This window comes from Macrotis lagotis, chromosome X (assembly GCF_037893015.1).
Source record: "Macrotis lagotis isolate mMagLag1 chromosome X, bilby.v1.9.chrom.fasta, whole genome shotgun sequence".
Taxonomy (NCBI): Eukaryota; Metazoa; Chordata; class Mammalia; order Peramelemorphia; family Peramelidae; genus Macrotis; species Macrotis lagotis.
Window position 1 is genome coordinate 362733280 of NC_133666.1, and position 72089 is coordinate 362805368.

A 72089-nucleotide genomic window follows, 5' to 3' on the forward strand; every position below is an offset into this window, starting at 1 on the left:
TGGGCCTGAGGCAGAAGTAGTTTCCATTTGTTTGTTAGGGGAGAAGTCTGAGTTGTAATGGGACTCAGACCAGAGGAGCCTATGGATGGTGTCCACAGCTCCCCGGCTCCAGAATTCTTCCCCCAGCCCTGTCTGGGATCTCCAGGGCGACAACTCCCCTGGACAGTACCTCTGCTCCCCACAGACTCACGCCCCCACGGTCCAGCCCCACCTCTGATCCAGCAGGTCTGGCTCTCAGGCCCTCAGACTCCCGGCTCCAATTCAGCTGCTAGTCTCCTTGATCCTGGGCTGATCCTCCCTTTGCGCCCAGACTCACCCACCCGAATTCAGCCACAGCTCCTGCTGGAGACAAATCCTGAGGTAGATGTTCTTTCTCTTGGCTTTTCTTTCTGGGGTTTTTTGAGTCAGATTTCTTTTAAAAGGTTTGTTTCATGTGATAGATGGGGAATCGATCAGGAGACTTTAGAACTGTGCCTGTCTTCTCTCCGCCATCTCAGCCGGAAGTCTATCCTATATAATCTTATTACATTATACTGGTGACAACTTGCTGTAATCCTTTTACTAATATTCTATTTAAATTTTAGAATTAATATTAATTAGAGAAATTTATATATATAATTTTTGTCTCTATTTTGTTTCTTCCTGTTTTAGGTATCAGTACCATATTGGTATCATAGAAGGAAACTTGCAGAGTTACTTCTTTTATTTTCAAATAAAAAGTCTTTATTTAAATACTTCTAGTACAACCAATAAAAATGAACCAAAAAACAAAACAAAAAGAAAATGAAAACATAACCTCCAACAACTCCACTTCACATTAAAAAAAGTAACTGATGCACCTTTAAGTATTTCCAGTTTCCCTTCATAGCACTCTTATATTTAAAAATGTTCAACACTTTGGGTAGTATTTTTATAGCAGACAATTTTTTTCTAAATTGAGAATCTCCAATAAATATTTGTATAAATAGTTGGAGTTGTTTTCATCAAACACACTTTCAAAACAATAAAATCAGCTTAAAAATAAATTTATTGCACAATACAAAAAAATATGCATGCTGGAAACAAAAGTTACATTAAATATACAAAGTTATGAAAAAGAGCCTAAATAAGACAAATGTCTTAAATCTACATTCTCAAACAAAATGCAAAACATTTATGCTAAAAAAAACCCAGGTATTTAAAGAAAAAGTACATTTCACACTAAATATCAATGATGTTAGCAAAGAAAAACAAACATTAACTTCTAAAAATGCTTGAATTTCAAGAATCAGTAATGGTATGAAATAAATGAAACTCAACAGTAATGGGCACTGCTATAGGATTATCTTGGGAATAGTATTAGTAATACTGAATGATACAAGATAAAACCTTTAAGCCCTTGGCAAAGTTGTTTTTGATTTATTTTTAATATAAATATTTTGAGTCCTAAAATCAAAGTATCTCCCTTCTCATTAAATTTTTTTCTTCAATGAGTGAATAATTTCTTATTTTTTTTTTTGGTTCTTGTTCTATAAAGTGGAGTAATTTTGTGATTATCCTACTTCCAAATGGAAATTTAAGTTTTAAAAAGTCAGGTAAATTCTACAAATAAACAACTTATATTATAAATATATACCATGCGTGAATAGAACATTTCCTTTTCATGATATTTTTATGTTTCCAGTTTTACGAACAAAAATCAACTTTTTAAAATATGTTAGCTCTAAAAATAAACCTATAACAAAATGAATAATAGCAGGATTTGGAAAGGTAATTGTCTCCAAATTCATTTCCTGGGGGCATTCAATCTAGTCATACTCTAAAACTCAAGTTAATATGAGGATTACTATTATAAGTCTCATGTCCAAGGTTACAGTAGCAAAAGTGTGCTCCACTCCTACTTTAAAAATCAAAATAACATAAAAAATAATGGCTTTTAAAGCAGTAATCTATCCATATGATTTTTAAATAACTATATGACTCATGTTTTCTCTTTGAGCATTGTCTAGAGCACCAACATTAACTTGCCCAGGGTCACAAAATCTATATGTCTGAAGCACACCTTGAAGCCAAGTCTTTTTGGATTCAAAGGTTGACTTTGTGATGCCACATGGCCTTATACTTAAAGCTTCATTTTGGTCAGTCATTACAGTCAAAAGATCCCTCTAAGTGTTCTGAACAACCTTTTTTATGTCTTATTATCCTTTAGTAATCTTTATCTTGACATGTATAACATACAAAGTCTGCATTGCTCTACCTTCCTCAAAAGAAATGATTACAGCTTTAGACAATAAAAAAAAAACCCGGCCTACATTAAAACTTTGAGTAAAGTAAGCAGGTAAACAACAGGAAATGGTCCTGTATAATTTCAAGATATCATTTATCAAAAGAATTTTAAGTATTTATCATAATTACCAGGTTTTTTACATAATGCAAAGAAATACAATGAACATTTTATTCTTAATACACTATTTAAGTTACTAGAAATCTAACCTCAAGAACTTAGACTATAAATGTCTTGATGTAGTACTAAAGTTCCAAAAACTTTAGACCATTCCAATGAAACTTTTTTAAACAGTGCATATTAAACATCCTTTAAAGATAACAGATGTGTTCCTACTTAATTACATGAAGAAAACAAAACCTTCATGAAGTTGTTTAAAGAGGAAGAGATCCTTTTTGGTTATCATCTAGAATAAGTTGGAAAATGAAAATAAAACCACTAATAAGAGATACTTAGAAATACTTTTGTTACTTCTAGTTTACTGGCATTGATTTTATATTTAAAGTTATTTTGGCTAGAATGTTTAGGAAGACTAGATGGTTCTCCCTTTCCATTTTACCATCATCATTATCACAACATGGAGTTGCAAAGAACAAAGCATTACAAATATTCACTACCAGACCTCAGAGAAGTTGCTAATAATATTAGTAATAAAAAGTATCAATATGTGCTACAAATTATATTTTTGAACAAGGTTACTTTGTGTTCTAGAATTATCCTCATATAGTGTCATTGATAGAGTTACTTCTTTGCTTATTTCAATAGTATTTATATGATTGGATTTAATTAGTCTTCAAAGGTTTCATAGAATTATCTTCTGAATCCATCTAATCATGGAGATTTTTTCTTTGGAGTTTATTGATGACTTCATTATTTTTAAATGGGATTATTCAAATATTTGAATCTTCTGCTGTTAATCTGGGCAACCTATATATTTTTTGTGAATATTTATTCATTTGACTTAGATTGTCAGATTTTTTGGCATACACTTGAGAAAATGAGCTATACATAATTACTTTAATTTTCTACTCTGGTGGTGGATGCACCCTTTTCATGTCTAATACTGTTAAACTGATTTTCTTCTCTCATATTTTTAAATCAGATTAAACAATGGTTTTTCAATTTGATTGATTTTAAGAATTTCTAATTTGCTATTTGATTGGGGGGATAAATTTGTTATTTTTCCTAACTTTTTATTTGCATGCCCAATTCATTGATCTCCTCTTTATCTACTTTATTCCAGTAAGCATTTAGAGATTGCTTTCTCTTTTTTCCTCAAAGATTTTTGAGTCTTTATTGCTATTGTTTTTGATGAAATTATTGCATAGTTCCATGATTTTCTGTTTGATATAACCATTCTGTGAAATTAGTTTATTTTTTTGAAATTAATTTCAGCTTATATTTCCATTTCCATATGATGTAAAAAGAAAGAATTTAACATTTTCAATTGCTGCATATGATTGTAAGGTTTTTATGTCCTAAGTTAATTTTGTGTAGGTGCCAGGTACTACAAAAAAGAATGTATAATCCTTTCTATTTTCATTCATTGTTCTCCAGTGATCTATCATAGCTAACTCTTGTTCATTTGCATTCACTTCCTTAGTTTTTATCTTTTTTTTTAATTTTGTGGTTGGATTTTTCTAATTCTGAGAAAGGGAGGTTGAGGTGCCCCATTATAATAATTTTTCTTTCTATGTCTCCCTGCAACTTATCTTGCTTCTCCTCTAAGAATTTGTATAATATTCCACTTGGTGAATGTAGGATTAGTATTAAAATTACTTTTCTGTCTATGGTAACCTTTAGGAAAATATAATTACCAACATTATACCTTTAATTATTCTCTTGTTTCTGTGACTGACATCAAAATTGTTCTGCTCCAGCCCTTTACCTTTACTCTGCAGGTATCTGTCTGCTTTAAATGTGTTATTTTTAAACAACATATTGGAAAATTCAGGTTTTTGATCATTACTCTATATTTTCTGTTTTATGGAACTATTTGTCCCTTTCACTTTTATTCAATTTCCCCACCCCTGGTTGGCCTTTTATCTTTCCCTTCACTCTATCCCTTCTCAACAGTGTTTTGAGTCTGACCTTCCCTTTCTTTCTCCTTTCCCTTCCTACTTTTCCCTTCCCTTCTTCCCTTCCATAAGCCCATCCTTCCCTATTTTCCAATTTCCCCATTAATTCCTAGTAGTGTAAAATACATTTCCAAATACAATTTACTGTTTCAGTTACTCTCACTTTGAGTCAAATCAGATGAGAGTAAGATTCAGGCAATTCTAACTTCCTCCTTTTATTCCCCTCTACTGCAATGATTCCTATGTACCTCTTCATTACTTTGTATCTCCTCTTTCCACTTTTCCCAGCACAATAATTTTTATCATGCATTAATTAATTAAAGGTCATTACATCAAAATCAATTTATACCCCCACACTCTCATTATACTCCTTCTAATAGAAATATGGTAAGAGTTACAAGTTTCATCTTTCCATGTAGAATAATAATAGTCTTACTAATCATTTTTTTTCATTTCCAAGTTACCTTTTTTGTATATCCTGAGTCTTTCATTTGGAGACCAAATCTTCTGTTTTGTCCTTGCTTTCTAGAATATGATTTTCCAGGCATTATAATCCATTAATGCTGTCAATTTTTTAACAACAACATTATGACATGGGCAACTTTGATGGAAGTAACTCCTCTCAGCAATTCAGAGAGCTAGGACAAATGTATTAGATGGGTTATGGACAATGCTATCCCCATCCAGATTAGGAAAATCAAAATAAACAAACAAACAACAACAAACCTTCAGAATCTGATGAACATTTAATAAAAATTGTCTCTTATTTATCTCTTATTGCTAATTCCTCCTCCTGAAAATGACTAATCAGTAAAATATATTTATCAAAAATACGTATGTACGATGCTATCCTGACTGCTCACTTTTGAGGGGAGGATGTTAGGAAGGGAGGGTGGAAAGAAATTTTGTCACTTAAAATATACATATATATATATATATATATTTGGAAGGAAAACAAATAATAAATAATGATTTTAACAAATGCTTTCAAATTCTATGTAATCCTCACTGTGGTCCCTTGGTATTTGAAATGATTTAATCTGTCTGCCTGTAGTATTTTCTCTTTGACCTGATAATTCTGGAATTTGGCTAAAATATTTCTTATCATTTTCATTTGGGTATCTCTTTTAGAAGGTGATTGGTGCTGTCTTTCAATGAATATTTTACCCTCTGATTCTAAGATGTCAGGGCAGCTTTCTTTGATAATTTGTTGAAAGATGTTGTCCAGGATTGTATTGCAATTTTCAATCATGGTTTTCAGGTACTCCTATAATTCTTTAATTATTTCTCCTAGCTCTATTGACAAGCAGTTATTTTTTTCACTAAAGTGCTTTATATTTTCTTCTATTATCATCATTTTTTTTAAATTTTACTTGGATGATTCTTTTGTTTTTTGCAAGGCAAATGGGGTTAAGTCGCTTGCCCAATGCCACACGGCTAGGTAATTATTAAGTGTTTGAGACCAGATTTGAACCCAGTTACTCCTGACTACATGGCCAGTGCTATATCCACTGCACCACCTAGCCACCCCTTTGGTGGATTTTTAATGCCTCATAAAAACATTAACTTCTGTATATCCAGTTCTAATCAAGAAACTATTTTTTTTCAGTCAAGCTTTACAACTCCTTTTCAATTTGTTTAATTCTATTTCAAAACAAAAACAAAATATTACTTTACTTCATATTATAAATAACATGCTATGGGAAATTTCAACATTCTCCATTTGAGTTTTAATGAGTTCTCTAACACTCCTTTCTTCCTCTCTCACTATTGCAGAATACAATCTGGTAAAAGTTGTAAAATGAACAATTGTGTTTAGTATATTTCCATATTAGACAAGTTGTGAAAGAGGAATCAGAAAGGAGGAGAACATGAGAAAGAAAGAAAAATGTGAAAGAAATTTTGAACAAATGAATATAATATGCTTTCCTCTGCATTCGGTCTCTTTGTTTTGTTTTGTTTTATTTGTTTTTTTTTTTCTGGATGTGGAAGTCATTTTCCATACAGATCTCTCAGAATTATCTTTGATCACTTAACTTCTGAGAGGACTTGTATCCATCTTAGTTGATTTATCTCACAGTGTTGCCATTAGTGTGTACCATGTTGTGATTCTGTTCACTTAACTCATGTTCATTTCATGAAAGTCTTTTCATACTTTCTAAAGTTCAGTTGCTTATGATTTTTTACAGACCACTAGCAATCTATAATATTCATATCTCATAACTTTTTCAACCATTTTCCAATTTATAGTCACTCTCTAAATTTTTAATTCTTCACCCTCCCCAATTCTTTGCTATAAGTATTTATGTATATAAGGAACTTTTCTCATATTTTATGATTACTTTGTGATAGAGAACTGGTAGTTGTATTAATATCAGAGTATACACAGAGGCAGCTATATAACTCAGTGGATAGAGTACTGGCCCTGGAGGCAGGAGAAACTGAGTTCAAGTTCATCCTCAGACACTTAGTAATTACAAAGCTGCATGACCTTGGAAAAATCACTTAACACACTTCCTTGCAAAATAAAACATGCACAGTTTTATTGTCCTTTGAGTATAGTTCCAAATTGATCTCCAGAATAGTTGAAATCAGTTCAAAATACCAACAATAGTGAATTAGTGTACCAATTTCCCTCCTCTCCAATAATGATCATTTTCCTTTTTTGTCATCTTAGCCAGAAAGATAGATATGACATGGTATCTCAAAATTATTTAGTTTGCATTTCTCTGATCAGTAATGAATTACAGCATTTTTTCATTATGACTATGGATTGATTTAAATTTTCATATGCAAACTACCTCTTCATATCTATGATCATTTATCAATTGAAGAATGCCTTATAATCTTACAAATCAGACTCATTTCTTTATATGTTTTAGAAATGTGCTATTAAAAGAAACACTGGATGGCAGAGCCAAGATGGTGAAGGAAAGGCAGGGACTCAATTGAGCTCTCCACCAAACCACACTAAAACCTTTAAATAATGATTGTAACTAAATTCAAGAATGGTAGAGCCCACAAAGAAGACTGAGTAAAACAATTTTCCAGCCCAAGACAACTTGGAAGATTCATGGGAATGGTGTAGGATTCATGGGAAGGATTCATGGGAGTATAAGTCAGGAGAGCAGTCATAGCCTCTAATAAGACTTTGGAGGAACTGAGAATTACAGGTCCTAAGCACACTAAAAAGAGCTGCAAAAAAGCAGTCAAAAACTTGGAACACTGTGTCCTCCACTCTGGATGCAGAGTTCTATCCTAACAAAGAGTACAAATCAAGTAATAAATTGGCAAATGAGCAAATAGCAGAAGACAAAATCTGACTACAAACAATTACATTGATGATATGAAGGATTAAAATACAGGGTCAGAAAAAAAGCAGACAAGGAAAACAAATCTGTATCCAAAGTCTCCAAGAAAATTATGAATTGGTCTCAGGTCATGAAAGAGCTCAAAAAATTTGAAATTTAGTTTAAGGAGGTAGAGGAAATTTTGGAAGAGAAATGATGTGGGAACATCATATAACTGAGTCAAGAGTCTGGTGAGAGAGATACAAAAAATGCTGAAGAAAATAGCATCTTTAAAAACCAGACTGAGCCAAATGAAAAAAGTGATTATTCAAAAGGCCATTGAGGAGAACATTTCCTTAAAAACCAAAACTGGCTAAATGGAAAAGGATATACAAAGCCTTCTGAAGAAAAAATTCCTTAAAATGCAGAATGAATCTAAAGGAAGCTGATGACTCTCTGAGAAATCAAGAAACAATTAACAAAACCAAAAGAATGAAAAACTAGAAGAAAATGTGAAATATTTCATTACGAAAACAACTGACCTGAAAAATAGATCCCAGAGAGATAATTTTAAAATTATTGGAATTCCTGAAAGTTATGACTAAAAATAGAAACTAGATGCCTTTTTTTCAAAAATTTATCCAAATAAACTGCCCTGATATCCAAATCAGAAGGTAAATAGAAATTGAAAGAATCCAGTGAACACTTCCTGGAAGAGATAACAAAATGAAAACTGTTAGCAGTATTATAGCCAAATTTCAGAACACCCAAGTCAAGAAGAAAATATTGCAAGCAATAAGAAAGAAACAAATCAAATATCATGGAGATAGTCAGGAGAACACAAGATTTGACAGCTTCTATATTAAGGCATTGTAGGACTTGGAATATGACAATCTAGTAGACAAAAGAGATTGGATTACAACCAGGAATCAACTAGTCAACAAAAATGAATGAATCCTTTAAGAGAGAAAGATGAATTGAAATAGGGGGCTTTCAAACGTAACCTGATGAAATGATCAGAGATGAACAGAAAATCTGATATTCAATTACAAGACTCAAAAGAAGGATAAAAAAGATAAATAGAAAAGGCAATATTTTTAGATTTTTCAAGGCAGTGGGGTTAAGGGACTTGCCCAAGGCCACATGGCTAGGTAATTATTATGTGTCTGAGGTCAGATTTGAACCCAGGTACTCCTGACTCGAAGGTCGGTGCTCTATTCACTGCACCACCTAGCCGCCCCGAAAAGGGAAATTTTAATGGACTTAATGATGTTGAACTGCTTATATTCGAGCATGAAGAAATCCTGATAGCTTGATATGAACCTTCTCATTTATTAGGGGAGTTAGAAGTAGAATATTTAGACATGGCAAAGGTGGAATCTGAATTAGAAATTATAATAGATTTTTTAAATGGAGTTAATGGATAAGAAAGTTAAGGTACTGGGAGAAAGCTGAAGGGGAGGTCAAATACAGTAAGTTATTTTATATAAGAGAGGGCATGAAAAACCTTTTGCATTGGAGTAGAAGAAAGGGAAAAGGGGGGAGTGAGTGAAACTTAGTCTCATCAGAATAGACTCAAAGAGGGAATAACATACACACTAAATTGGTTATAGAAATTTTTCTCACCATAGAGGAAAATAGGAGGGGAAAGGGATGAGAGAAAGGGGACAGGGTGGGAAGGGAAGTGTAGGTAGAAGAGAGGGAATGCTGTGGGAGCAGGTAGTGAGATGTGAGGGATAGGGTTAAAGGAGAAAAAGAGAATAGAATAAAAAGGGTGGGGACTATAGGACGGAGGGAAATAAAGGTAGCAATAGCAACTATGGGGGGAAAGTATTTAAACAAGTTTCTGTGATTAAGACTTCATTTCACAAAGACTGGAATCTGAGACAAATTTACAAAGAAAATGAAAACCATTCCCCAATGGATAAAAGACCTAGCAATATGAAAAGTTTTCGGACAAGATTAGCTATGCAATCTATTTAAATTTTTTTTTGTTTTTTTAGATTTTTCAAGGCAGTGGGGTTAAGTGGCTTGTCCAAGGCCACACAGCTAGGTAATTATTAAGTGTCTGAGGCCAGATTTGAACTCAGGTACTCCTGACTCCAGGGCTGGTGCTCTATCCATTGCACCACCTAGCCTCCACTATTTAATTTTTTTAAATGTTCTACATCATTATTGCAAAAAGGGTAGGTTGGAATTCTGAGGTAAAACCTTATGTCTACAGGATTGCCTAATAGGGCAGGAGGAGAAATTGACAAAGATGGAAATTGAGACATTGATGTACTGTTAGAAGAGATGTGAAATGATTCAATAATACTGTAGCCCAATTTGGAGCTGTCCCCAAAGGGCTATAAATTCATGTCTATCTTTGTATTCAAGAAGAGAAGAAATATTGGAACAAAATAATACATATATATATATATATATATATATGAAAGAATACATATATATGTATATACATATATATATATATATATATATATGTGTGTGTGTGTGTGTGTGTGTGTGTGTGTGTGTGTGTGTGTGTGTAGCTATTTATAGCAGCTTTTTTTCCCTGGTGTCAGGGAGTTGGAGATTGAGGAAATGTTCTGCAACTTGGGAATGGCTAGACCAATTGTGATATGTTACTGAGAGGAAATGTTATTCTTTTAAGGGAAAGAATGATCAGAATGGGAAATCTATCTTATACAAAACAAGATCAATTTCGGAGGATAGTCAGCTGGATATGACCTCCCTTTTCTTGGCAGTTCTGTGACACAAAAGAAGTCTGAAGGACTTACGATAAAGAAGACTATGCATCCAAAAGACAGAGGTGATGGTGTCTGACAACAGACTGAAGCTGACATATTTTTCAATTTTAGTTTCTTGAAGTAATTTTTCCTTTGTGGTGAGGTGGAGGTTGGGGGAGGGGGCAATGGTTTACTTTCACAATAAATTAATAAATAACCACCAAAAAGAGAAACCTGTGAAAAGAATTTACCAGCTTTCTGCATTGGTTTTGTATGTGTAAAAACTTTTAAAATTAATTTATTCAAAATTATCCATTTGGTGTTTTGCAATGTTTTCTATCTCTAGTTTGGACATCAACTTCTCTCCTCTCCATAGATTGGACAGATAGATTGCTTCTTATTCTGCTAATTAATCTATAGTATCATCCTATATGTCTAATTCCTCTAACTATTTCAACCTGATTTCGATAAAGGTTGTGAAAAGTGGTTCTATACTTATTTTTTTGCTATAATGTTTTCCAGTTTTTGCAGCAGTTTTTTCTCAATTTTTGAGTTCCTATCCCACAAGTCAGAGTCCACCTGATATAATCCTAGCTGATCATGGGGGATTATTCTTGCAATAATTTGTTGTTGTCTCACTGCTAAAATTTTATTTAAGATATTTACATCAATGTATTTAGGTCTATAATTTTCTTTGTCTGTTTTGGTTCTTCCTGGCTTAGATATCAGCACCATGTTGGTACCATAAAAGAGTTTGGCAGAACTTCTCCTATTTTCAAAATAGTTCAAGTAGGATTAAGTTGGATAGAAATTTACTTATAAATCCATCTAGACTGGAGACTTTTTCTTAGAGAATTTAATGATGGTTTCATCAATTTGCTTTTTTTCTGAAATGTGGTTATTTAAGCAATTTATGTCCTCTTCAGTTATCTGGGCAGTTTGTATTCCTGTAAATATTCATCCACTTCATTCAGGTTATCAAATTTATTGTCATACAGTTTAGCAAATTTGCTCAGAATTATCAATTTTCCGACTCACTGACAGTTCATTCAACCTTTTTGTTTTTGATACTAGTAATTTTTCCTTTTATAAAGTAAGATTAATCAATGATTTATTTATTTTATTGTCTTTTTCATAAAACTATCACTTATTTTTTTCATTAGATCAATGATTTTCTTGCTTTCATTTTTATTAATCTCTCACTTGATTTTCAGAATTTATAATTTGTTATTTAATTGGATATCTTTAATTTGTTCTTTTTCTTGTTTTTTATAATGATTTTTTTTATTTTTATTGATAATTTTGGGGGGGTTACAAGGCAGTTGTTATAATGACTTGCCCAAGGTCACACAGCTAAGGAAAGTGTCTGAGGCCAGATATGAACTTAGGTCCTCCTGATTCCAGGGCCAGTTCTCTATCCACTGTGCCACTTAGATGCCCATTTCTTGTATTTTAAATGGCATACCAAATTCATTGGGCTCATCTTTCTCCATTTTATTCATATAGTCATTTCAAGATCTAAAGTTTTCCCTCAAATTTACCTTGGTTGTATCTTATAAATTTTGGTATGACATCTCATTAGTATTATTTTCTTGGATATAATTATTGATTATTTCTATTACTTGCTGCTTGATCCATCCATTATTTAAAATTAATCTATTCGGTTTCCAATTAGATTTTGATTTATCTTTGCTTGATCCTTTAGTACAAGTAATTTTTAATTGCATCATTGTCTGAATAAAGACTGTTTCTTGACATTTTCTGAAGCCACTCTTCATCTCAGGTAGGTAACAATCCTCTAGGTGAAGGATAAGTCTATTAAGAGGACTCCTGCAAGAATCTTGTCAGCAGTGATTAAAAGAGAAACACCCCTATGACTGTGACAGGACAAGCTATTTCTTTTAGCTTTATAGAGATGGAGAGTGAAGGCTTCTTTGAATACCTTGGGGATAACCTCCTTATTCCCTTTAACCTCTAAAATTTCAGTCAGCTTTTGTATTATCAATGGACTCCCCACATTGTTAATCTCAGTGGGAATAGACTCAGCTTCAAGAGCTTTGCCACATGACAGTAATCATATGGGATTCAAAACCTCTTCTTTAGTTGGAAGTTCACCTAAAGTTATGTAGAAGTCAACTTGAGGTAAATGATCAATGACTTTTACATGAACTAATCACATTCTGTTAAGAAAACCTTGGGAGAAACTTTCAGCCAAAATGGTGGAAAGAAAACAGGCACTGTGTTAAGTGCTACTATTTCTCCTCAAAAATAACATTAGAGAAACCTGATAACAGAGCCCTTTGCCCAGAACAAACAATAAACAACCCCTTATCTCCTCAGGCTCAGGCTGGGGTAACAAAGTTAATTCAAAAAGAAAGGGGACTAAATCCCTACCGAGGGATCAGCACATTGGTCATGGTCAACTCAGACCCTGATTATAAGGGATTCAAACACTCCAGAGAAAGCAACCAGAGCTCCCTACTGGCTGGCCTTTAGAATCATTAAGCCAAGAAAACAAAGCCTCTAGGATCTTCAAAAGCAAACTTCTGAGAGCCAGTCCCCCCAACACAATATCCTAGAAAGATGAAGAAAATCCAATGGAAAGGGGGGGTCCATGGAGAAATACTTAGAAGAAATACATTCTAACCCAGAGAGATCTAGCACTTCTAAGGAGAATAAGAATTGGTCTCCAACCCAAAATACTTCCTTGAAGAAATCAGGACAGATTTTAAAAATCAATTGCAAAAATTGGGAAAAGAAACTCAAGAAAAAATTAACACTTTGCAAGAGAAAATTAACATCTTGCAAAAAAGAAAACAAATCCTTGGAAAATATAATTGGACAAATAGAAAATGAAACTAACTCAGATATTCAATTGGGCAAATGCAAAAGAAAAAATTATTCTCTCAAAACTACACTTGGGCAAATGGAAAACTCCTTCAAAAATTGAATTGACCAAGTGGAAAAGGTCTTGAAAAAGGTAAATTAAGAAATACTACCCTAAAAAAGAATGTAATTGTTGGAAACTAATGATTTCATGAGTCTACAAGATTTGGTTAAACAAAACCAAAAGAATGAAAAAAAATAGAAGAAAATGTAAAATACCTCTTCTGCACTGACCTCAAGAAAAGATCAAAAAGGGCCATCCTGAGAATTATAGGCCTTCCTGAAAACACTGAAGAGAAAAAAAGCCAGGACTTATTATTTTAGGATATAGTGATGGAAAATTGTCTGATACCATGGATCCAGAGGGCAAAATACTTATTGAAAGAATATATATAGAGCCCCCTCTGGAAAGAGATCCTAAAATGAAAATATCAAGGAATGTTGTGAACAAATTTGAGTACTATCAGATAAAAGAGAAAATCCTGCCAGCAGCCTGTAAGAAACAATTTAAATGCCAAGGATTCACAATAAGGATTAAACAAGACCTGTCTGCATCAACATTAAAGGATCGAAGGGCCTGGAATGAGATATTCTGAAGAGCAAGGGAGTTTAGAATGCAGTCAAGAATCCACTATACAGAAGAGCTGAGCCTTCTCTTCCAGGGGAAAAGATGGACATTAAACAAAATGGGAGACTTGCAACATTTCCTGATGAAAAGACTAGAGCTAAGAAGAAAATCTGAACATCAAACAGGAGGCTCAAGAACATATGAAAAGGTAAAAAAGGGGAGGGGTAAAAAAAACCTGCTATTCAATAAGATGAAACTGGCTTTTCCACCACTTGGGAGAAAGATTCTCACAGCTCTTGAGAATTGTAACTCTATTAGAGAGAATATACTTAACCGGAAGTGATGGACACTCATAAATTTTCTGTGATGCAGATAGAAAGATTTAAAAATAATATTTCCTTAAAAAAGGCAGACAGTAAGGAGATGGGAGTATGGAGGAGATTGAATGGGGGTAAATCTCATTACATAAAGAGGTACAAATGGCGTATTGTAATAGAGAGGAAGAAAGGAAGAAATGATAAACATCTGAATCTTCATCTCATCAGACTTGGCCTAAAGTTAACTTACACACACTCAGTTAAGTCAAGAAATTTATCTTGATATAGGAGGGAAAACACATTGAAGGTGGAGTTTCAAAAACAATACACTGGGGAATATGGCTACAGGGATAAAAGGGGAAACATGCAAACAGAGGCAAGATAGCATGAAAGGTAATAAAGAGTTAGTAATTATAACTTTGAATGTGAATGGGATGAACTCTCCCTTAAAACATAAGCAAATACCACAGTGGATTAAAAATGAGAATCCTACAATATGCTGCTTAAAAAAAACTCATTTGAAGCAAAGAGATACATATAGAGTAAAGGTAACAGGTTGGAGCAAAATACATTTTGCTTCAACTGAAGCAAAAAAAATCAGGGATAGCAATCCTTATCTCAGACAAAGCATCTGCAAAAATAGATAGCATTAAAATGGAAAAGGAAGGAAACTATATCCTCCTAAAAGGTACCATAGACAATAAAGTAAACTTTTCAATACTAAATATGAATGCACCAATGGTATGACATCCAAATTCTTACAGGTGAAAGTGAGTTACAGGAAGAAATAGACAGCAAAACTCTACTACTTGGTGACCTCAAACTCCTGCTCTCTCAGATTTAAATTAATCTAGTCATAAAATAAACAAGAAGGAAGTTAAAGATGTGAATATACTGTTCAGAAAACCTAGATAGGATAGACTTGTGGAGGAAAATGAATTGGTATAGAAAGCAATATACTGTTTTTTTCTACAGTACATAGCACTTACACTAAAACTGACCATGTAATAGGCCATGATTAATTGTAGAAACAAAGAAATAGTGAATACATCTTTCTCAGATCATAATACAATACAAATCATATGCAATATAGGACCAGGGAGATATCGACCCAGAACTAATTGGAAACTAAATAACCTCATTTTAAAGAATGAGTGGATCAAGTAAGAAATTATAGAAAGAATTAAATATTTCCTCCTAGATAATGACAATAATGAAATAGAATGCCAAAACATATGGGATATGCTAATGGTGGTTGTCAGGGGATATATTATATCTTTAAATGCATAGATGAATTAGAGAAAGAAGAAATCAATGAACTAAATAAGCAGCTAAAAATTAGAGAAAGAACAAATTTAAAAAATCTGAATTAAATACAAAATTAGAAATTCTAAAATGTAAAAGAGAAATTAACAAAATTGAAAGCAAGAAAACTACTGAACTAATAAAAACCAAGAGCTGGTTCTATGAAAAAAAAATAAAATTCATAAACCTCTGACCTATTTAATTAAAAACAAAGAAAGAAGTAAACCAAATTGCTAGTATCATAAATTTAAAAAGTGAAATAACCATCAAAGAGGAGGAAATTAAATAAATAATTCAGAATTAATTTACCTAACTCTATGCCAATAAATTTGATAATCTAAGTAAAAATGGTTGAATATGTACAAAAATATAAGTTGCCCACATTAAATGAAGAGCAAATTAAAAACCTAAAAAACCCCTATCTCAGAAAAAGAAATTCAGCAAGTCATTATTGAACTCCCTAAGAAAAAAATCTCCAGGGCCAGATGGATTCACAAGTGAATTCTCTCAAACATTTAAGCAACAATTGGTTCCAATTCTATATAAGCTCTTTAGAAAAATAGATGAAGATGGAACTCATCCTAACTCTTTCTGTGATGCAAATATGGTGCTGATACCTAAACCAGGAAGAGTTAAAACAGAGAAAGAAAATTATAGACATATCTCCCTAATGAATATAGATGCAAAAATCTTAACAAAAGGATTAGAACAAGTTTTCAGTAGGATAAAACATTATGATGAAGTTGGATGTATCCATGGAATGCAGGGCTGGTTTAACATTAGGAAAACTTAATATAATTAATCATATCAATAGCAAACCTATGAGAAATCATATGATCATATCAACAGATGGTGAAAAATCATTTGACAAAATACAGTACTGATTCCTACTAAAAACACTAGAGAGTATAGGAATAAATGTATCATCCCTTAGAATAATAAACCGTAACTATCTGGAACCATCAACAAGCATTATATGCAATAGGGATAGGCCAGAGGCATATCCAATAAGATCAGGGTGAAACAATTAAGTGCATTATCACCACTACTCTTCAATACTGTATCCAAAATATTAGATTCAGCAATAAGAGAAGAAAAAGAAATTGAAGAAATTAGAATTTGCAAGGAAGAAACAAAACTCTCACTCTCAAGATGACATGATAGTATACCTAGAGAATCCAAAAAAATCATCTAAAATCTACTAGAAATAATTAGCAACTTTATCAAAGACACAGGGTACAAAATAAACTCTCATAAATCCTCAGCATTTCTATATATGACTATCAAGATAAAGAAAAAAAGAGCTAGAAAGAGAAATCCCATTAAAATAACCTCATGCAATATAAAATATCTGGGAGTCTACCTGCCAAGGAAGACTCAAAAATTTTTTGAAAACAATTACAAAACAGTTCTCACACAAATAAAATCAGATTTAAATAACTGGGCAAACATCAGCTGCTCATAGATAGATCAAGCTAATATAATAGAAATGGCCATTCTACCAAAACTAAACTACTTGTTAAGTGCCCTACCAATCAAAATTACAAAAAAATTATTTTCATGAGTTAGAAAAAGTTATAAGTAAAAGGAGAAATGAAAAGTCAAGAATTTACAGGGATTTGATGGGGAAAAGTGCAAAAGAAGGTAACTTAGCCTACCTATATTATAAAACATTAGTCACCAAAACTGTCTGATATTGGCTAAGAAAGTGGTAGATCAGTGGAATAGACTAGGTGCAGGAGCAGGAAATTATTATAGTAATATTCTGTTTGATAAACCCAAAGAGTCCAACTATTAGGATAAAAACTCTCTCTTTGATAAAAACTGTTGGCAAAATTGGAATTTAGTATGGAAAAAATTTAGAATAGACCAATACCTCACACCCTATACCAATATAAGATCAAAATGGATACAGGATTTAGATATAAAATAATAATATAAGAAACCTAGAAGATCAAGGATTAGTTTGCCTGTCAGATCTATGAAAAGGGAAGCAGTTTATGACCAAGGAAGAGATGGAGAACATCATTAAAAAACTAGATAATTTTGATTACATTAAATTAAAAAGCTTTTGCACAGACAAACCCACCATAACCAAGATCAAAGGAAATGTTGTAAATTGGGAAACAATTTTTAAAACTATTGCATCTGACAAAGGACTTATTTCTAAAATATACAGAGAACTGAGTCAAATTTTCAAACAAGCAAGCCAGTTCCCAATTGACAAATGGTCAAAAGATATGCAAAAATCATTTATAGCAGAGGAAATCAAAGTGATCTGTAGTTATATGAAAAAATTCTCCAAATCATTACTTATTAGAGAAATGCAAATTAAAGCATCTCTGAGATACCACCTCACACCTCTCAGACTGGGCAATATGACCAGAAAGGACAATGATCAATGTTGGAAGGGATATGGAAAATCTGGGATACTAATACATTGTTGGTGGAGCTGTGAATTCATCCCATCTTTCTGGAGAGAAATTTGGAATTACAACCAAAGGGCAGCAAAAATGTAAAATGTGCATTCCCTTTGATCCAGCAATACCACTACTGGGTCTTTACCCTGAAGAGATTATGGGAATAGGGTAAAAATATCACTTGTATAAAAATATTCATAGCAGCCCTGCTTGTGGTGGCAAAGAATTGGAAATTAAGTGATTGTCCCTCAATTGGAGAATGGCTTAACAAACTGTGGCACATTTATGTCATGGTACACTAATGTTCTATTAGAAACCAGGAGGGATGGGAATTCAGGGAAGCCTGGAAGGATTTGCATGAACTGATACTGATTGGGGTGAACAGAATCAGAAAAAAATACTGTATACACTAACAACAATATGGGGATGATGATCAGACTTGATGGATTTGCTCATTCCATCATTCCAAGAAGGAACAATTTTAGGGTACCTGTAATAGACAATACCACCTGTATCCAGAGAAAAATTGTGCAGTTTGAACAAAGACCAATGACTATTACCTTCAATTTAGAAAACAAAAAAGTTCTCTTATTATGTAATTTTGCTATCTTTTATACTTTAATTTTCTTCCTTAGGTATATGATTTCTCTGTCATCACATTCAGGTGAGATCAGTATATGCCATGGAAATAATGTAAATACTAGAAGACTTCCTTCTGTGGGGTGAGGGAAGCAAGAATGGGGGAAAATTGTAAAACTCAAAATAAATAAAATCTTTCTGTATATAACAAAAAAGAAAAAAGCAAACTTCAGTACTGTTCAATCTGTTTTGGCAGGATCATATCCCTATCACTAAACATTGTGGTTCCATAAATACTGAGTGGTTGAAATGTACCATATATCTTTCACCCATAAATAGTCTTTGGGGCATCATAAAAGCACTTAGGATTGTTATTATTCACTTAAAAATGAATTTCATCTGCCTTTTATTGAACCAAGAATCCTGAATCTCTCTCTCTCTCTCTCTCTCTCTCTCTCTCTCTCTCTCTCTCTCTCTCTCTCTCTCTCTCTCTCTCAGCTTCTCTTATTGATTATTTATTTTTAGGGGTTTTTTTATTGCAAGGCAAACAGAGTTAAGTGGCTTGCCCAAGACCACACAGCTAGGTTATTTTTAAGTGTCTGAGACCAGATTTGAACCCAGGTACTCCTGACTCCAGGGCTGGTGCCTTATACACTACGCCACCTAGACACCTCTCTTATTGACTATTTTTGATGAAATTAAATGCTACTTATTAAAAATGGTGGCTAGGGGCAACTAGGTTGCCCAGTGGATAGAGCACCAGCCCTGGAGTACCTGTGTTCACATGAGGCCTCAGACAGTTAATAATTACATACCTGTGTGGCCTTGGGCAAGCCACTTAACCCCCTTTGTCTTGTAAAAGCATGGTTGCAATATTGCTGGTAAACCCTTTGGAATTCTCATTTTTATATTTAGCAGCTTTTGCAGTTCCCCATCATTTTCATAAAATCAGTCTTGATATTTGTGAGTATTGTAATACAGATGAACCAATGCAGTGCTGTACACCAAATCTCTAAAAGCTGCTCTCTCCTTTTCTTCCCCACTGTTACCAAATCTGGTTTGTCTCAATTTTTCTCCAAAATAACAACAACCTGTTTCCTCTGAGAGAAGCAGTCTAATCTCTTGACATTAATTCTTCTGATAGCCATTTTGCCCAGAACCACCTCTTGAATAAGAATATTTAGCTTGGAAAGCATGAGTCTGTGATCAGTCCAACACTCTACACTATATATTGCCTCTATTGTTGCCATCTTAGCTCCACCCTGGTAGTTTATATTGCTTTTCTCACACTCACTTCCTGTCTGTCTCTTCACTGTACAATCAAATAATCTATGAGATACCAATGTTTGCTAGGAGGATGTATCTAGGAAGTTTTATTACATTTAGGCAAATGGAAGATTGTGTTTGTGATGAGTAAGTCATGCTAGTGCTGCTTCCAATCCATTTATCCCAAAGCACTCCCTACTAGTCAGGTAGTCTGAGATTACATTAGCATTAAATCCACCCAGAGTTATAAACTTGTATTATTTTGGCACATTTCTTATTAAATTTTGCCTTTTACTTAATCAATGTTTCTTATGGTGGAAAAGATGCACTGATGATGAGGGTATCACATTTATCCATAACTGGCAGACATATTTTCATGAATTTGTCATTCATTTCTTTTTGTAGGCATACAAACTTGCTGATTAGATTAGTTTTGATTGCAATATCTACTGCAACTTCACAGTGCACCACTTCACTGTGGCCACTCTAGAAAAATGAGTATTCAACTTCCAGTTTAACAAGTTACCCTTCATTTGCCAGCCTTGTTTCAAGTGTTACTATTTGCTTATGATACCTGCTGAGGTCTCTTTCAAACAAAGCTTTTTGTCTTTCACATATATTGCATCTTATATTAGGCATTAAGCGTGTACACATTCCACGTACTAAAATGTGAGTAGCATCTACTTTGAACAAATTTTTTGCACATGTTTTTGTGTTTTATCTGCAGAGTGGGATCTCTGCTTACCAAAGTAATCATACAGGTTTGGGCAAACAGACAGTTTGTAGCACACCTTTTCAAGTTCCCTCCTCACACAAAGTTGTGAGCAGTATTATTTTGGTATAGGGTGTGAAGTGTGGATCTATGTCTCATTTTCGCCATACCATTTTCCAGTTTTCCCAACGATTTTGTCAAATGGTGAGTTCTTATCCCAGAAACTGATGTCCTTGGGTTGGCAAATAGAAGATTGTGTGGTCATTTACTGTATTTTCTTTTGAACCCCTTCTTATCCATTGATCCATGAGCTTTGAGGACTTCCATTTTACGATGTAGTTTTATATCAAGCAGAGCCAGAACACCTTCCTTTTCATTTTCTTCATCATTTCCCTTCCTATACTTACCCTTTTGTTACTCCATATGAATTTTGTTACTATGTTTTCTAGCTTAGTAAAATAGTTGTATGCTAGTTTGATTGGTTTGGTGCTGAATAAGAAATTTCAATTGTGTAAAATTGCCATTTTATTATATTAGCTCTACATAATCATGAGCATTTCAGACTTTTCCAATTATTTAGATCTGACTTTATAATTTTGTTCATTCAGTTTCTCGGATTTGTCTTGGGAGACAGATTCCAAAGTATTTAATATTTTCTATAATTATATTAAATGGAATCCTATTTCTATCTCTTACTCTTGGACTTTGTTGCTCATATGTAGAAATGTTGATGATTCATGTAGGTTTATTTTATATCCTACCACTTTATTGAATTTGCTAATTGTTTCAAAGAGTTTTTAGATGATTTTCTTGGGTTCTCTCAGTATACTATCATATCATCTGCAATGGGCAAAAACTTGGCTTCCTCATTGCCAGTTCTGATTCCTTCAATTTCTTTTTCCTCTCTTATTGATACAGCTAAAATTTCTAATACTATATTGAATGGTAATAGTGATAATGTGCATATTTCACTCATGACCTTATTGGAAATGCTCCAATTTTATCTCCATTACATAGAATATTTGCTGATTTTTTTGATAGCTACTATTTATTGTTTTAAGGAAGACTCTATTTATTCCTAAATTTTCTAGTGTTTTTAATAGGAATGGATGTTGTATTTTATCAAAGGCTTTTTTCAGTATCTATTGAAATAATCATATGATTTCTCTTGGTTTTGCTATTGATATATTTAATTATGTTGAGTGATTTTCCATTATTGAACCATCCCTGCCTGCCGGCTATAAATCCAAGTATTATCCTAATAATAATTTGCTATAGTCTCATTGCTAAAATTATCCTTAAGACTTTTGCATCAATGTTCATTAGGGATATTAGTCTATAATTTTCTTTGTCTGTTTTGCTTCTTCCTGGTTTAGATATCACCCTACTGGTGTCATAAAAATATTTTAGCAGAACTCCTTTCTCTCTTATTTCTGTAAGTATGTAAAATAGGAATTAATTGCTCCTTAAATGTTTGGTAGAATTCACTTGTAAATCCATCTGGAGCTGGAGACTTTTTCTTAGGGAGGTTAATGATGATTTCAATTTTTTTCTGTTTTAGGCTTTGATTTTATTAATTATTCATTTAATTTTTAGAATTCTTAATTTGTTGTTTAATTAGGGTTTTTTATTTTGATCTTTTAAATTTTTTTTATTTGAATATTTAGTTCACTGAAGTCCTCTTTCTCTAATTTATTCATGGAAACATTTAAAGATTTAATACATCTCCTGACAGTTGCCTTGGCTGTGTTCCATAAGTTTTGGTATTTTGTTTCATTATTGTCATTATCTAGGATGAAATAATTAATTCTTCTTATAATTTCTTTCTTGATCCATTCATTCTTTAAAATGAGGTTATTTAGTTTCCAATTACTATTAGCTCTATAGCTCCCTGGCCCAATATTGCATGTGATTTTTATTGCATTGTGATCTGAGAAAGATGTATTCATTATTTCTACCTTTCTGCAATTGATTATTAGGTTTTTATGCCTTAGCACATGTGCAAATATAAGTGCCATGTACTGCAGAAAAAAAAGTATATTCCTTTCTATCCCCATTCAATTTCCTCCAAAGTTCTATCATTTCTAGATTTTCAAGCAGTCTATTTACCTGCTTAACTTCCTTCTTGTTTATTTTTTTTAGATTTATCTAAATATGAGAGCAGGAGGTTGAGATTTCCAACCAGTAGAGTTTTTTTTTAGGTTTTTGCAAGGCAAATGGGGTTAAGTGGCTTGCCCAAGGCCACACAGCTAGGCAATTATTAAGTGTCTGAGACCAGATTTGAACCCAGGTACTCCTGACTCCAAGGCTGGTGCTTTATCCACTAGCAGTAGAGTTTTATTGTCTATATCTTCCTGTAACTTCTTTAAATTCTCCTCTAATAATTTGGATGCTACACCATTTGGTGATACATATTTAGCATTGAAATTAGTTTATTGTCTATTATACCTTTAGGGAGGATATAATTTCCTTCCTTACCTCATTTAACGATATCTATTTTTGCAGATGCTTTGTCTGAGACAAGGATTGCTACCCCTGCTTTTTTCACTTCAGCTGAAGCAAAATATATTTTGCTCCAACTTTTTTCTTTTACTCCATATGTATCTCCCTGCCTCAAATTCATTTCTTGTAAGCAGCATACTGTAGGATTCTGGTTTTTAATCCAGTCTGCTATTCGTTTATGTTTTAAGGGATACTTCATTCCATTAACATTCAAAATTATAATTACTAACTCTTTATTGCCCTCATGTTATCTTTCCTCTGTTTGAATTTTTCCCCTTTTTCCCTTTATCCATACTTCCCAACATTTGTTTCTCAATACCACCACCTTCATTGTGTTTGCCCTCTTATAACCAACCTCCCTACCCTTTCTTTCCCATTTCCCTTTTCCTCATCTTTCTAAAAATAAGGAAATAAACATAAACCCCCCACTCAAAAATGATGAACAAATGTCAAGAAAAAGAATGTGAGAAACAAGAAGGTGTACTTCAGTCTGTGTTCAGATATCATTAGCTCAGTCTCAGGATGTGTTGCAATCTTTATTATAAGCTCATCAGAGAAGTTGCTTGAATATTTTCCCCTAATTGCACTATTAACTATATCTCCCTCCATTTTATTCCTCCTCATTCCCATTTAGTCTTATCTCTCTCCTTTCACCCTGCCTTTCTTCAGAAGTGTGTGGTATCTGACTGTCTTCTCCCATAATCTTTCTCTTCTATCACCTATACCCCCTCCCCTCCTCCTGTAGCCTTTCTCCCATCATTTTCCTCTCCTTTTTCCTCTAGAGGAAGATAGATGTCTATAACCTATTGAGTGTTTATATCTTTTTGAGTGCTTATATTATTTCCTCTCTGAGTCACTTCCAATGACAATGAAGGCTCACTCATCCCCCCTCACTCTTCCCCTTTCCACACCACTGCAAAAGCATTGTCTCATTTGCTTTATGTGAAATATCTTAGCCCATTCTACCTCTCCTTTCCCTTCTATCATTCCTTTTTCATCCATTGACTCTCACTTTATATTATACCATTATATTCATCTCCCTCCTATGCCTTTTCCATATATGCTCCTAACTCTTCTAATACATGAGAAGGTTCATATGAGTTATCAGTATCCTCTTCTCGTGCAAGAATACATAAAATTCTACATTATTAAAACCCTCACAATTTGCCCTTCCCATTCACACTCTCTGTGTTTCACCTGAACCCTGTACTTGAAGATCAATCTTTCTATTTGATTCTAGTCATTGCAACAGGAAAGTTTGAAATCCCCCTAATTCATTGAATGTGTATCTTTTCCCCCTGAAAAAAAAAAGATGTTCAGTTTTGCTGGGTAGTTGATTTTTCATTTTAATTCAAGTGCTACTGCCTTCCATAATATCATATTCCAAGTACTTTGACCACATAAAGTTAATGCTCCTAAATTATGTGTAATCTTCATTACAGTACTATATTAATTGAATTGTTTCTGGTTGCTTGCAATATTTTCTCTTTGAGTTGGAAGTTCTGGATTTGGCTATAATATTCCTGGGAGTATTTATTTTGGGATCATTTCAGGAGATGATTAGTGAATTGCCTCAATTTCTATTTTACCCTCTACTTCTAGGGTATGAGAACAATTTTTCTGGATTGCTTCTTCAAACATGAAGTCTAGCCATTTTTCCTAGTCATGACTTTCAGTGAACTCCATAATTTTTATATCTCTCCAGGAGCTGTTTTCAAGGTCAGTTGTTTTTCCAATGAGATATTTCAAATTTTTTTCCAAGTTTTTCATTCTTTTGCTTTTATTGTTTCTTGATTTCTCACAAGTCATCAGCTTATTTTAGCTCTGTTCTCTTTAGAGAGCTTTATAAGCTCCTTTTCCATCTAGTCAATTCTGCTTTTTAATTTATTCTTCTACACTTTGGTCTTTTGGACTGCTTTTTTCCATTTGACATATACTGGTTATTAACATGTTATTTTCTTTGGTCCTTTTTGTATCCCCTTCAATAAGCTGTTGATTCAGTTTTCATAACTTTCTTGCTTCACTTTCATTTCTCTTTCAAATTTTTCCTCTACTTCCCTTACTTGAGTTTCATTTTTTTAGCTTTTCAATGGCCTAAGAATAATTCATGTTTTTCTTGAAGGCTTTATATGCAGCAAGCTTTGACTTTGTTATCTTCTGTATTTTGATCTTCCTTATGAACAAAGAATGATATTTTTCCTTTCTGTTGAACTTATTTCCCCAACCTATTATCTCTTTGTTAATGTAGGGCTCTGATTACAGAGTGGAGGACACCCTGTCCCAACTTTTGATTGGTTTTCAGTTATTTTTGGAGATATCTACAAGGATCTGCAAGTTTTCTATTTCTTTAATGTTTTATAAGAGGATATGACTGTTCTTCTGGCCTGTGTTTGTGGGTGACCACAAACACTCCCCTCTGTCCTAGAGCTGGAAGGATGGTCCCTGCTTTATTGCTTAGGCAATAAATTCCTCTTACTGGAACTGGAGCCTCAGATTGTTACCCAGATCTGAGTATGGACAAAATAACAGATTCCTACCTTAGTGAAAGCAAAGAGACACTTGCAATCTTCCCCAAATTCCTGACCATTCAAGGGTTGAGTGGTTATAGAGTGGTTACCAAGACCTGCTTCCAATTTGCTGTGGCTTTCTCTGAACTGCATAGGCCTGTGCTGAACTCTAATCCTCTTTCACACAGGGCAGCTGTTACACTTCCAAGTTGTTCTTGGCAATCCCAGGTTGCACTGTGGGTTCTTTCTAACCTTGGTGCAACAGATCCCTCTATCAGACCTTTCATGTGATCTTGTGCTGGAAAATTTCTGCATTGTTTTTGTGAGTTTTGTGATTCTAGAATAATTATTTAAAGGTATTTGCAGTGGTTAGGGGGTGAGCTCGGGAGAATGGTGATCTTGACTCTGCCCCACCATATATGATGCCTTTTATGGTAGAGTTCTTCCTCTGAACCACACTTGGGTTCTGACTGGAACTTCTTTGGCTTGGGGTTGAAGACTAGGTCATCAGTTTTCTGCACATTGGGACCTCTGGTGTTAGTAGCATCAAGTCATCCTATTTACATCACACCCATTGAGCTGGGGCTCTGGGGCTCACAATTTACTTTCTAACCTGGGCCTGGAAGTGTCCTGTTATATCACTGACCTGCTGAACCAGGACCTAGAACTCTCAATAGGTGAAATGTGCTGTGGTTGATGCTCCCACTGTCTTCTTCTCCTCTACCTGCGCTGGGCCATGGTCCTCTTGATCCAGGCTGAGAAAGACATTTCCTGGAATCCTTCAAAGAAATCACATGTTAGAAAATGCTCTACTTTGTCTTTTTGTGGATTCTGTTACTCCAGAATCCATTTAGAAACTGGATTAACATTTTTCCCTGTGGGAAAACTGGGAAGAACTCAGTGAAGTTCTCTTTACCATCTTGGCTCTTCCCCCTGTCATGTAGAATTTCAAACTTTCTGAACATTCTGGATTCTATAAAATTGATTCTAGAACTAACCTCATAAATACTTTCATAGAAATTGTAGAAATAAGGTATACTAAAGCTCAGTTAAGAAATTTTCTTGCATTCTCTTCTGCGATGGAGATGCAGTGAAACCAAGATTGTAAGGACTCAGGCCGCCCACATAATTGAATCCATTGTTCATAAACCCAGAAATCAGTTCCCCAGTGGTAAAGACTACTACCTCTACTACATGTATTTGACTATTCCCTCTTATTCAATGAAACTCTAGGAAAGGGATAGAAGGAACATGGCATATTTGACAGATTGAAGAGGAGCAGAAAGAGAAAGAGCGAAAAAGAGAAAGGATGACAGGGACAAAACAAGATAGCAGGATGCATTGCAGTGAGAAATTGGGAAAAATAATTAGAGGCACAGAGACAGATAAAGGACAAAGACAGAGAGGAATATGAGAAATTATTCCTTCTACGGATCTTACGGAATCTTCTAATTACAAATTTTTAAATTCAACCATCATTTATAGAATAAGCTTTAGGTGTAAAACAAGAAAATTAGGTTCTCAGGGATATGCATGATAGTAAATGGAGGCCTCAGTGTCTAAGTAGATAAATCATATACTAGAGTCATTAAAAGAAGATGGAAAACTTACTTTGATAAATATAGCATTTGAATTGATAAAATTAATCCATGAATATGTGCATATGTGAACATTATACAGGATGTTCCAAAAGTCTTGCTTTAGTATTAAGTTATTAAAGGTCAAAAGTTATCTTAGGTATTTTGTTGTACTCTTTGTTAACACTATACTTTGCCTTTACACAGTAAATACAAGCATACAAATATGTTTGTAATTATGTGTTTATCTCTAGGCATACATACACACAAACACATACACCCACATCACACTGGTATAACTTCCTCACTAATAGTCTCCTAAACCTTTGATTTCACAGTATTTGCCTCTCTCTCTCTCTCTCTCTTTCTCTTTCCAAATGTATATACCTATATATGTATACATATAGCTGCTTTCATAAAAAATATGCACACAGACAGACAAATCTTCTCCATGAAGAACATCATTCCTAAATCAATGGAAGTCAACCCATAATTAAGAGTGGTTTTTACATTAAGTGGTTTAATAACTTGCTTGAGCTCATAAAGATAATACTAGAGCAGAACCTAAAATTGGTAAGTACACATGATAAATAATTATTTGGCAAAATGTGATTTCAATTTTTTTTCCTTTTCTCTTCCACATACTGTTTGTTGACCAAGAATACTTTAATATGCAGTTTAAAAACTCTTTTGAAAAACTATGCTTTTGGGGCAGCTAGCTGGTGCAGTGGATAAAGCACTGGCCCTGGAGTCAGGAGTACCTGTGTTCAAATCAGGTCTCAGAAACTTAATAATTACCTGGCTGTGTGGCCTAGGGCAAGCCACTTAACCCCATTTGCCTTAAAAAAAGGCTAAAAAATGAAAAATTATGCTTTCTAAGGCATCTTCCTCCTATTTCTTATTTTATAAACCAGAAAAAGTTCTTGTATGTACTTCCAGTGTAAAAGGAAAACATTTTAAATGAAATTTAATGAAAACAAAACCACTACTACTATTTGCATTAAAATTATTTATGTTCTGTCATAAATGTTGTTTAATGGACATTAGCATTAATATATTATCAAAATGATATGTGCAACATTTTTATTTTAGATGTATATAGACACACTTAATTTGAACATCGATTTTCAATGCTCTTTTTTTCAAAATGTATATTATAGCCAAGTTCCAGAATTCCCAAGTCTAAGAGAAACTATTAGAAGCAACCATAAAGACACAATTCAAATATCATGGAGCTTCAGTCAGCATTACCTAAGCCTTAGCAACATCTACATTAAGAGCTCATAGGGCTTGGAATATAATATTCTGGAAGGCAACAGAGCTTGGAATGCAACCGAAAATCAACTACCCAGAAAAACTGAACATACTCTTCCAAGGGAAAAGATGGACTTGCAATGAAACAGGGGAATTTCAAATATTCTTGTTGAAACCACTAGATCTGAAAAGAAAGTGTCATCTTCAAGTAAAGGACTCAGGTGAAGCATAGAGAAGGAAGATGAGAAAGATAAATTATGAGGGATTTAAGGATGACAAACTACATGTATTCCTACATGGAAAGATGATACTGATAATACTAATATGAGCCTTCTTTTTCATTAGAGCATTTATAAGGAGTATATGTAGACAAAGCACAGGAGAGAGCTGAATTTGAAGATATTGTAAAAATGGAGTCAATGAGTTAAAGGTAAATGTACTAGGAGTATGAGAAAGAAAGGTAGAATAGACTAAGATAACTCATGTAAAAGTTATTTCATGGAGCTTTTACAATGATATCGAGGGGGTAAAGGTGAGGGAGATTGAGGGAGCCTTCATTTTCATTGGAAATGGCTGAGAGAGGAAACAGTATACACACTCAATAGGTTATAGACATCTTGAAGAAAAAGGAGAGAAGGGGGACAGGGGAGGGGAGGGGTTATATGGGTGATAAAGGAGAGGGTAGATCATATGAGAAGATAGTCAGATATAACGCATTTTCTTTCTTATTTTTTGTAAGGTAGTGGGGATTTATGGGCTGTCTGTCACTACAGGGATGGGTCGTTTCTGGGCCCCTGGGGTGGGATGGAGGTTTGGGGTCTTTTGGTGCTAGGGCCAGTTCTCTGTGTCATGCAGCACTCGGCTGCCCCACAGCATATTTTTGAAGAGTGGCAGAGTGGAAGGAGAGAGAAAATATAATAGATGGTAGTGGGGAGGAATGGATGGATGGAGGGAATTACAATAATCAATGGCAACTGAGGAAAAATATGGAAGTAACTTCTGTGATGGACTTATAATAAAAAATGTGAGCCACCCAAGACAGAGCTGATGGTATCAGAACACAGACTGAAATACATTTTTTTCTCTTTCTTTTACTTTAATTCTCATGAAGTTGTATATTTTTGTGGAGGAGGGGGTATTATGTTTACTCTTAAGCAAGAATATTTTAGTAATGTGTAAATAAAGTTTGTAAACAATTTTTACAAAAGAGAGAGATTGGAAAAGATACTGTGAAAGATGGGATTTTAGCTGGGACTAGGAGAAAACTAGAAAAATCAAATGGTGCAGATGGAGAGGGAGACCAATCCAGGATGGGGGAGGGTTTGGAGTCAGCTAAAATTTTTGCTTGAATAGTAGAAAGAGGGTCAGTGTTCCAGGAATGGAGGTAGGAGATTTGTGAAATAAGAAGACTGGAGGAAAGAGGGTACACTAAGTTCTTAAGGGTTTTGAATGCCAAGCAGATGGTGAAAGAAATTGAATTTTGAATGAGAGGAACTGGAAAAAATGGTGATATTTTGAAGTAATAGGGGACATTTAAAGCTGTGATATGCATTGTGTTCTCAATAGCAAAGATGAGAAAATTATCTTAAAGTTGAGAAACTTTTTTACAGAAACTACGATTCGAACATGGATCCAGAATAAACATTATACATTTTCAGAAGGCCTATAATCTAGTGAAAATAAGTAGTTTTATTTGTGAAACTGAAAAAAAGGATTGGCTATGCAGTTTTGGAGCCCAAGTTGAACTCCTCTTTCTTCTTCACTCCATAGAACTTTAGCCACGTGATTTAATATCTCTGGGTTTGGATTTTTGCACATAAGATGAGAGAGTATGGAATGATTAATATATTTGCTTGAGGTTATTATGATTTTAGATGGAAAAATATAATAATCATCTAAGTAAAGAATAACATATTCTTATTCACATATTTTTATTCATCTGAGCTTCAAATAATTTATACATCATATTTTAAATAAGATCAAACTATTTTTAATAAAAAATCACTACAATCAATTACTTAACATCTATTTGCTGTCATTGTCCCAACTGATATCCATAGACAATTTGGCTATGTACTCATTAATTTCCCTAAATTAGACAGCAAAATGTGTAACTTATTCAAATTTCTAGACAGATAAATATCTGGGTAGATATTCATATTTAAAATCAATCAACACATTTATTTAATATGCAGTTGGTCATGAAATGTTATATGATAAACCAATTATAAATATTAGTGTTGATCAGAAAGAACTTAGTATTGTTGCCATAAAGCATTAAAGAAGTTGAAAATATTTTTATAATGAAAGGCATAATAAAGTTCCAGGTAGACTTCCAAGAATAAAAAAAATAATAAAACATAAGACTGAGTAATTCTCTGAAATTCATATTGAAATATTTTGGGAGGAGGATGGAATTTAATTTGAGCATTGAATAATAGATATTGGAAAAATAATGAGTGGAAAGGATATGAAGAACTTCCAGCCAAGATGGTAGAAAGAAGACAGGCATTGTTCTAAGTGCTCTGTTTCCCCCCTCAAAAATAACATGAAAGAAACCTCCTAAGCGAAATCTGATAGGCAAAACCCAGAAAGAGAAGCTAGAAGAAGAATACTTACCAACAAGGTCTGTTTTAGGGGAACGTGGGTAAACTGGGAGTGCAGAACAGAAGGCCAGGGCAGGGACAGAAAGGGTGGGGGAACTGGAAGACCAGCCTTACAGAGGCTTTAACGAGTGGCTGGTCAAAGGATAAAATTTAGCCATGGAATTTTGGCTGGGGGGAAGGGGAATTCTGGTGAGACCTAGTAGAGCTACAGAGCATTCCTGGAAAACAACCCAAAGAAGGAGGCCTGAACTCCACATATTTTGGGAAATTCGAACATGAAAAAACAGCAAATGGCAACCCCCCACCCCCTCAGGGTCAGGTATGGGCAAAAGAGTTCACTCCTCTGAAAGGGAGACTAACTCCCACCCCAGGGCCCCAAATCAGTTGAGAACAGGCTACTGAGTGTCTCAAATACTCCAAAGAAAGCAACTAGTTCCCCCTGCTGCCTGGCCCTTGGAATTACTATGCCCAATGAAGAAAGACTCTAGGGTTTTCAAAAGCAAACATCTGAGAGGCATCCCAACCCCTAACAAAAGATCCTAGAAAAATGAAAAAAGGCCAATAGAAAAGGGGAGACCTTGTAGAAATATTTAGAAGAAACAGATTCTAACCCATAGAGATATAGCTCTTCTAAGGTGAGTGTGAATTGGTCTCCACCCCAGAAAGACTTCCTTGAAGCAATAAGGAAGGACTTTAAAAATCAATTGCAAAAACTGGGAAAAGAAACTCAAGAGAAAATTAATACTTGCAAGAGAAAATTAACATTTCACCAAAAGAAAAAAAATATTTGGAAAATACGATTGCTCAAATACAAAATGAGAATAATTCTTTCAAATCCTCAATTGGGCAAATGCAAAAAGAGAAAATTCTCTCAACACTATACTTGGGCAAATGTAAAACTTCTTCAAAAATAGAATTGACTGATTGCAAAAGGATTTGCCAAAGGTAAATGAAGAAAGTCATTCTCTATAAAATGAATGGAATCTGTGCAAACTAATGAGTTCATGAGACAGCAAGAGTCTGTTAAAAAAAACCCAAAAGATTGAAAAAATAAAAGAATATGTAAAATACCTCATCAGCAAAACCACTGACCTCAAGAATAGATCAAGAATGGACAAGCTGAGAATGATAGGTTTTCTTGAAAACAATGAAGAGGAAAAAAAGCCTGTACTTAATATTACAGTATTTAGTGATGGAAAAATTGTCCTGATACCATGTAACAAGAGGGTGAAATAATTATTGAAAGAATACGTCACCTGACCTTCAGCAAGGCCGGTGCCACCATGTTCTGCCAAGCGATTCTTGCCGGCCCCTCCACCTGGGCTTTGCAGTCACAATGGATACAAGTCAGAAATATGGCAACTTTAAAAGACATTACCATGAGCTTGAAGTCAATCAAAAACATCCAGAAAATTACCAGGTCTATGAAAATGGTGGCAGCTGCAAAATATGCTCAAGCTGAGAGAGAGCTGAAAGCAGCCGGAATATATGGAGTTGGATCTTAGGCTCTTTATGAAAACGCTGATATTAAGGCTGCAGAAGTCAGGAAGAAACACCTCATTATTGGTGTATCCTCAAATCAAGTCCTTTGTGGTGCTATCCATTCCCCAGTTGCTAAACTAATAAAAAATGAGGTTGCTGGAAAGGAAGTTATGATTGTTGGAGTTGGTGACAGAATCAGAGGCATACTTAATAGGACTCACTCTGACAACTTTTTGGTGACATTTAAAGAAGTGGGGAGGAAACCCCCTACCTTTGGAGATGCATCTATTATTGCCCTTGAACGCCTAAATGCTGGATATTAATTTGATGAAGGATCTATTATCTTTAATTGATTTAGGTCTGTTATCTCTTATAAGACAGAAGAAGAATCCATCTTTTCCCTAAATACCATTGGAAGTGCTGAGAGTATGAATATTTATGATGACATTGATGCTGATGTGTTGCAAAAGTATCAAGAGTATAGTCTGGCAAAGATCATTTACTGCACTCTAAAGGAATCTACCACCAGTGAGCAGAGTGCAAGAATGACAGCTATGAACCATGCCAGCAAGAATGCCTCTGAGATGATTGATAAGTTGACTTTGACATTTAACCGTACTCGCCAAAGTGTCATCAAAAAGGAGTCAATTGAAATCATCTCTGGTGCTGCAGATCTCAACTAATGGATCCAAGTTTTATCCAAATTCAAGAGGTAAAGACATGAAATATGAAGCAAGCTAATTAGTTTAACCTACCTTGGTTTGTCAGAAGAATTCTTATAATGTACATTGGTCATTGTGTACAAGGATGACAAAATATTTTTAAATTGTCTTACAATAAACAAATTATGTGAAAGAATATATCAATCCCCTCCTGAAAGTTATCTTAAAATGAAAACACCAAGCAATGTTGTGACAAATTCCAGATCTAACAGATAAAATAGAAAATCATTCAAGCAGCCAGAAAGAAACAATTTAAATACCAAGGAGCCATAGTAAGGTTTACGGCAGGACTTAACTGCATCAACATTAAGGGATCAAAGGGCCTGGAATGAGATATTCTGAAGAGCAAGGGAGTTTGGAGTGCAGCCAAGAATCCACTATCCAGAAGAGCTGAGCTTTCTCTTCCAGGGGAAAAGATGGAAGTTTAAAGAAATGGGAGATTTCCAACATTTCCTGATGAAAAGACCAGAGCTAAATACAAAATTTGGGCATCAAATAGGAGTCTCAAGAAAGAGATGAAAAGGTTAAAAAAAGAGGTTGTGGAGTAAAGAAAAAAACTGCTATGCATTAAGAAAATGAGTAAGCAGAGTAAAAAGAGGAACACCATTGAGAAATACTTTGCCTGTGATCTCAAGAAGGATCAAAACACTTAATCTGAAGATGAGGAGGTACAAGTTCCTGCATCTCAAGACTCCAAGAAAAACAAACATTGGTCTCAGGCCATGACAGAGGTCATAAAAGACTTTGAAAATAAAGTGAGGGAACTAGAGGGAAAATTGGGCATAGAAATGAGAGAGAGAGATGAAAGAAAAACATGAAAACGAAGGCAGCAGCTTAGTCAAGGAGATCCAAAAGGATGGTAAACAAAATAACATGTTAAAAACCAGCATAGGTCAAATGGATAAAATGGTTCAAAACGTTATTGAGGAGAAGAATGCTTTAAAAAGCAGAATTGGCCAGATGGAAAAGGAGATAAGAAAGCTCTCTGAGGAAAACAAATCCTTCAGGCAAAGAATAGAACTCAGGGAGATTGCCAATTTTACGAGAAATCAGGATTCAACACTTCAAAACAAAAAGAATGAAAAATTACAATAAAATGTGAAACATCTCATTGCAAAAACAACTGAGATGGAAAACAGATTTAGGAAAGATAATTTAAAAATTATTGGAATACCTGAAAGTCATAACCAGGAAAAGAGCCTTGACATCATTTTCAAAGAATCCTTACAGGAAAATTGCCCTGATATCCTAGAAGCAGAAGGCAAAATAGAAATGGAAAGAATCCACCAATCTCCCCAAGAAAAAGATCCAAAAAAAAAAAAACAACCCACAGGAATATGAGAGCCATGTTCCAGAACTCCCAAGTCAAAGAGAAAATACTACAAGCAGTCAGAATGACACAATTCAAATATTGTGGAGCTGCAGTCAGGATCACACAGGACTTAGCAGCAACTACATTAAAAGCTCATAGGGCTTAGAATATAATATTCCAGAAGGCAAAAGAACTTAGAATGCAACCAAGAATCAACTACCCAGCAAAACTGAATGTGCTCTTCTAGGGAAAAAGATAAACTTTCAATGAACCAGGGGAATTTCAAATGTTCCTGTTGGAATAGCCAGAGCTGAACAGAATATTTTATCTTCAAATACAGAACTCAGGTGAAGCATAGAGAGTGGGGGAGAAGAGGAAAATATGAGGGACTTAATGATGATGAACTACATGTATTCCTGTATAGAAAAATGATACTGATAATACTCATATGAAACTTCTCTTTTAATAGAGCAGGTAAAAGCAGCTATTATAGATGAAGCACAGGAGAAACCTGAATTTGAAGATATATTGTGGTATAAAAATGGAGTCAATAGATAAAAGGGAAATGTAATGGGAGAAATAAAAAGGAGTGGAGGAATCGGCTAAGATATTTCATATAATAAGATTTTTCCTTAATTACAATGAGCTATTGCAATGATATGGAAGGGGGGAAGGCGAGGTGGAATGAGGGAATCTTTGCTCTCATCAGAGTTGGCTAGGAGAGGAAACAGTATATATATATATATATATATATATATATATATATATATATATATATACTCAATTGGGTACAAACATCTGAAATAAGAAGGAGAGAAGGGAGACAGGGGTGACAGGGGGAGGGGCATGGATATGAGTGATGGAGGAGAAGATGGACCATTGGGGGAGAGTGTTCAGGTATAACACATTTTCTTTTTACTCCTTGCAAGGGGCTGTGATTGGATGGCCTGTCCAGGACCATAGGGCCAGGTATATGCTGGGTAAGGGGTGGTATGTGGGTTTGGGGCTTCTTGGCCTCAGGGGTGGGGATTTGTCTGCTGTACTGCTCAACTACCCTACAGCAGAGACAGAGTGAAAGGAGAGAGAAAATATAGTTCATGGTAGTAGAGAATTATGAATGGAGGGAGTTTCAATCAGCAATAGCAATGGTGGAAAAATATGGAAGTAACTTCTGTGATGGAGTTATCCTAAAGAATGTGATCCACCCACAACAGAGCTGGTGGTGTTGGAACACAGACTGAAGCACATTTTTTTATTATCATTATTTTCTGGGGGATGTTACAGGGCACATGGGACTGGGTGGCCTGACTGGGGCCACACAATTGGGTGATTGTTGTGTGTCTGTGTCCAGATTTCAACCTAGGTGTTCCTGGCTCAAGGGCCAGTGATCTGTCTGCCACCCAGCCACCCCTACTATTATTATTATTACTATTTTATTTTGGGTCTTTTTTTTGGTTTTGGTAGAGCAATGGGGTTGTGGTGGCTTGCATGGGGTCATACAACTGGGTTATTGTTGGGTGTCTGGGGCTGTATTTGGACTCAGATGCTCCTAGCTCGAAGGCCGGTACTCCATCCACTGTGCCACCTGGCCATTCCTATAATTAAAATTATTATTATTTTTTTAACTTTAATTTTTTCTCTCCCCTTTACTTTATCTCTTATGTGAGTCTATATTTTCTTGGAGTGAGGGGGTATTATGTTTACTCTTAAACAAGAATATTTTAGTAATATATAAAAAAACATTATTTGTACAAAACAAGAATAAACAACTAACTAAATAAATAAATAATGACAATATCTCCTTAAAAAAGGTGACAGTAAAGAGATGATGGAATAGAAGAGATTGAATGGGGTTAATCTCAGTACATAGGAGGTATAAAAGACCTATTGTAATGGAGGGGAAGAAAGGAGGAGGTGAGTATCACCTGAATCTTCATCTCATCAGACTTGGTTTAAAGTAAACTTATATACACTTACCTGATTTAAGAAACTTATCTTCCCTTTCAAATATTAATAGGGGAAAAGAGGAGAGGGGGCCAGGATGGGGGAGGAAAAGGGGAACTAATAGAAGGAATGGAAGGAAGAAGGGGAAAAGGGAAAGGGGAAAGAAAAGGGAAGGGGGTTGATCTAGGAGTGCAAACCCAATGAAGCTGGTAAACTGGGAAATGTGGATAAAGAGAAAAAAGTTGAAAAATCCAGAGGAAAGATAAAAAGGTGGGCAATGAAGAGTTAGTAATTGTAACTTTGAATGTGAATACACACACACACACACACACACAAACACATATATATATATATAATATATATATATAATTATATATATATATATATGGAGAGAGAGAGAGAGAGAGAGAGAGAGAGAGAGAGAGAGAGAGAGAGAGAGAGAGAGAGAGTAAAAGGTTGGGGCAAAGTACATTTTGCTTAAGCTGAAGTGAAAAAAACAGGGGTATCAATCCTTATTTCAGACAAAGCAGCTGCAAAAATCAATTGCATTAAAAGAGATAAATAAGGAAATTATATCATGCTAAAAGCTACAATGCACAATAAAGTAATTTCAATACTAAATATGTATGCACCAAATGGTATAGCGTCCACTTTCTTAGAGATATTAAAAGAGTTACAGGAAAACTTAGACAGCAAAATCTAATCATAAAATAAGCATGAAGGAAGTTAAGGAGGTAAATAGATTATTAGAAAACCTAGATATGATAGACCTATGGAGAAAATTGAATGGGAATAGAAAGGAATATACTTTTTTTCTTCAGTATATGGCACTTACAAAAAAATTGGCCTTGTACTAGGGTATAAAATTCTAATGATAAATTGCAGACAGGTAGAAATAATGAATATATCTTTCTCAAATCATAATGCAATAAAAATCATATGCAATATTGGGCCAAGGAGATATAGACCAAGAACTAATTGGCAACTAAGTAACCTCATTTTAGAGATTGAGTGGATCAAACAACAAATTATATAAATAATTAATTATTTCATCCTTGACAATGACAATAATGAAACAACATACCACAACCTATGGGATACACTTAAGGTGGCTTTTAGGGGATATGTTATATATTTAAATGCTTAGATGAATAAATTCAAGAAAGAGGAAATCAATGAACTAAATATGCAACTAAAATAATTAGAGAAAGAACTAATGAAAACTCCCCAATTAAATGCCAAAAGAGAAATTCTAAAAATTAAAGGATAAATTAATAAAACTGAAAGTAAGATAACTATTGAACTCATAAATAAAACCAGGAGTTGGTTTTATTAAAAAAATAATAAAACTGATAAACCTCTCATCCATTTGATTAAAAAAAAAAAGAAAACCAAATTGCTAGTATCACAAATGCAAAAGGTGAACTCACCATCCATGAGGATGAAATTAAAGTAAAATTCAGAATCATTTTGCCCAAATCTATGCCAATAAATTTGGCAATCTAAGTGAATGGATGAACACTTACAAAAATATAAATTTACCAGATTAAAAGAAGAGGAAATTAAAAACCTTGGGAAAATTGAAAGTTAATATGGAAGAAACTTGGATTAGACTAATACCTCACACCCTATATACCAGGATAAGATGAAAATGGGTACAGGATTTAGACATAATAAACAATGTTATAAGCAAAATAGAAGATTGAGGAGTCAGATCTATGGAAAGGGAAGCAGTTTATGACCAAGGAAGACATGGAAAACATCATTAAAAACAAACTAGATAATTTTGATTACATTAAATTAAAAAACTTTTGCATAGACAAAACCACTATAACCAATATCAAAAAATGAAGTTAATTGGGAAACAATTTTTACAGCTAATGTTTCTAACATAGGATCAAATTTTCAAAAAAAAATAAGCCATTCTCCAATTGACAAATGGTCAAAGGACATGCAAAAAAGAATTTACAGAAGTGGAAATCAAAGCAATTCATAGTCATATGAAAAATTATTCTAAATCATTACTTAGAGAAAGGCAAATTAAGGCATCTCTGAGATACCAGCTCACACCTATCAGGCTGGCCAATGTGACCAGAAAGGACAATAATCAATGTTAGAAGGGATGTGGGAAATCTGGGACACTGATGCATTTTTGGTGGAGCTGTGAACTCATCCAACCTTTCTGGAGAGCAATTTGGAATTACACCCAAAGGGCAACAAAAATATGCATACCCTTTGATACAGCAATACCACTACTAGGTCTTTACCCTGAAGAGATTATGAAAAAGGATAAAAATTTCATTTGTACAAATATATTCATAGCAGCCTTGTTTGTGGTGGCAAAGAATTTGAAATTAAGTGAATGTCCTTCAATTGTAGAATGGCTTAACACACTGTAGTATATGCATATAATGGGACACTATTCCATTAGAAACAGGAGGGATGGGAAATCAGGGAAGCCTGGAAGGATTTGCATGAAATGATGCTGAGCAAGATGAGCAGAACCAGAAAAAAAATATTTCACATCCTAATAGCAACATGATGATCAACCTTGATGGACTTGCTCATTCCATCAGTGCAACAGTCAGAGACAATTTTGTGCTATCTGCAATGGAGAATACCATCTGTAGCCAGAGAAAGAATTTTGGAGTTTGAACAAAGACCAAAGATGATTACCTTCAATTTAGGGGGGGATACATTATCTTATTATGTTATTTTGCTATCTCTTATACTTTACTTTTCTTCCTTAAGAATATGAATTCTCTCTCATCACATTCAGAATAGATCAATGTATACCGTGGAAACAATGCAAAGTCTAACAGACTTCCTTTTATGGGTGGGGGAATAAAGCAAGAATGGGGGGAAATGTAAAACTCAAAATAAATCAATTATTTCTTTAAAAAAGTAAAGTAGATGGAATGTGTTATCAAGAACCAGAAGAAACCTTGAAAATATGCAAATATCAAAATAAAGAAAAGAATAAAAAACATTCACAAAATAATTTGAGAGAATTTTATATTTTCAAGTTTTTTTTCATGACTTTATTCCATCTATCTTCATATATCTACCCATTTGTTCAATATTCCTTTAGCTTCCAAGGAACCTTGATTGCAAAACCAAAACAATGTTAATAATTTGCAACTATACAGTTCATTATTTTTAAATTATCTTTTAGGTCAAGAAAAATATGCCTAAAACACCTCTAAAACATATTACCTTGATAAAAGCTATTTTTGAAGATCAGAAGATACAATATGACTTATAACTTCTAAACTTTTCCTTTGAGTCTATTGCATGATATGTAAGTACACTATGGAATTTCATCCAAATTCCCTTTCTGGGGGGCAGCAAAAGAAATAGAGTTGGGGGGCAGGGGGTAGACAAAAGGGAAATTGAAAACAGAGGATAGGGGGAAGGGAGGAGAGAAAGAAAAGTTGGGGGGTTAGTGAGCAGAGATCTCTTCCTTCTTAACCAATTTGGATTAGGTTCATTACTCGAAATATACTGGAAGCAAGTTTTAAATCAGCAATTGCAAAATCCTGAATGGTTAATGAGCACACATTTTTCTAGTTTGTGGCACGGAGTCAAGATAATAAAACTGACATCTGGGTCAGCAGAAAGGATAAAAACAGCTGAGACACTGAAAGCAAGTCTGATTCATGGTAGTAATACTATTCCCAATTGTCTCTTACTACCTTGCCCTTCACTTTTCTTTTCCCCTTGTTATGTTTAGTAGTATTAAAATTCCCATTTTAATTTTTCCCTTGTAGTCCTTTAAGAATGTGTATTTATTCTTTAAATTTGATAGCATACCATTTTGACACTGCTGTTAAACCATTGTTAATAATTCTACCTTCTTCACCTGAATGAGTTAATATGCAACTTTCTATTCCTTACATTTTGCTATTAAATTAAATTAATTAAATAACTTGATTAAATATATTACCATGTTTTTTTGTATTCATATAGAAACAAGTATAAAAATCTTATCCCTTGAAGATGAGCAAAAAAATAATATATTCTGTATAAAAATAAGTTGTTATATGAAATATCTGTGTCCAAAAATGTTTAAAACTTTTCTTTTAATAAATATATTTTATATTCTACTGTGGACTTATATACTATTCCCAACAACTAAAGCAATAGACATCATTTTAATTAAAAGATCATAGGGAATACATTTTAAATTGAATCAGTCCGAGAGTGACAGATGTAAGCCAACAATATATTTCTTCCAATAGTGTAACTGTTTAGTGTCCCTGTGCATATCTTCTGGCCAGAAATCAATTGTACTTTCTTCAATATTGCTTTTCAATAATTCTAATTTTAAAGAACCATTGCTTAAATTATATAATCATTGAATGCTTAAAGGTTACAGTTAAAATGAACACAAAGGTAATTTTGCTTTTAATTCAAGGACATTCTTGAAAAAGTTGAATCATTATTCTTCATAGTAATTTCTGTTTTAAGACTATATATGTTTGAATATGTGAATTAATGTGTGTATGAGAGAGAGAGACAGAGAGACAGAGACAGAGACACACATGGGGAGAGATGGGGAGAGATAAAGAGACAGAGAAAGAATCAAATATACAGAGAAAGAATCAGAAACATTCTTTCACTATTGATGAAGACTATTCTAAAGGGGAGACAAAAAGAAAATAACTATGTATTAGCAAACTATATATACTTTAAAAACTCTACTAATTCCTTAAGATTTTAAGTAAATGAATGTTCAGATCTAAAGTGAGAGAAGTTGTTCATTTGTAGCTCCATAGACCATAAGTCTATTGAAGAAAGGAAAAGAAACTAATATGTATATATATATATATATATATATATATATATATATATATTTTATATATACATTTATATGTATGTATACACACATATATAAGCAACAATAATTATTGAAATTTTACTTCATATTATTTGATCTTTTATTAACAACTCAAAAAGAACTTCTGAAATCATAATAATAATAGGTTATATTTATATATTATTTTCTGACTAAAACCTTTAACATGACTCTGTGGAGAAGTGAACATATAATTAAACAATAGCTCTGGTTTTGTTGATTAGCTCAATAAGAAAGTTTTGAGTTATCTCATGAGCACTGACAAAAAACTTGTCAGTCTCTCCAAGAAGACTCTAAACTAAAAGAGTCATAGAAGATACAATTTTGCAGATTTAATAGGACATAACCGGTAGGTTCATGGAATAGGAAAACATTTCAAAAAATATTCCTCAATATATGTAAATGAACAGGAGGATGGGAAATACCTAGATGAGGTTAAAAGGAAAGGAGAAGAGTAACAATATACTGAGAGAAGCAAAGCACATATCTCTTTGTGTCCATTCTATTTCAATCAAGAATAGAAGAAATACTAACCAGGGTTGGGGATATCCTGGAATAGAGTGATGTAAACATGTCCATAAATGAATTTATGGACAGGATTTAAATGACATGAAACAACTTAAATATATTAAACATCTTGCTTCATTTATGCCATTCAGGTTTATTGGTTGTTTGATGAGTTAAACCCTCAATTTATCTTGAATGAATGTTATAGTGGCACAATAATTTGGATCAAAAATTAGCATTAGTGATGATAAGACTGTATCATATTTTTAAAACTCCATGGAACTTTTATTGATTCTAAATTGTTTGCTGTTTTTAAAGGCCATATTTTAAACTCCAATTTCCTTCAGATGATATATATATAGAATCTGAGAATTATAGCGCAATTAAACCTCAGAATTAGAATTTTAAATAACCTAATGGGCAATGGACAGTCATATGATTGATATAAGCAGGATGAAAAATGTTGCCAAGAATGACTTTATAACTAGCTAAGGGACATTATCAAATATATGTGTGGCTGGAAGGAAAGCAACGTTGATTACCTAGTAAAAAAGAGACTATAGGAAAACCTAAAGATACAATAAGAAACTCAAAATATAAAAGAAAATGAAGGTTTTTCAATGATTTAATATCTCCAAAGAAAATTTATGAGAAAATGTGAATGAAAATAGAATACCTTTGCAAGACTTTTGTTGTTTGTTAATAGATGAAGTAGCTACATGAATGAAATCATGAACCTTTTGAATCTAATGGTATCCCAATTTGTTGCCTTTCTAATTTTCCTGGAAGTCCATAATGTCCTTGGCAGATTTTAAGATAAGATTTAAAAATGCATCATGGTTGCCACCTCCATTTTCCAAATTTTGTATCATAGAAAAATAATCTTTCAAAAACTCACACTTTATTGGATATGATGGGGAAGGTCATAGAACAGTATAGTGAAGGGTGACATTTTCATGCTTAAGTAATCATTTTCATTCTTCTTTACTTTCTCTACTTTTCTCCCAGGTCTAGCATCCAAGTATGCTGGTTAAGGTAGGCAAGCAGATGTATCTCTAGAAGTATCCATTAATGACAGGGACAATTTGCAAAATGACCCTAACTACAAAAAAGTTTCAAAATGTTTCAGTGCACTAAAGCAGTTTCCATGTATCTACTGTGATTCATATTACTTACCTTAATGTCACTAAATTGCTAAATGACAGGTCTAAATAACTGTATTGGGGGCATCTGTTCAGATACTTAAGAGTCTTAAGTAATAAATATCATATATCATTAAAATTCATATGAATAGATTGTTAGACATTAAAGGAAACAGGATAAAAGGGAGAAGCTATAGAGTGGTATTTGTTTGCTGAACAAGAGTTAGTTAAATCCTTAAAGGGATGCTTAATACTATATTAGTTTTTAAGAGTGAGAAGGAGTACTGAAATAAGACAACATGGATTTTGTAGCAGATATAAATTTTACATTTGCATATTAAGACGGGGGGAAATAAGGGTGTCATGCATTTGTTAGGCAAAGTTTGTTTCTGACAAGATAGGATTCTCAAATAAGGAAACTGAGACTCAGATGTTGTGATTAGCTCCAGGAGACATGAAGAACAATAAAAGATACTTTTTTCATATTTTAGATGAAAAAGATATGTAATAAAGAGTCATCATTTACTAGACACACACTTACCTGACATTAAACAAATAACAAGAAATTCTGATAGATTCAAGATTCTATATACATTAGAGAAAATCCCCTCCTACTCAGATGTTAATCCTTTACTGACTGTAACATGTTATTCTCAGAGCTTTGCAGCAGTTCAGATATATGAATTATAGGTTGCTTAAGCAGTCTTTTTATCCTAATACTATGGAAATACTTTTTCACCTAATACTGTGGAAATAATGGGATTCTTCAACAAAATATTTTCACTATATTACATAGTATTCAGGAGAAAGGAGTAAAAAGTATTTACAATTTGCCTTAAATGGAAATGGGGAAGGGAAAACTTTAATAAGTCCAAAGAAGTCCACTTATCAATATGCGTATTATAAAGAATCTCATCTCCCAGTGAGGTTTGGGTTGAAACTGTTATTCTGGGACTTAGCCAAGTCGGGTTGTATGTCCTGCCATTCTCAAATACTTGGGTAGTTATCTTTTTTTTAATGAAAATGAACAATTAGGACAAAGGCAAAAGAAGGTATTGCACCTTTCTTATTGTTTGAAGGTGATTTCAAAGGCCATAAGAAATTGTTGGAGGTTTGTTTTAGGAGAGAAGCAACATAATTATATCTGAATTAAAGAAAAATTATTTTGGCAATAATATATTGAAAGAGAGACTGGAAGGGGGTGAAAGGAGATATAAAAGTACTAAGAGGATCAAAACATTTTTAAACAGTAAAATGAACAAGTACCATTGAAAAGAATAAATGTTAGGAGAGTGACAATAATAATAAATAATAATAATAATAATAATAATAATAATATCTTGTATTTATTTAATATGCTAATATTTGCAAAGTCCATTAACTTTAGTATCTCATTGATTTTCAGGTATGCTCCATTTTATAGATGAGGGAAATAAGGCTGAGAGAGATGACATACAAGGTAACATATGTACTAAGTTTCTGAAGGAGGAATGATCTCAGCTCTTTCTAATTATTCTGAACTCTTCTTTCTATTCTGACAGCCACAGATCTGCTGAAGCATGTGCAGATTGAAAAAAGGTCTGTTTTTATCAATTATCCAGAAAGAGAATGTTATATTCCTCATTGTATAGGAGCTTCACAGATTTATTTTCAATGTGTTAGATGGGGCTATCCTAATCTTCCATAATTGTTTTCCAGGGAGATCCTCCTAAGGCACTTAAAAACCCCTCAGTCAGCTTCTCTGATATCCTAGTCTGGAGTCACATTTGTGAGAGATCACACAAAGAACAAATAAACCCGTTTAAGCTCAGGAATTATGTGATACAATTAGCATAGGTCACATTAATTTCCTGCCTTAGGGAGAACACAGTGAGTTTAAATAGAAGATTCAGACATCACCACTATCCCAATGCTGGAAAGCTAGGTATTGGAGTCTTTGGTCTTGAGTTGCCAAGGGAAAAGAATGAGGGGATGACCTAATTGATCAAGTAGAAGGACTCTTCAGAACATAGAGGAAACTATTCCCAGGAGAAAGGGTTATTTTGAGGTCTCTGTAAATAAGGACTCATAATAGGGGAAGTATCATCTCATGCCTGTTTCTAGATAAGCAAGGTCAAGAGACTAGGCAGGGATTCTTTCATAAATACATTTCTATGCCCAGGTCTCTTGAGAGATTTAATTAAAATTTAAATTTTCATTTAGTCCAACACTTCTGCCCTATCAGTTCCTTGGGTACTATAGTCTGAGTCCTGATCCTAATTTATTGTACCTAAGCATAAGCACTCAGCCATATAAAGTTACTGTACTCTCTTCCTTTGCCAGACTTGAGGAGTTTCCCCTAGCTTATTGATAATATTAATTAATTACATTGTGGTTTTCCCTAACCAATTATTTATCTTACTGAGATTTGTTTGTTTTTGCTTTTTTTCCTAACCATGGTTTAGTATAGATATTAAAGAAGACTAAGTCCCTTCATCAAATATGATGAACTACCAAATGAAGTCAGATCTAATCTACCCTTCCAAAAAAAATCCCATCTGTCCTTTTTTTTTTATTCTCACCAACCTAGAACATATTATCAAAAGCACTCTTGCATCAGCCCTTTTTCCTTTCCAGTCTCATCCTTAATCCATTCATTGCCAAAATAGTCTTTCTTTTGTGTATTGCTTATTTGCTAAAAAAATGAATACACTTTCAGAAGTTTTCTTTAGCCTTTGAAGTCAAATCCAAACTACTTTGTTGATATTCCCATCTCTCCACAACTGTTCAAACCTTGTCTATTTCTCTTTTCTGAATACATTATAGACTATTCAAATAGGACAAGTCTCTTCCTTATCCTTCCTATCCCTGTCTTCCCTATCTATTCCATGCTTCTTCTGAGAAATATTCAGGGGTGGCTAGGTGGTACAGTGGATAGAGCACTGGCCCTGGAGTCTGGAGTAATTGAGAACAAATCCAGCTTCAGATACTTAATAATTACCTAGCTGTGTGATCTTGGGCAAGCCACTTAATCCCATTTGCCTTGCAAAAAAACTAAAGAAAATACTCAAATTTTATTCTGCCCTTGTTCCCATTTTTCACTATGCTTGAAAAATATTGCTTTTGTCTTTATATCCTATAAATCTATTCTCCAATTCAACCCAAATGTTACATCTTCAATGATTTATTCCTTAAGTCATTAATGACCTTTCTCCTTTAGTCACACACAGCACTTTGCCTATCATGCAATATTGTTTTATACTTGTTTATCTATGTGACTCCTTGTCGTTACTTTAAGCTCACTGAGTACATATATATATATATATATATATATATATATATATATATATGTATATATATATGTCATCTAAATTTCATATCCTTTAGTGTCAATCCAAAAGATTTCTATATACTGGGCACAATACAATTTTGTCATTGTTGCTATTTGTTGTGTTAAGAGCAAAATTATTTTGTCCTACCCCTTCTTGTGTTCGGATTTTACTAATATATACATTGTATTTCATTATTTCATACCTCCTTCCTAGATTTTTGTTTTGTTACTGTTGTTTCTCCTTAGGAGTTGTGACCTATTAATTATAAATGTGTTCAGACCTGGCACGACTAACAAAATTACGATCATTACATCTTAACTTTATAACCATAGTCAGTGGACCTGGAGGTGGGATTATTTATTCATCTTTTAAAAGCCTGAGAAGGTCCCTCCTGCGCCACAGAGAGGTTCCTCTGGTTCGAATCCTCAGGCTCACCCTAGCTCGGTTTACCACTCGTGTCCTCACCACCCTCTGTGCACCCTTCACCTCTCTCTACCAGTTCCCGGAGACCCTTGCCCTGTCACAGCTATGAATGGACAACTCAATGGTTTTGATGAGAACTTCATGGAGGAATACACCTTCTTCTTCATCTCAAAGTCTGTGGGCAAAGGACACCCCATTAAAATTTGTGATCAGATTAGTGATGTAGTCCTTGATGCCATTCTTCAGCAGCACCCTGATGCCCTGATGCCAAAGTTGCTTGTGAACCAGTCAGTAAGACTGGAATGATACTGCTTGATGGTGAAATCACATCCAGAACTGCTGTTGACTATCAGAAAGTGGTTAGAAAATCAATTAAGCATAAGGGCTAATGATGATTCTTCTAAAGGATTCATTACAAATCTTGCAATGATCTGATAGACTTGGAGCAGTAGTCAGCAGACATTGCTCAAGGGGGTTCATATAGATCGCAATGACAAAGATATTGGTTCAGGAGACCATGTTATGCTACTGATGAAAGTGAGGAATGCATACTCCTAACTATTGTGTTAGCTCACAAACTCAAAGCCAAACTTACAGAATTTTGGCATAATGGAACTCTGTCTTGTTTACACCCAGATTCCAAAACTCAAGTTGTTATGCAGAATATGCAGGATCATGGTGCTGTAAAGGTCAATACAATTTTGATATCTGTTCAACAAGTGATCAATGCTATTATACCTGTTAAATACTTGGATGAAGATACAATTTACCATCAACAACCTCATGGAAGATTTGTTATTGGTGGACCTTAGGGTGATGCTGGTCTGACTGGAAAGAAGATCATTCTGAATAACTGTGGTAGTTGAGGTACTCATAGAGGTGATGTTTTCTCAGGAAAATATTACTCTAAGGTGGACCATTCTGCTGCTTATGCTGACCGTTGAGTGGCAAAGTCCCTGTCTAAACGTGCACTGTGTCACAGTGTACTTGTTCAGGTTTCTTACACTATTGGTGTTTCCCATCTATTGTCCATTTCCATTCTCCATTATGGCACCTCTCAGAGAGTGAAAGAGAGTTCCTGGATATTGTGAAGAAGAAATTTGACCTGTGCCCTAGGGGCATTATCAGGGATCTGGATCTGAAGAAGGCCACTTAGTAGAGGACTACAGTCTATGGCCACTTTGGTAGGGAGAGTTTTCCCATGGGAAGTGTCCAGAAAGCTTTATCCCCCAGCTTGGTGGTGTAGGTTACAGAGAAGCTTTCAACCTCGGAGGGAAAGGGCCCTTCTAACTAAATGTCTCCTGTCTTCTTTCAGCTCTTGATGAGTTTCAGTCAATCTTGTCCAATGATCTGATTCTAGTTTTTATGGTGACTTTTAAATTGGGCTCTGCAATTCTGACCCTGGTGTTTTGTTCACCATTATAATGGATTTACTGAGCATAAATGATCCGTTTAACTGCCTAGAGATGAGCAGATAGCACTATCTAGTAAATGATGCTTTAAGATTGAACCTTTGTGTCCCACCACCCATCCCTGAAATTTCAACTGCAATGATTCTTCCATCAAATGCTGAAAACTGTACTTGTAATGTGCACGTCAAGTACTTGTAGTTCCTCTATTCAACAATGCCCCCTCCCTGTCAGTTTGATTTTGTAATGTCTTGAGCTCTATTATGAATGTGAAGCTTTCCTCCATCCTCACTGTAACCCAACTGACTTTAAATTATGTAGCTTTTTGTCAGGGAGTGTTCCCTTCCAGCTCAATCTTGCATGTAATGCAAGTTCCAGTTGGAGCTCTAGCCTGCCTTCATGAAAAAAGCAGTTACTAGTTGAACCACCTTCTGTTGCTTAGGCTCTTAGCGTCATTCTCTTACCCAACAGCACCAAATCTTAAAATCTCTCCACTGGGCTGTCTTTTGGAAGATGTAAGTAAGGTAAACCAATCTTACTCATGGTTTCAGCACCAGCCAAACCTCTCCAATTCCTAGATCTAGTGAAGTGGGTACTTGGCAGCCTTGTGACATCACACAGAGAAGTCACAGGGCAGCATATGAAGGTCTGTAGGTTGCACACTTTGGTACCAGTTGATTTTTTCTTTATAAGCAAGACTGAGTATTCCACATAGCACAAGAACTCCTCACAGGTTTTTAACTTTGCTTTATTTTCAAAACCAGGTCCAATGAGCTTTCTGATCATCTGGTGTAGATAAAGAAAAATCAACTTCCTTCAGAGAGCAATGCTTTTGGCAGGGAGGAGAAGGAAATCCCTTCATACTTGAACATTTCCTAATTGCTTATTTATTGTTTTCTGGGGTATGACACGAGTGCAGAATAGCTATCACTTCAGAGGGAAGCTTTAAAAAATTCTTGACACCATGATTCCTTTGAAATGTTTCCAGCATGTCCTACAGAAGAACCTTACAAGGGGGTCTTGCTGGTGTTAACACAGAAAGGAGGGCAGAGCTGGAGCAGCTGGTTAGGGAGGAAACTGACTTGGCTGGTGTGGTACCAAGAAGCCAGCTTGTTTGCATGCCAAGTCTATGGCTGCTGCCCTAAACAGAAAGTGCCTTTCAGGATCTATTTATTGGAAGTGTATCACATATGTCTAGTTCTAAGTTCCAACGGTTTAATGAAGATATAAATAAAATGTTAGATTCTAAAAAAAAAAGCATTGGGAATGAAATAATGAATTGTGAGAGGTAACAACACCCGGAAAGCCTATACTTCTTAAAGATGAAGTTGGATGCTTTGCTATGTATATTCAATTATTTTGCTAAAGTCAATAGCTGTCTTTAGATTAATCTTTAGCTTAATTTTTCTTTCTTTTTCATCAAAACAGTGTGCTTTCTGTAGGATGGAGGAAAGAACAATCCCCAAATCTCAGGCACCAGAGAGGTCATTACAGATCAATCCATACATGAACATGAATGATTTCTGTGGCACACTTGGTAATTGTAATCCAGTTTCTGCTTAATGTTTGTCTGAACCTTGGTGTGAACCTGTATCTCTATGCCCATTGTAGATGCTCATGTAGATTTAGAGAGCCTGAATGTACCCAAATATCTTTTCTGGATTGAAATGTATTTCTATTTGGTAAAAAAAACTAAGAAATGGAAATGACAGTGAAATTTATTCTATATTTTGCATTTTCCATCCACATAAACTATATTCAAGTTATGATGAGTATTTTCAGTTTGGTATCCATAAAAGAATCAAAATAGATAGGAAGACATGTGCATGCATAGGCAAAAAAACCTCTCACAACTGTTAGCAAGGGTATCTCCTCTATAAAGCATTGAGGTTTATCAGAACAAGCACATGATTTGGATGAAAAAAATCCTGCATTGAAGTTCTAGTTTATTTGCTCCCTTTGGATAAGAAATAGTTAAATCATTTATATAGCATATTAACTCTCTGAACCTCAGTTGCTTCCCTTTATAAGATGGCAATAATATTTTCTACTTTATTACCAGCCTAAAAAATAGCTACTTCATAGAAGGGACATTGTGATATAAAAATGTTTTCTAAACCTTTAGAATGAAATAAATAGGAATTATTCTAATAAAGTCTAAAGTTCTATAAAAAGATATACCATTTTTATTATTATTCTTTGCCAGTCCACTAGTTTTCACCTCTCCCCCTCCCCACTTACACATACCATTTGTCAAAAGAATCAAGCTGATTACTTTTATGGGGAAATGCTTCTGTATGCTTAAAATATATTGCTGCTTTTATTGTGTTCAAAATACAGTTTAAAGTGGGTGAGAGGTTCAGTTGAAAAATAAAAATGATTGGTCCCATTCATGAACTATTCCCAGCAGGAACTCATCCTAGGAAATGTAGGCTACTTATAAAGTGTAGATTAAGTAATCAGGGAGCTGGAATGAGGAGACATAGAGGGAGCATATGCCAAAGCAGGCCAAATGCTACCAAGAAGTTGAGCTCCCTGGAGACTTATCAGAGAAAGGAGATAGATTCCTGACTTTCTCTGATAAGGCAAGAAAGCTCATTAAACTCAAATGGCTGAGCACCAGGTACTAGGAAAGCCCTGTGGAGAGTATTGGAGGCATCAAGCTCAAAAAATTTTTCCAAGCTCTTAAGAACCAAAGTAAAGTAGCCTAAGCCTTTCTACCACCAAAACAGTTGGTAGTTTATAGAATCATCATAGACCAAGAACCTAGGCTGTAGCATAAAGCATAGAAACATCAAAATGAGTTTTAAGTAAGTTGTAACCCCCTTTTGTAGTCACACATTTGGTCCCAATTTCATCAATTTATTGAATTTCCTTTTGGAAACTCTTCATAAATGCTGAATCATGTAAATGATTATGTGAAAGTGTTCCAAACAGGTATTAAAGATAGTCAAACAAAAACATCCCCCCCATTTTAATAAAGTAAGGAAATAAGCTGTTATTTCATTTCTTAGTTTTGGGATCTTTATTGTTCAAATATAGATTACCATTGTTGTTTATAGTTTATATAGAGATTTAGTATAAAATAAGATGTTTTAACAAAATAGTTCAATTCAAATTGAAATTGGTTTAGTTGAGAATTGAATAAACTGAAACTCTACTAAATGAAACTAGAATAAATCCTGGTCATAAATCAATGCTATGTAAATGCAAAATTTTAACACTGGGCATCAAATTTCAAAATTGAAATTAAAAACACATTACCAAGAGGTACTTGAATGTAAGAGCTACATATATTCTTGCAGCACAATAGTATTCTACACAATCAAATATGACAATTTCTTCAGTCACCCCTCAATTAGTGGGCATTTCTGGAATTTCAAAAATTTTTGTTACCACAAAAAAGAGTTGAATAATAGTTATATATATGTATATGTATATATCTATACATATATAAATAATCATTTCTTTTTAATTTATTTTTATTAAACCTATTATTTGAGTTTTATAATTTCCCCCCCAATCTTACTTCCTTCCCCCCACCCCCCCACAGAAAGCAATATGTCAGTCTTTACTTTTTTTCCATGTTGTACCTGATACAAATTGAGTGTGATGAGAGAGAAATCATATCCTTAAAGAAGAGACAAGAAGTCTAAGAGGTAACAAGAACAGACAATAACATATCTTTTTTTCTAAATTAAAGGGAAATTGTTTCTTTTTAAAGGTCAAATATTCTTTTATTGTTTTATTTTGTTATTTTTTTTTCAAATTATATGTAAGGAACATTATGCACATTCATTTTTGTTAAGCTTTTCACCCACATCCTTCCATCCCCTCAACCCTAGGATATTAAGCAATCTCACATAGGTTATATATGTACAATTGTTTTACATGTATTTCCATATTAGTCACTATATGTAAAAAGAAACAGAGCAAAAAGGGGAAAAATCGTAAGAAGGAAAAATAAAATGAAAATAGTATGCTTTGAACTGCATTCAGATTCTGTAGTTCTTTCTCTGGATATGAATGACATTTTCCATTTCAGGTCTTTCAGAATTGCCTTTGATTGCTGTATTACTGAGGAGATGTAAGGATATCAAAGTTTTAGCATTGCACATTGTCACTGATAAGATAAACAATTTACTTCTGGTTCTGCTCACTTTACTCAGCATCAGTACAGGTAAGTCTTTCCAGGTTTTATTTTTTTAAATCTGGTACTCATCATTTCTTATAGTGCAATAATATTCAATTTTAGTCATATAACTCAACTTGTTCAATTATTCCCTCAATTTCCAGTTCTTTGTCTACCCAATAAGAGCTGCTTTGAATATTCAAATACATACATACATACATATATATATATATATATATATATATATATACACACATACATATATATAGGGGATTTTCCTCTTTTTGTATACTCTTGGGGATACAGATATGGAACTGGTATTGCTGTTTATAAGGATATACACAGTTTAATTGTCCTTTGGTATAGCTTCAAATGGCACTGCAGAATGGTTTGATCAGTAGTCAAGTCCATCAACAGTATATTATTACTCCAGTTTTCCCAAGTGCCCTCTAACATTTATCATTTTCCCTTTTTTGTCATATTCATCAATCTGAGAAGTGTAAGCTAGTATATCAGAGTTGTTTAATTTGTACTTCTCTAATGATTTAGAACAGTTTTTTTTTCATATAACTATAGAGAGCTTTATTTTTTATATAAAATCTGCCTATTCATATCATTTGACAGTTTTATCAACTGGTGACTGCCTTATATTTTTATAAATTTGATTAAGTTATTTATATATTTTAGAAATATTGCCTATTTCAGAAAAAATAGCTGTGAAAATTGTTTCTGAGATTTCCGCTTTCCTTTTAATCTTTGGCTATATTGGATTTTCTCGTGCAGAAATTTTGCAATTAATTGTATCAAAATTATTCATTTTGCATTTCTGATTTTTCTCTATCTCTTCTTTGGTCATAAAATCTCCTTCATTCCAAAATTCTGAAATGTAAATGATTGCTTTCTCTTCTAATTAGCTTATTCTTTATATTGAAAAATCATGTATAGATTAGAACTTATTTTGGGGGGGAGCAACTGCACAGTGAATAGAGCTCCAGTCCTGGAGTCAGGAGGACCTCAGTTCAAATCCATCCTCAGAAATTTAATAATTACCTAGCTGTGTGATTATGGTCAAGTCATTTAACTCCACTGCCTTGCAAACAAAGAAAAAAAGACCCACTTTATTTTTGTATAGATTGTGAGATATTTGGACTATGCCTAATTTTTTCAATATTAGTTGCCAGTTTTAACAGTAGGGTTTTTAATTGTTTGCTTTATTTGCTAATGTTGTTTGGTTTTTTTCTTGTCATAGTGAGTTCTTATTCCAGAAGTTGAAAGCTTTAGATTTATCAAACAGTAGAAAACTAGTTATTTACAACTGTGACTTGTGAAACTAACCTATTTCACTCATCTACCACTCTGTTTCTTAGCCAATACAAAATAGTTTGTTAGCTGTTGTTTTATAGTCTAGTTTTGGATTTAGTATAGCTAGGCCACCTTCCTTTACATATGTTTTCCATAAATCCCTTTGATATTCTAGATCTTTTATTCTTCCAGATAAATTTCATCATTTTTCCTAACTTACAAAATATTTGGGGGTAGGTATTTTGGTATGGTATTGAATCAGTACACTAAATTATGTAGAATAATTATTTTAACCAAATTAGTTCATTCTACCCATGAAAAACTGATAGTTTTCCATTACCTTAAATTTGTATTTATGGGAAAAGTTTTTGTAATTATAGTCATATAGTAGCTGTGGTAGTCTTAGAAGTAGACTCAATATTTTATGTTATCTTCATCTGATTTAAATGGATTTCTATTTCTTTAATTTTCTGCATGGATTTGTTGGTAATACATAGAAATGCTGATGAATTCTGTGGATTTTTTTTATAACCTGTAATTTTGTAAAAGTTGTTAATTGTTCCAAATAGTATTTTAGTTGCTATTCTATGCTTTCATTGTATTTTGATATGTGTAATTTTTTTTTGCATCATGACCTAAGAAAGATGCATCAAAATTTCTGACTTACTGAATTTGATTGTGAGGTTTTTATTCCTTAATACATGGTAATTTTTATGTAGGTTCCATATTCTGCTGAGAAAAATATTTATTACTTTCTATCACTATTCAGTTTTGTCCTGAAATCAATCATATCTAATATTTCTGATATTTCTTCACTTTTTCTTGTTTATTTTGTGATTAGATATATCTAATTCTGAAAGAGAAAAGTTGAAGGTCACCATTACTATAGTTTTTCTTTCTTTGTCTTGCTGTAACTCACTAAACTTCTGCTCTATGAATTTGGAAGCTATATATATATCATTTGCTGCAAATACATTTAATATTGATTTTACTCCATTGTCTATTTTGTCTACCAGGTACACCAATAATTTGCAAATTATGTCTCTTGGATCAATTTTCAGGTTCTTCATTTTTTCCTATGAGAAACTACATATTTTATTCTATTTTCCAGTCTTTTGATTTTGGAATGTATTCTTGAAGTATTATAGAATCAATAGTCTCTACTTATACAATTCTGATTGTTAAGGATTTATTTTCTTCAGGTAGCTTTTAAAATTTTTTTTTATATATTTAAGGCAATGGGGTTTAAACTTGTCACCTTCAGGTAGCTTTTGCATCTCTTTTTCCATTTAGCCAATTTGGGACAGCTTGTTGGTGCAGTGGATTGAGCACCAGCCCTGGAGTCAGGAGGACCTGAGTTCAAATCAGACCTCAGAGACTTAATAATTACCTAGCTGTGTGACATTGGGCAAATCACTTAACCCCATTGCCTTGTCAAAAAACATTCATTTAGCCAATTCTACTTTTAAAAGTAGTGTGTTCTTCAGTCAGTTTTTCAGCTGCCTTTTCCATTTGTTCATCATTCTCCTACAAAACTCAATTATTTCCCCATTTTTTCTTCCTTTCTTATTTTATTTTAAAAAAGCATTAAAAATCCAAGAGAACTTTTGGGATTTGGGACCAATTCATAACCCCCCTTTACATGTAGGAATTTTGTCAATGTTTTACTCTTCTAAGATAAAATTTTGATCTACCCTTTTTAGAATATTAGATTTCTTTGACTAGGGCTCTTTTTGGTATTGCTCATTTTAAAAATTGATCTCTGTTCTTCATGCAAAGTCCTAAACTTTTTGTTTTGGGGACCAGGAATTTGACCATTGGTTTTCCATGCTGGGCCCTCAGATACTGATGTCTTGCACCCTGCTTTAGGGTAGCCTCACTGATTTGCATGTGAGAGTTCACAGTATGCTTTCTGCACTGTGGCTGAGGCTCTTACTATTGGTCAACTTTAGCAGTGGCTTGTTGTTCTAAGACTCTGGGGTTTGTTAATTGTTTTACACTATGGCATCCTTATTTCCCAAAAACATTGGACTTCATTTTCCTTTTCCCTAATATAGACATTTCCTGAAGTATCTTCAAGATATATTGAGATGACAAGTTGTTTTATTCTGTTTTTCTGTGGGTTCTGTTGCTTAAGAGTATTTAGAAGCTTCATTTAAAGTTATTTCAGAAGGAAACAGGAAAGAGATCAAGGAGTTTCTGAACTTCTTACCATCATTGTGGCTTCAATCAGGAACTTTCTTTCTCCAATTTTTAATGTTAATTTGATAAACACCTATAATACTGTTATATTCTTAATTACGGTTCCACTTCCCAGAAAAACTTGTTAAATAAGCATTCAACTCCAATAGTTCATCAGCATTTTTGTTTTTTTCCTTATCCCACTTCAACATTTTAAATTTTGTTTTATGTAATATTAGTTAAGTTCATATATAAGATAATAACTCAAAATTGTTTTTGTTTGCATTTTCTAATCTTGTCATATGGAATGATATGGTGTTTTATGGCTTGGTTTTGTCACATTCTTTTCTAGTTTATCCAGTAGTTTTCTCAAATGAATTCTTATCCAAGAATCTTATCCCATATTTGACTTAATCAAACTGTTGATTATGAAAGTAATTTACAACTTGTTACATATATCTAATATATTCCACTGATCCACAACTCTATTTCTTAGCCAATACCAAATAGTTTTATTTTTTTTTTTTGCAAGGCAGTGGGGTTAAGTGGCTTGCCCAAGGCCCCACAGCTAGGTAAATTATTAAGTGTCTGAAGCCAGATTTGAACTCTTGTACTCCTGACTCCAGGGCCAGTGCTCTATCCACTGTACCACCTAGCCATCCCCAATACTAAATAGATTTTTTTTTGTTTTATTTTTGCTGTTGTTTTTAGTTTTTGCAGGGCAATGGGGTTGAGTGGCTTGCCCAAGTCCAGACAGCTAGGTAATTATTAAGTATCTTAAGCCGGATTTGAACTCAGGCATGCCTGACTCCAGGGCTGGTGGTCTATGCACTGTGCTATCTAGCCGCCCCAAATAGTTTTAATGAGAGCCGCATAATAATATAGTATTGGATCTGGTATTGCTAGGCCAAATTTCTTTTTTTTATTCATTAGCTTGAGTGTCTTTAACTTTTGTTCTATATGATGAAATTTGTTGAAATTTTTTCTATCTCTGTAAAATAAGTATTGGTAATCTCACTGGTGTGGCCTTGAATAAGTAGATTAATTTCTGTAGACTTATTATTTATATTTATTTTATATTAGTTCAACTTACTCGGGAATGATCAACTTTTTTCCAGTAGTTTAGATCTGACTTTATTTGTGTGAAAAGTATTTTGCAATTGTGTTCACTCAGTACCTTGATTTGTCTTGGCAGGCAGATTACCAAGTATTTTTTGTTGTTATAGTTACCTTGCATGGAATTTCTCTTTTTGTCCTGCTGGGTTTTGTTGGTACTATATAGAAATCCTGATGATTTCTGTGGATTTAACTTCCTCCTACATTGCAATAATAATATTTATTAGGAAAATTGGTCTGTATATTTTGTTATCTCTAGTTTCGGTATCAGCATCATATTTATGTCATAAGAAAATTTGGTAGGGCCCATTCTTCCCCTGTTTTTTCCCCAAATATTGAACTTAGAATTGGAATTAATGTTTTTTTAAATATTTGGTAGAATTCACTTGTGAATTCAATTGGTCCTGGAAATTTGTTTTTTAGGAGTTCATTAAAGCCTTGTTTGATTTATTGTTTTCTAAAATGGAGAGGACTTTCATTTCATAATATTTTTGTATAGATTCATCCTTTTTAATTTATCTTGCCAAGTTTATTGGCAAACAGTTTGACCAAAAATATCACTGAATTCTTTTTTTTAGTCTCCCCTTGATTGATGCTGAATTCAATCTTTTCACTTTTGATACTGGCAATTTTGTTTTCTTCTGTTTTAAAATATAATTAACCAAGGATTTATATATTTTATTATTTTTTCATAAAGTCGATTCAATTTTTTATTAATTCAATAATCTTATTTTCAAATTTATTAACCTTTACTTTGAAATTCATAATTTCTAATTCAGAGTTATAATTGTAGTCTTTAATTTGCTTTGCATTTCTAACATTTTAGTTGCTCACTTCGTTGATCTAATCATTATTTTATTCAAGTAAATATTCATAGATATAAAATTCCCCCCAAGAACTTCCTTGGCTACATTATATAAGTTTTTCATGTTGTCTAATTATCGTTATTGACTTGGATGAAGTTATTAATTGTTTGTATGTTTTGCTGTTTACCCCACTGATTCTTTAACATTATATTATTTAATTTCAAATTTTTAATCTAACTTTTCAATTGCCCTTTCTTATACATAATTTTTATTGTATCATGATCTGAAAAGAATGGATTTAATATTTCTGCCTCCTTGCATTTGAAATTGTGATTTTCAATGTCATAATATATGGTCAATTTGTGTGTACATGAAATAGACTACTGAAAAATTGAACATTGCTTTCTTTTCCAACTCTGTTTTTCTTAGGTAAAAAACATTCTATTTATCTCTTTTCTAACATTCTATTCATATACTTAACTTCTTTTCCCCCCTTAACTTCTTAACATCTATTTTGTGGTTAGATTTATCTAATTCTGAGAAAAGGAGATTCATATTTGCCCCTAGTTTTGTTTTGCTCTTTATGGCTTCCTGTAACTTATTCAACTTGTCATCTAAGAATTTGGTTATAATTAATATTTCTTCATTGTGTATAGCACTTTTTAAACAAGATGTAGTTTCCTTCATCATGTCTTTTAATTAAAATTGTTTTTGCACCTACTTTTGAGATTAGGATTTCTAATTATTTTTTAATCTTTTTGTTTCATCTGAAATATAATATTTTCTTCTCTACTCTTTTATATTATCTCTGCTTTCAATGTTTACAAGAAACAATTTATTATCATATTCTTTTTTTAAATCCACTTTCCTATCCACTTATCCTTTTGGAAATAATTCAACCCATTCATATTAACTGTTACAATTGCTATCTCTGTACTTCCCTCCATCCCATACCCCCCCATTTATACTGCTCTTTCTCCCATCACCCTGTACATCATCACTAGTATTTTGCTTCTAACCAACCTTGAACTGCCCTTCCTTCTATCAGTCCCACTCTCTTTTCCCCTGCCTTAGTATTAGTCTCCATCCTGACCACACTTCTATCATTCTCTCCTTCCTCCTTTTCCCCTTCTTCCCTTTTTTATTTCCTTGTAGGATAAAATAAATTTCTGTTTTTGGAATTATAAAGATTTTATTTATTTTGAGTTTTACAACTTTTCCCATAATCTTACTTCCCTCCCCCCACAGAAGGCAATTTGCCAGCCTTTACATTATTTCCATGGTATACATTGATCCAAATTGAATGTGATGAGAAAGAAATCAGGATAAAATAAATTTCTAAACCAAATTGAGTATATATGTTATTCTCTCTTTTGAGTCAAATCTGATGTGAGGATGATTCAAGCAATTTTAACCCATCCCTACTTATTCTCTACTAATGCATGTCTTTTGCTGCTTTCCATGTGATATAATTTACCTATTCTGACTTCCCTATCCTCTTTCACCAATTCTGTCTTTCATGCATTATTTTTTATATCATCACACTTAAATCAATTTATGCCCCCGCCATTATTGAAGTATACTTCTAATAGAAAAAAATGTTCTCAGTAATAATATGCATCAGCTTCCTATGTGGGATAGCAAACAATTTAGTTTTATTGAGTAGCTTTTATTCTGTTTACGTTTTTATGCATTTCTTGGACTTTTTTGTTGGAAGATTAACTTTTTCTGTTCAACTCTTGTATTTTCATCAGGAAATTATGAAAGTTACCTATGTCATCTAATAGCTATCTTTTTTCACAAAAAGGAACTGCTAAGTTTTGCTGAGTAGTTCATTTTTTGTTACGATCCTTGCTCCTTTGTCCACTGGAATATCATATTATAGGACTTTTAATCATTTAATATTGAAGCATTTAAGAATGGTATAATCTTTACCGTAACTGTTAGGTATTTAAATACTTTCTTTCAACTCTTGTTTAATGCTCTGTAACTGAGTTTAAAAGATAACTTTATTTGTTGATATATTTTAGTTTTATTTAACTTGTTTTTCAATTAGCAATTTTCTTTTGGGATATTTAGAGGCTTTTGGTCATTTAATCTCATTTTTTTGTTTTTTTTTTTTAGGAACCCATTCATTTAAAAGGAAAAAGAAACCACACAAATTCCACAATAATATTCACTGAAAAAAATGTTTAAAATTGCCACCGCTAGCTTTGAAATGAACTTGCCGAAATCCTTCTTAATTTGAACAACTCTTTAAAGTTATTGAAGTTTGTTACTGAAGTCCATTAAAGATCACCTTTCATTTCTCTTCCTAGTTCTGAGGTAATCTTGAATTCTCCAAGATTATGCCTGAAAAATCTTCAACACTTTCTATACAGGTAGACTGGGCATCTAAACTAAACATCCATGGTCTGAAGACTTACCAATACGTTCTGGTTGTATGCAATATTTTCTTTTTGAACTGAGGATTATGAAATTTCAATATAATATTCCTTGATGTTTTCATTTTTTCAATGATTATTTTTGTCCTCTCATTCTAGTTTATCAGAGCAGTTTTCCTTGATAATTTCTTAAATATTCTTTTATTTAGTAAGACTTTTAGATAGCATAATAAATATTAAATTATATTTCCTGGACCTGTTTTGGGGGTCTCTGTTTTTCCAGTAAAGTATTTTAAATTTTCTTCTATTTTTAACTACCATTTAACTCAATTTTAAATTTAGAGTAATTTTCTTTATTAACGTTAACTTTCATATTTCCTTTTGCATTTGACTAATTCCATTTTAAAGTTGTTTTCATAAGGGGTATTTCCCTCATTTGACAAATTTTATTTTTAAGAGAATATTTATGCATCCTTTTTATTAACTATTAAATCTCTCTTGTGTGCCTCTCATTTCTTTTCCCAATTTTTCTTTTCTTGATTTTTACAACCTTTTTAAATGACTTCCATGATTTGGGGAGCTTGATACCAGTTCATTTTCTTCTCTGCATCTTTACAATATAGCCTTTTTTTCCAATGTTCATTTCTGATTAAGTGTTTTGATCTTCCTAGTAGCCATGACTTCTTTTCTTGGTCAGGATTTTTTCCTTTTTCTTACTAATTTTAGCCTAGTTTGTGGTTTTTAAAGTTGGACTGTACTTCTGCAGCAGAGAGTGAATTGTCCCAAGCTCCTTGTGCTGATTCCAGGGACTTGATAACTGTCTTTTCATGCTGAGGACCCAGGTGTTGGAGGCCCAACCAATCACACTGACTGTGCAAGGGATTCAGAGGCTCATAACATGCCTTCTTTGCTGAGTCTGGAGCCTTCACAGATTTCCTACTGTGTGACTGACCTGATGATCTGGAACCTAGAAGATTCAGTTTTGATCAGTGATGTGACTGACAATCTACAACTGGCTTCTCCCCACCTGGCCTCCACTGGACTACACTCCTCCTCCACTTAGGTAAGATAGGTCTTTCATGAAGTCTTTCCAAGATAATATGAAAAAAAATTGCTCTGTTCTGGTTTTGTTGGTTCTGTCATGGCAGAATTTGTGTGAAGGCTTGATTTAGTGGTGTTTTAAGGGAAGATGGGAAGTTCTTGGCTTCTCTAGGCCATTTTTATCTAGTATTTTCTTATGCAACATGGAATAAGGATGGGGTTAATGAATATTATTGCCTCTTCCTGATATTATTGCGATATCTTCTAACTTATATCCATTACAGATACTGCTTACTGAAGGTTTTAGATAGATTCTACTTATCTCTTTAAGAATTCCATTTATTCCTGTTTTCTCTAGTGTTGTATTAGGAAATGAGTATTGTATTGTATCAAAAGGTTTTTTTTTCCTTCTGTATCTTTAGAGAAAATCATGATTTTGTTTTTTGTTTAATATATGGTCAATGATATTGATAGTTTTCCCAAAATTGAACAAATCATCCATTACTAGTTTAAATGGACACCTGGTCACAATCTATGCTCTTTATGTAATAATTTAATTGCTTATCTTTCATTTAATAATGTTTTCATTATCCATTCCAGAAATTGGACTAAAGCTTCATTTCCCTGTTTTTGCTCATTCTGCTTTAAGTATCACCATATTTTACCATTTTGTAGAATTCCTTTTTTGCCTATTTTCCCCCAAATTTTGTATAGTATTTAATTACATTTCTCTTTAAAGATCTCATAGATTCTATTTTGTATTCACTGGTTCCAGCTAAAATCATTTAAGATCCACTCCTAAGATCCTTTTTGTTTAGTGTGTAAATGAAGTTAAGGAAGAACAAAAGCTAAACAATGAAGTTTACATCAAAGCTTGCAATTTATCTGTTCCACCCATGTATGCACACATTCATCATACACAAGTTTATGTATACACGCATCTGAATGTATATATAGTTACCTTAATTATGCATATATGTGTATATTTTGCCTTTATTATCTATTTATATGTGTGCAATTATACATCTTTTCCACATTACTGACTGCTAAATACAAACACAAACATAGAAATATATGCAATAAAGAAAAGGCATAGAAGAAGTGTAAGATTCTTTTTGATAAAAGGAAAGGGAGAAAATATAGCTTGCTTTAGAATAAAAAAAGTTCTGCATGGCAAAAGCAACATTTGAGTAAATCTTGAAAGATAAATGATATGTTCTAAAATTCTAAAGTGGTCTGTCTGTCTAGGAAATAAAATCCAGAAGTGTTAAATATGAATATTTGGAGGTTCAAGAAGACTAAATAAAAGGAAACAATTAAGATATGTGAAATATTAACAATCTTTCCAAAGATGCATACAATACCAAATGAAGAGACAGAATGATATAATGGCAAGGGTGCTGGACTAAACAGTTAGGGAAATTTTAATTTTCCACACCTACTATTTGGGTTTCTGGACAAGTTATCTAATCTCAGCATCTCTGCCTCTCCAATTTGCAAAATAAAGGGAATTAAAGAAGGTGATCTCCCCATTTCCCTTCCATCTTTAAATTTTATAATCTTATAATTGTAGAAAATTTCTATTATCTATCCCCCTTCCATCCTTTTCCTGTTCTTAGGTCACCTACATGGTGAAGTGGATAAGCCCTATCCTTGGAGTCAGAAGGACAAGAATTCTAATCCAGCCTAAGAGTCTTGACACTTACTAGTTGTGTGACCTTGAGCAAGTTAATTAACCCTGATTGCCTCCTATCTAAAGCCATCTCCAGATGACCTGATTCATCTCACTGGATCCAGATGACTGGAGGAGAAAGTGAAGCTGGTGATTTAGCATATAGTTCCCCTCACTGAAATCCAAATCATGTGCTTGTCAAAACATCACCTCCCTGATGTCATAGTTTTCTTTGAGGACAAAGGGCAAACATCATCATCAGCAGCAGGAGCAGCAGCAGCAGCATCATAATCATGTACTCAAATTCCCCTTTATCCCATGCCTTTAATGAACCCTTTTCTAGTCTGCTTTCTGTCAGGAACAAAGGAAGGGAAGTAAGTAAAAATCCATTACATGACAATGATGCTTGTGTTTTTGCTTGACAAGTAACTAATTTACTCTGTATTAAAAAAATTATATTTGATCCTTGCAAAAACCCTGGAGAGCAGAAGCTATTATTTTCCTTATTTTACAAATGAGAGATGTTAAGAGACTTTCCCAGGTTTATAAAGTTAGTAAGTATCAGAATCTGGATTTGAATTTATATCTTCCCAAATGCAAGTCCAGAATACTCTCTACTATAACACTGAGAACTAGTTCTCTTAAACTACATTTTAGAATGCATTTTAAGGAAAACACCATTTATTACTATGCTCTTGAGTGTTTTAATTAGACTTAATGTTGTACTTTTGCAAAAAAATTTTTTCTCCATCAATAGAGATAATCATATGATTTCTGAGAGTTTTGTTATTGATATGATAAATTATGCTTTTGAATATTCAACTAACTCTGCATTTCTATATAAATCCCACCTCATCATAATGTATCCCATGATAAATTGCTAAAATTTCTTTCCTAATGTTTTATTTATTTAGTTATTACATTTTGCTAATGTTCATTATTTATTTTATTTGATGTTGTTTATTATATTATCTATTTAACTGTTGCATAAATATTCATTTTCATTCGAACTTGGTAGCAAGAATGATGATCAATGTCTAGAAATTAGAGGATGAGTAATTTCAAAAAGAAAAAGGTGACATGTTTAAAATACATTGCTTATCAAAATAAATTTCCTAAAATTTATTTATTTAAAATTAAAGAACCTACAAAAGAATAAGGTGTCCCACAAATTAAATTAAGCTAAATAATTCAATCATAAAGTCATCTATTGACAACTATTCTGTGCAAGACAGAGTTCTCCATCAATGGAAGTAATTTAATAAGAACTTGCTTAGTTTCTAGGGAACTATAGTAGAATTGCCGAAACTAAACATTTACAAATTCTATTATTTTGTAACAAATCAATGTGTTTATCAAGTATTGTTTGATGACTTCAAAAGAGCATTGTAATGATAAAGGGCTTACAGTGACTGGAAAAATCACCAATTAAGAATGAAACCAAAATTCAGAAAGGACAGTGAATAGTCTTAGTTTGAGATATTTAAGAGTTTCTAAATTTAACTCTCTAGATCTCTACTTAAATATCATTATCATTTAACCTTTAGAAATATGGGTTTTGCCCTTTAATGAGTATTTGGCACCCTATCAAAAAGATAGAACAAAATGTGTTCAGGCTTAATTATTCTCCCAGGTAGGAATTTCTTGTTTTACATATGGGAGGTCATTTACCGTTGAAAACTTGGGAATTTCTTTGGTAATTTTCATACTTTTGACATTAGTAGTGCTTCCTAGATTTAGTATTAGAATTGCCCTCTGATGGAGAGGCAAGGTGGCCTGAACTCTTCCAATTTGATATCATAATTACTATGAATTATTCATACATTATAAATCTTAGATGAATGTAAAATAAATATCTGTTCAGCAGTTCCTCAAAAGATCTTTACCTTAAAAGTAAGTAAACTGTGTCTAATGGACTGTTTAAGATTTTTTGCTTTTGTGTATTGTTCAATTTTGTTTCTGTGTGTGTGTGTGTGTGTGTGTGTGTGTGTGTTTTACCTGCCCTATATTTGTTTATGTCTTTTAGATCTTCAGTTTCTCTGATGAAAGAAGAAGAAAATTTTTGCCTCAGTTTCCTCATATGTTAAATGAACTGGAGATGGAAATGACAAATTGCTCTAGCAGCTATGCCAAGAACATACTAAATATAGACATTCACAAGTGACAATGACTGGATTTTCTTCTCTTCTACTATCCTCTCTCTCTCTCTCTCTCTCTCTCTCTCTCTCCATATATATATATACATATATGTGTGTGTGTGTGTGTGTGTGTGTGTATGTATATTAAATATATCCTATATCTATCTATATCTATCTGAAAAATAACCTATATCTATATATCCATAATCTATGTATATCCATATAGAGAGATATATATATAAGAGATATTAAAAAATAGCAGATAGTGTAATCAGATAAGATATGCAAGGACTTCTAGCATGCTCAGTTGAATGGGAACATAAATCCTGGTTCTACCAATTATTAGAAATTCAACTTTTGAGCTTGTAACTGAGGATTCTCCAAAGAGCTCTCTTTAAGATCCTGTGCAGAGGTCTTCAGCATAGTTAGTATTATTCTAATTATTCTAAGCTACATTCTAACTTGTGCAAAAAGTTTCACAGGAGAATCACAATATCATGCAAAGAAGATCTGGAGATCTTAGAGAGATTTTTGAGTAATTAAACTACATTTTTATAAGTGATTCTAGTCAGCTCTTCATTTGGTGGTCTTTTACTGCTACAATTGTGGAACCTGAAATGAAAATTTAAGACTTGCTAGAATCAACTTTTTTTCCTCTCTTTCAGTGTGAAATTGTTTCTATTGTTTGAAACCTTCATTGAGGGTGTCTAGTGAGAAACAATAATGTAAGAATAGGGATCTTTGACCTGCTCTCTACAATGTCAATAGAAAATAACTGTTTTAGGTAAAGGAATTAGACACTCTAAACTCATTATTTTTGAAAGATCAGAAGAGGAAGGCATCTGGGAGTCCAGAAGTCAAGTCTATGCTATACTTTGAAACCAACTGGGTCACAATACCATAAATGACAAATATCACAGGATGTAATCATAAGGACTCAGCAAGCATCTACTCAGCATTTGTACATGAATTTTATAGGTCCTCTTACATGTAGAAATTTCCCTGCGTCTGACCCAACTCTTCCTTTATATCAAGGTAGTATAGAGGTGAGGAACAATGTTTATATTCTTTTTATGCCATATATTTCAAGTAAATATCATTTGTAAAAGTTAATAGGTTAAAATGAACTACAACTTTAATTATTTGGTGGCTAAAAATGGAGGGAGGGGAACAATAATCATTGGGGACTGAAGTTGATGGAATTAGAGAAAATCAAATCAACTCCTCAGTGATATATATTTAGAGTCCTACAGGGAAAATCTAACTACTTGTTTTGCTCTGGTAGTATGTGCCCAAATAAGACTTATTATAGACAATTTACTATAAATTGCTAAGCATAAATTTCATTTTATAAAATGAAGAGGGCTCAATAAGGTGGCATTTAAGGTCACTTCTAATTTAGTGCCATCTGAAAGATATACAGATCTGGCATGGATAATATGGTTAAGGGTAATGTAGCTTGTGACAGGGATCTCATTTTGTATTTACATATATAACACCTAGCAAAATACCTGACACATTTAATAAATGGTTATTGATAATAAGAACAATAAGTGCCTAACAATTAATCCTAGAGATAATCCAAAGGTTTATGCTAAATTATCCTAATAAGCCTTGATTTCTTAGGACAAATATCATTATGGAAAGTCCATAGCAGTACTGATATTATAGTTGAAGGTTTAAATATAGCAAGCACAAATGATGAAAATAATGCTAATTTAGGGAAGTGAGAAGATTAATTTCCTTGCCAATTCAAAGGAAGAAGGTTTTTTGTGGGGAAGTAATATCTAAGAAATATTCTGTCATTTAGCCAACACCTACCATTCCATTCCTTAGACAGGGCTGACTTTTTATTTGTTTAGGAACTATTGGATACCATTGTTTAATATTCTCTTCCTTCTTTCCACATTATAGGTTATATTTGGAATTTAGTATTCATAGGGTATTTAGCTTAACCTAGCATAGTTTATACATATTTTTCTCACTTCACTTATTGTACCATACATCTTTCTTCAAGTAATTTAGTGACTACATCTTAAAAATGATTTATACCTTTAATTACCTTCATTTATTTTTAACTCCTTTTTTTCTGATTGTCTACTCAGAAAACTATTTGTTAGAAAAAAGAGAATAAAAATTGAACAAAACTAATATAACAAGCAAATGTGACATTATATGCAACATTCTAAAATCATTGATTCTTAATTCTAAAAGAAAGGAAGAAACTGTTATAATAACTATACCTTTGATTCACTTCTTAAATTTTATATTCAATTTATATTTTTTAGTTTTTGAGTATATAACTTATTTTGAGTATATCCTTATATTTCTATGTAGATAATTTTATATATATATATATATATATGTTTCAGTTATTTTTCTATAATCCACTGAATTCAGTGGATTATATTATATTATATATTATAATTCAGAGTAATAATATTATATTGTATTTTATTGCAATTAATAGAATCACTTCTCAATTGATGATCTGTTTCTATTTTTTCCTAATATAAAAAATACCTTTGTCCAAGTTTATGTATATACAACATTAATTTTTTAAAGATTGTTCTAAGATGCATGTGGCACATGCCTAGGAGTGATATCTGTGGATAAAGAGATAAACACATTTTAATCATTTAATCATTTCCTTAGCACACATTAAAATTCAGTTTTTGAATAATTGAACCACCTTACAGATCAACTGCATGTTAGTGTTACAATCTTTACACAACTCTTAGAAATATTATCTATTCTCATATTTTGTAATCTTTGTTGATTTTATGGGTCAGAAAAATTGATTTCATTTTTTTCTGATTGTTGATTTAGAATAATCAATACTTTGCAATTTTTCTTTTGAAATTCTGTTGTGCTGTTCATAACCTGTGATCACATATCTGTTTGGAGTACCATATTTGGTCTTATGTGTTTCAAGTTGGTGACACACAGGTTAGTGTTCTGGTCCCGGAAACAAGAAGATTCATCTTCCAAAGTTAAAATCTCACCTCAGACAGATACTAATTGAATGAACCTAGAAAAGTCATTTAACCTACATTTAATGCTTTATCTGTAAAATGAGAAAAAGCAAATGATGAACAATTTGTCTTTTTTTTTTTTCCTGGAAACTCCCTAATGAGATACCAAAAAGTCAGACATCCTTGAAAATAACAGAATGACAACAAACTTTTTATCTTATATTTATTTTACTCCTCTTTGTATTTTTAAAATGAGGAATGTTTAATGCTAAAATTCTCCCTAATTAGCAGCTTCTCTTCTTATTCTAGTTGCATTGATTTTCACGAAATAAGCATTTTAATTTAATGTAATCCTATCATTCCTTTTATCTTTTGCTATTTATTATTTGCTATTTATTATTTTTCTATTTAATATTTAAGAATTCTTCCCCTAGTCATAGCTCTGAAAGTTCACTGATCTGTTCCTTGTACCACCATCGTCACCTCAACCTAGCTTTTAATTTCTTTATGCCCTTTAATATTCAGACTTTATATCATTTTGATCTTATTCAATTTATTGTCATTTGTTGTAAAATGTTGGCCTAAACCTAATTTCTGCTAATTCCATTACAGTTTTCTTAATAGTTCTTGTTAAATAGATAATTCTTCTCCAAATAAACCATTCTTATATATGCAATGATTGCTATTAATCATAACACTATTTATGCAGTTTTTACTACAAGACCCAGTTTGAACATTTTTGATTCCATTTATGGAATTCACTTTTTTCCCACCTCTATTGCAACAATACTACTTCTAGCTCTCATTTTCCCTCTTTTTCTCCCATTTTTCCATCTGTTCACTTCTTGAACTTCCTTTTGTGGCTAACTAATTCTTATTTTTAATGCTCCAATTAGAAAATTATATTCATCCCCAGTCAAAAAAAAAATCTTCATTGTCTCCAAATTGCCTGTAGAAAAAAGTACTCTTCAAAACTTTTCACAATCTGACCATACAATCTTACCATAATTTTTCAAATCTTCCCATTTTATGTGCATAAATTATTTCCTCCAATGCAAAGATTTCACTTCATTTCTCAAGCACATTTCCTGGATCTTTATATTTACCTTACTCTCTTTGTATTTAGTTATCTGTCAATGAATTTCTATCTATCTGAATGAAAGCTCCTTGAGAACTCATTCTGTAACATGTTTCCATGACAAAATTTTAGTAGTGTGACTTATCTATTTGGTACAAACAACAAATATCGGTTGAGTCATTATTGGATTTTCAAGGGGTACTCAAATAAAAATAAGTACCAATGTACAACACCTTTCTACTAAGTGTAAGAAGGTAGAAGAGAAAAAAATCTGAGATTATTTCCACTTTAACCATTATGTAACAGTTTGTTTTGTTTATAAACTAGACCAGTCTAGGTATAACTAAATTCATTAGAGCAGTTCTAACTTGTGTATTTTTCCAACTAAGTTAGATTAAAATAATATTAATAATGATCATTATTTATTTAATATAATGCAATCTAAATTATTTTTATTAATATTATTGTTATTATTATGCTCTAAGGGGAAGAGGTAAATGAGTAAAGTGAAGGGAAAATCAGGTTTAAAACATGAAAGAGTTAATTATTTGATCTTTTTTTAAAAAACATGATCCAAGCATTCCGCAATTTGGGAAGAACTGATATAATTTTTCAGTTGCATTAAATGGATTTTCTTGTGCTTTTGTTTATGTGTGTGTTTGCATGTATATGTGAGAAATACAGTATTCATGTAAATTTAAGTATATATTATAAACATGAGATTGAGATTAAAATTAAAGAAAGCAAAACTTTGGTCACTAAGTAAAACAAAAGCACTAAATTGTTTATTTTCCACAATATAAGGGGATAATAAATTTTGTGGAGGTTTCTTAATGGTTTGAGCATTTCAGTATTATGATTTCTATCTTAATAGCATAGTCAGAAATGTTTTAGCATTGTGTCCCTTCTCATGAATTTGTACTATTCTGTAAATAATAATCATGAAAAAAAAATTCCATTTGTTACTCTGAGGGAAGAGACCATTGTTGAATTTTCTTTTTTTTTTTTAAGAAATGAGTGAAAAGAATAAAGCTTAACTTCTGTACTCTTTTCAGTTTCCTTTTTACCATTATTTTTCATTGACAACTAGTTAATACAATTCTAGGCCTTTATCCAGAAGAAAATATTTAAAAATGGGAAAAGTCCCACATGTTCCAAAATATTCATAGCAGCTCTTTTTGTAGTGGCAAAGAATGGGAAATTGAGGGGATGTCCATCATTTGAGGAATGACTGAACAAGTTATGGTATATGAATATTATGGAATGAATGGTTGGGCTGTAGAGAAGCATGTAATGAATTAAAGGATGTGATGCTGAGCAAAGGGAGCAGAAGTAAGAGAAGAATGCACATAGTAACAACATTATGAGATATCAACCTTGATGGAAGCAGCTCCTCTCATCAATTCAGAGAGCTAGAATAATCATATTTGACCAGCTATGGACAATGTTATCCCCATCCAAAAGAAGAAAAAGGAAGAAAACCCAACAGAACCCTTCATAATCTGATGGATACAGCATTCACTTTTTAAAAGAAATCTTTTATGTATTTCTCTCCTATCTGATGGTTTTCTTTCTTTTCCGTTAATTCTTAATTCTCATACTGAAAATGACTAATCTGTAAGCATGTTTAACAGAAATGTTTATGTACAATAGTTGTCCAACCACTGCTGAGGAGAGGAAATAAATTATGTAATTTAAAAATATATATTTGAATGAATGCTGAAAATCTTCCATAACTCATATCTGGAAAAATAAAATATCATTATAAAATCCAGTTAGTAGTAGCATCTATTATAAAAATGCTGTTAAGGATTGCAAAAGATTAAGAAAATGTTTCTAAAACATCAGTAAAAAAGAAAAAACAAGAAACAATTTCATGATTTTGACTTAAGCCAGTAGAACACCAATACATATTAAAATATTCCTAATTCCTATTAATTTCACTTCAGCTCCATCTTGAATATATATGTCTATAATACATATATATATATATATATATAATATATATATATATATATATATATATATATATAGAGAGAGAGAGAGAGAGAGAGAGAGAGAGAGAGACATTTAGTTTTAGATTTCAGGACATATGATCCACAATCACTCAAATTTTTCATTTTTTATCAAAACGTCTTAGAATGAGAACTGACATGATGTTAATAGCAACTAGTATTCATTACTTGAAGACCAAATGCCTTTTATCTTCATCTTCCATTTCATAAAATTTCCTTATCTAGGTTGACACCAAAAATTTTGATTAATGAACTATGAGTGTATATGAATAAAGATTAAGTGCTATTTCTTATTTTATTATACTTTTAAAAATTATTTTTTGGTATACTGTTTTGGGTGATGCTATTTAGCAAAGTGTAAATTATACGATGTATTTGTTGTTCATTCTCCAGGAGTTGAATAGTAAATGAACACGAGATTTTTGTGTGTTGATATCAGAAATGTCAGGTAAGTCATATTCCTCTGCATACATACTCTACATGCAATAGGTTAAAATTGGTTTGTAAAGGGGCTTGTAAAATGATCCAGTTAACATATTCTGTTTGATAAATCAAAATGAGTAACAAGAAAGAAGGAATAAAATTTATTTCAGAATATATGACGAAGACAAATAATATATAACCTATTTACCAATCAACTTTCAAAGTTAAATATTTAAGGCTTTATGGCTTCCTTTAGTGTCTTGACATGAGTTTCCAGGGAAAAATCATTTGTAATTACTATAGTTGTGAAATATAAGCAATTTATTTCTTTGTAACTATTGTCCTTTAATGAAAACTATAAAGGGAACAAAATTATCCTTCATTCATTCCCTTGGTAGAGTATAAACTTTCTAAAGAAAAAAAAAAGACCATTGTATGTGTGGTCAAAAAAAACCTGAGTTCAGATCTGCTCTTTGATGTTCAGGAGTTATATAAGCAGGTAAATCACATCTAAGTCCTCTTCAACAAAATAAGTGCATTAATGGTACTAAGATCTCTCACAAACGCTAAAATCTATGATATTGAGAATCTAATTTTATGTTTGCCTTGAAAGAAATTGTAAGATGGACTTCTTGCTAGTGATTTGCCAGGTACTACTAAATAAGCTGCTAGTTAAAAATCAGTGCTAATAGAAAAGAGGAAAATTATATGAAAAAATTTTCTGTGTTGTCTAACAGATAAACGAAATGTCTAAAAAATGGGTCTCAAAAAGAGTTAAAGCTTCAATGTCCCTGAGTCTAAATTACTGATATAGGTAAATTAGGAAAATGAAGCTTCTCCATCATTTTATATTGTAG

At 33.1% G+C, this 72089-nt stretch overlaps 2 pseudogenes; both read left to right on the forward strand.

The window, feature by feature from the left end:
- Positions 1-32142: 32142 nt before the first annotated feature.
- LOC141501802 (ATP synthase F(1) complex subunit gamma, mitochondrial-like) lies at positions 32143-33024 on the forward strand (annotated as a pseudogene).
- A 13641-nt stretch (positions 33025-46665) lies between these two features.
- On the forward strand, positions 46666-47806 carry LOC141499124 (S-adenosylmethionine synthase pseudogene; annotated as a pseudogene).
- The last annotated feature ends 24283 nt before the right edge of the window (positions 47807-72089 follow it).